This window comes from Equus quagga, chromosome 15 (genome assembly GCF_021613505.1).
Source record: "Equus quagga isolate Etosha38 chromosome 15, UCLA_HA_Equagga_1.0, whole genome shotgun sequence".
Classification (NCBI taxonomy): domain Eukaryota; kingdom Metazoa; phylum Chordata; class Mammalia; order Perissodactyla; family Equidae; genus Equus; species Equus quagga.
Genome location: NC_060281.1, coordinates 36571812 through 36643900, shown reverse-complemented (window position 1 = coordinate 36643900; position 72089 = coordinate 36571812). Strand labels below are relative to the sequence as shown.

Below are 72089 nucleotides of genomic sequence, written 5' to 3'. Positions count from 1 at the left end.
CCAGTAAAGGCTGACTTCTCATCAGAAACAGTGGAGGCCAGAAAGAAGTTGGATAATGAAACAAAATGCTCAAAGAAAAAAATCTGTCAACCAAGAATCCTATATCCAGCAAAACTAGTATTCTAAATCAAGGCAATATGAAGACAATCCCAGATAAACAAAAACTGAGATAATTTGCTGCTTGCAGAACCATCTTACAAGAAATTCTCAAGAAAATTCTTCAAGCTGAATGCAAGTGACCCCAGAGAGTAATTTGAATTCACACACACACAAAATGCATCAGTGAAGGAAATTATGTAATTATAAAAGACACTATAAATGCATATTTCTTCTCCTTGGTTCTCTTAACTTATTTAAAAAGCAATTGTATAAAACACTGGGGCCGGCCCTGTTGCCGAGTGTTTCAGTTGGTGCACCCCGCTTCAGCGGCCCAGGGTTCCTCCAGTTCAGATCCTGGGCATGGACCTAGCACAGCTCATCAAGCCATGCTGAGGTGGTGTCCCACATAGCAGAACTAGAAGGGCCTACAACTAGTATATATACTATGTACTCAGGGGCTTTGGGGAGAAGAAGGAGGAAAAAAACATGATTGACAACAGATATTAGCTCAGGGCCAATCTTTAAAAAAATTGTATAAAATGCTATGTGTTTAATGTATTGTTGGACCTAGAAAATATAAAAATGTAATATATTTGCCAATAACAGCACAAAGGAGGTAGTTGGAAGCAAAGCTATATTGGGCTAAAGAAATGACTCCAGATTGTAATTCAAATGCACAAAGACAAAATAAGAAAGCCAGAAATGAATTTTTTAAAAAAGGTTAATATTACAAAAGGTATAACTATTACTTGCTCTCCTTTATTCTCTCAGCTTCTTTAAAAGTCATAAAATTATGTAAAATAATAATTATAACAATGAATTGTGGGTTTGTAACCTATAGAGATGTAATATGTATAATAATAATACCACAGGAAGGGAGAAAGGAAATAGAGGTATATAGGAGTAATATTTTTATATCTCACTAGAATTAAGTTAGTATTAATCTGAAGCCCATTCTGATAAGTCAAGATGTATATGGAAAGCCCTAGGGCAAAAATATTTTTAAAAACACAGTGAAAAAGTCATTAAACAAATTAAAATCCTACTTTAGAAAATATTCATTAATGCAAACTAAATGAATAAAGGAAGACTAGGGGAACAAAAAATACGTAAGACATAGAAAATGAAAAGAAAATTGGCAGCTATAAATCCAACTATATCAATAATAACATTCATTGTGAATGGATTAAACAACCCAATCAAAAGGCAGCATTTAAAGAAGAATTAATATCAACTCTTCACAAACTCTTTTAAAAATAGAAGAAGGAGGGAATACTTCCTAAATGATTTTATGAAGCCATTATTACCCTGATGCCAAAACCAGACAAAGACATCCATCAAAAAAGAAGATTGTAGACCAATACCCTCTATGAACATGAATGCAAAAATCCTCAGTAAAATACTAACAAACAAAATTCAGCAACATATAAAAGGAATTATACACCATGACCAAGTGAGATTTATCTGTACTTACCAGGAATGCAAGGCTGTTTTAACATCGAAAAAAATCAGTTAATATAACATACCACATCAATAAAATAAAAAACAAAAACCACATGATCATCTCAATAGACACACACACACACAAAGTGTGTTATAAAATCTAACACCCTTTCATGATGAAAACTCTCAACAAAATAAGAATAGAAAGGAGAGGCCAGCCTGGTGGTGTAGTGGTTAAGTGCTCTGCTTTGCAGCCTGGGGCTCACTGGTTTGGGTCCTGGGTGTGGACCTACATACCGCTAATCAAGCCATTCTAAGGTGGTGTCCTAAATAGAAGAACTAGAAGGACATACAACTAAGGCTTTGGGGAGAAAAAAAAAAGAGGAAGATTGGCAACACCTGTTAGCTCAGGGCCAATCTTCCTCACCAAAAAAACAAAAAGCATACCTTTAAAAAAAAAAGAATAGTAAGGAATGTCCTCAACCTGACAAAGGACATCTGTGAAGAAACCTCACAGCCAACAGTATTCTTAATGCCATATTTCTCTTTATAGTGCCTGTTGATTAGCTAATTTAAATTTTTTTATGATGTCAAATTTGTCTATCTTTTCCTTTATTGTTGGCATGTTGTTTATTAAATTCTTCCCCACACTAAGTTTACAAGTATATTATTCTTTATAAGTCTGAGGGATCCAGCAGTGGCATGGGGTGGTGGGAGAGGGCAGTGAAGAGTGATTTGGGCACAATCATGTGGTAAATATCTTTATCCAAATGTGCTAGAGGAAGGGCAACCTTGGGGAGGGGTTAGGAAACAAGAAACTAGATCCTGCTCTTGAGGGGGAAGTTGGTCTCGAGAAGTACACCTGCAGAAAGAGAGAAAACTTATGGATAGGCAGGAAGGAAATAATTTAATCTATTTATAAGCCAATCTTTCTGTTCTTACATAAAAATGACCATATATCACCTTGGACCTTGCTTTTATCCTTTAAACATATATGAGGGGATTTCTCATTTTTAATAAATATATTTCTATACCATCATCAATCTTAATGACTAAATATTACCTCAATGTATATTTACTGACCATTTAGATATCATTCCTATGAAGTGCCTACTCAAGATTTTTCCCCATTTTTTTCCTTGGTTTGTTTGGTTTTTTATTTATTTGTGGGAGTTCTTTAAATATTCTGGATATGAATTGTCAAAGCTTCTTTTATTTTTGCATCACTTAAAAATAAGTGTAGCTTATGGTCAACTAAAACACAAGAACCTTGTTTTTCAAAGTTGCTGTCAATCTCCAATATTGATTTTTTTCCAAGTTTAATACATCCTCCCATCAATAGCAAATTTTGAGATCTCAAGTCTGTCATTGATCATAATGAGCTATAAGGCACAAACAAAGTTAATCAGCACGCATATTATATCTCCCACCAAACCAATTCAAAAGTAGCAAGACATGTCCGAACAGATCCTAGATCCCAGACCTAGAATTCTACTTTGGCTTGACCTCTGCATTTGTCTTATGACCTGTGCTTTGTAAATCTAAGCATTCACCTAGTGATCTCCATACTCCGCAGGCCTTCACAGTACATTTGACTAGAAAATAAGTGTACAAAATCACAGAATCTCTAAGTTTGCCTTCTAGCCTTTAAAATTTCACTTGGTCTCTTTATAAATTCAGAATACTTTTATATCTCTAGGACTTCTTGTAGATAGAATTGCAGAACTACGGCTGATTAATGATATTTTAAAAAATATCCTAAGATAGTATTTCTATAGGGTGTAGCCTTAAACGCTATAAGTAGGTAAAAGCTTTCCTATTATCCTCTCACAGTTTTAGCCTCATATTCCCCCTTAATCCTTTTCTTTTTCCATTTTACATATTATTATCCTTGATGGAAAAGACAGAAGCAAAATGGGTGTTAAATAATACTGCTTTCTTCTGTCAAAGGTAATATTACACCATTTTCCTGATACCATAGATTTATCTCCTCCTTGTTCCTTTCTGCTGTAAACTGATTTTACATGCACACACACAAACACCACAGTTGGTGGTATGGGACAGTCATAGGGAAATCATACCTGGTTATTGACATCACTGGAATTAAGCTTCTCAAGACAAAGACTATAGAAATTGTTATTGTTTATCCCAAATAATGAGAGGTATTCATAGAACTTAAAATACATCAATATTTGTTTAATTAATAAGTGATTGCCTCCTAGAAGAATCTGAGGTCTAAGTGAGATCAACTCCAGCTCAATCACCATTCCAGTGATGGATATTTGAATAGCTTATTGCAAACTGAGTCCCTGCTTCTGAATTCCCTCCATCTCCTTCCTTTTCTTCTTTCTTTCCCCTATATGTCACCTCTGCTCTCTCCCTTCACCCATTACTCCCTTCATTTCTTGCATAACATAAATTTTCATTATTGGATAGTGAAAATAAATTTGATTTTGGAAGTTTTGGGATTGAGTCCTAGCTTATCTTCTTTTTTTTTTTTTTGAGGAAGATCAGCCCTGAGCTAACATCTGCTGTCAATCCTCCTCTTTTTGCTGCGGAAGACTGGCCTGAGCTAACATCCGTGCCCATCTTCCTCTACTTTATATGTGGGACGCCTCCCACAGCATGGCTTGCCAAGCTGTGCCATGTCCGCACCTGGGATCCAAACTGGTGAATCCCTGGCCACCGAAGCAGAACGTGCGAACTTAACCACTGCGCCACGGGGCTGGCCCCTAGCTTATCTTCTTATTAGGTAAACACATTTAGGCATATCATTTATTTTATCCCTGTGTTGACTTTCTTATTTATATAATGGGGACAATAATAACTGCCTGATTATTGGTGAGGATTAAATGTGACGTATTTGAATATGCCTGGCACATAGTAGGCAGCTTGTGAATGTCAGTATTCTTTTTTTTACTTCTCTTCCTTCATTCTTATTTCTTATCCTTTCCTCCCTTTTTCCTTTTCCTTTCCTTATTTCTCCCTTCCTCTGCCTTCTCCCCTTTCTATTTTCCAGCTCTAAACTCTCACAACACCTGTCCCCATTGACACTGTCTTGACCAGGTTGTAGGCCAGAATGGAAGCCTTGGCTCTGAGATGGCTGAGAACGAAAGGATCTGATGTTTCACTATTGGCGTTGATATCTTTCAATGGTAGCCTACAGGCCCAAAGAAGGTAGAGATCCTGGGGGTAGGCAAAGCTCTTTCAGCCTTTACTTTTTGTTCTTAACTTGATTGCAATATGGATATGCAATCCTTTCAGATGAGAGTTTTGACATGATAAGCCAGCCATGTTGCCTTCTGAATCTAGACTATTTTCTCTTCTCTTGTTGGAGGCCTACTCTGGAGGTACTCAAAAGCTTATGAGAACTATTGAACCACAAGATCTGGGAAAGCAGAATCTTTAAGCTACATGATCTGAACCATGAGGTGAGGCCCATAAAGAAAGAATTTTCATGGGGCTGGCCCCGTGGCTGAGTGGTTAAGTTTGTGTGCTCTGCTTCCAGCCCAGAGTTTAGCCAGTTCCAATCCTGGGCGCAGACATGGCACCGCTCATCAAGCCATGATGAGACAGCATCCCACGTGCCACAAATAGAAGGACCTACAACTAAAAATACACAACTATGTACCATGGGGCTTTGGGGGGCAAAAAGGGGAAAAAATAGAATTTTATGACTACTTAAGAGTCAGTTATTATCAACTAAACAAAGGTTAATAGTCACAGATTGTAAGGAATTAGTTACAACATGTGAGGGGCAGGATGGAGCCCTAAGAGAGGATCATGGAAATTGGATTCCTTCCACTATTATTAACCACATGACCATGGTATATCACTTTACCCTCTCTGAGCTATAAATTTGTAATGCAAATAATAAATATCATTTATGTATGGCCAAATGTCATGCCTCATACTAACTGCTTGACATAGGTATATTAACCATATTTTTTATTTTCTGATACTTTGACATCTTGGGGCCTTGCTGACCCTGGAAAGACCGTCCCTCCCCCAACCAGGGCTAGCCAATTCCTAGAGATAATAAACAAATTCCCTGTGACTGTGCCTTTCCTATGCAAACCAACCAATTCAGAGTCCACGCCCCACCGCTTCCTCCATCAGGCTCTTATACTCTGGGCTGCTAGTCCCATGCCCTAATCATCCCAAGGCCAGGCAGCAGACAACTAAGGACAGCCCCTGTGCTCCAGAGCCCGGGGAAATTATTCAAACTGGCCAATCCTCAGCCTGCTTACCCTGCTTCACTCATTCCTTCCCACAAAAACCACAATAAAGTCTCTTGCCCACGTTTTCCCTTAACTCTCTCTGCCTCCGTACTGATCTTGGTGCTGCCCCATGTGGCCCTGCGTGGCATGCCATGCCTTCTGCTTCTAGGGATCTGTGGGTATAAAAACTTCTTCCTTTGTGACAATCATTTCCACGTCTATGTGTTTTACCATACCTGATTAAAACAAATCCAGGGTACATTTAAAAACAATATGTTAATTCATTTAATCTTATGAGGTAGGTATCATTATTACCAGGTGGTGTGGGATTGAATTCTCTGATCTCTATGGCTATAGTAGAGGAACCCTTTTGCATGGCTGCTCTAAAGGGCTTTGAGGGTTTTTGAGGCATGATTCGGTGTCCTTGGATTATTATGCACAGATTAGAAGCCCTGAGACAGAGCTCAGAACTCTAGAGAAACAAATGGGTTTCTATCTTCAGAAAAAGCTCTCAAAGCCTCATAATCCACAAGCCCCAGCTGGGCCAGAAATCAACTCTATCTGCTCAGCTTTAGGAAGGACCTAGAAGAGACAGGATGACTGGAGGGACTGGATCAGAAAGGCACTTAGAGCAGGAGCAGGAGAATTGCAGCTGCTTTTGGTTTTGGATTACATTACCTGCTCGTCAGCCTCCAGAATGAAGTTTGCCAGTGATTAATTAAAATAAAAAATGGAAATTGTTTAATAAATAAAGTTTTTGTCTCTCACATTCGAGGGCTTATGTGGAGTAAAAAATAAAAGGGTTCATTGTATATAAAAGTAGTTGGGAGTTTATTCTCTAATTCTCCCATTTTCTCATTGTAAGTAACATATGCTATATGGTTTCTCTCTTCACTTATTTAGGCTCAATATATTACAATCTATTAGATCTCATAATCTATTAAATTATAATAGATCTATATAATCTAATAACTTATCTTTGTATACAATCATGTCATCTGAGAAGAATGACAGTTTTCTTTCTTCCTTTCTAATCGTTTTGCCTTTTATTTCCTTTTTCAGCATGACTACACAAGGCAAGCACGGAGGCACACAGGAGTCTGTAATCTTTAATAGAAGTGATGAGAGCTGGCATCCTTGATTTGTTACCAATCTCAAACAAAATTTTTTCAATATTCTCCATATAAATATTAAATATTTCACATTTAAGATTGATGTTTACTTTAGTTTTTCAATGATGTAATTTGTGAGGTTGAAGAAATTATCTTCTATTGCTAAGCTGCTTAGAGTTTTAATCATGACTGAATGCTAAGTTTTATCAAATACTTTTTCTGTCTCTACTGAGATGATTACATGGTTTTTTTCATTCCTAATGTGAGAATTAGAATGATTTACTTTTTAATGATAAGCTAACCTTGCAATCTTGGTAAAAACTCAAGACCAAAATGACTTGTAATTCATTTGAAACATGACTGTGTCCAGTTCCTTAACTTTCAGGACAATTTGTGTCTATGTTCAAGAGAGAGATCGACCTATGATTTTCCTTTCTCATAATGTCCCTGTCAGGTTATGTATGAAGGTAATACTAGCCTCAGTTTGTCAGTTTCTTTTTTAAAAAATTAAATGTAGACCTACCAACTGACGCAGCCATTCCACTCCTAGGTACTTACCCAAGAGAAACGGAAGCATATATCCATGCAAAGACGCATACACAAACATTCATGGTAGCTTTATTTATACCTGGGAATAACCCTAATATTAATCAATAGGTGAATGGGTAAGCAAATTGTGGTATATCCATACAACATTATACAATTTAGCAATAAAAATAAATGAACTATTGATACAAGCAACATGGATGAATCTCAAAATAATAATGCTGAGTGAAAGAATAAAATATGCATTTATACTGTATGATCCCATTTACATAAAATTCTAAAATCTACAAGTATATAATGTTTCATAAAACTACAAACATATAATGACAGAAAGCAGTAGTTGAAGGGGGACGGAGATTACAAAAGGGCATGAGGAAACTTTGGGGATAATGTCTATGTTCATTATCTTTATGTGGTGATGGTTTCATGAATTATACATATGTCAGACATACATATGTTTAAATATACGCAGTTTATTTTAGGAAAATTATGCCTCAATAAAGCTCCTTAAAAGATACATTAAGTGGAAAAAATTCATTGTGGCATTCTGTAAGAGTTGTTGTGGGTCTTCTCTTTCTTTTTCTCTCCTTCTCTTTTTTTCCTATGCTGTGGAATAGTTGTGTCTGATTAGATTTATTTCTTCCTTGAATATTTTAAAGAAATTCCGGGTAAAAGACGGAACATAGGATTTTTTTTTTCAATAGGAAGACTTTTAACAACTAATTCAGATTATCTCATAGTTTAACTATTCATAATTGCCATTCCTTCTGAATTTAATTTGACATATTTTGTTCTAATAATTTGTCCATGTCATCTAAATATTCAAATATATTTGGCCAGACTCTTTTCACTTTTGCAGAATCCGCTCCCTCTTCATCTTAATTTGCCCGGTTGCCTCTTCTCATGGTTTCAAGTCTCTGTTTAAACCTTGGTTCCCCAGATATTGCTGAAAGTCCGGCTAATTCACCCGGCGACGTGCGGGAGAACTCGGAGCTGGTCTCAGCAGAGACCAGGAGAAAGACCGCGCGAATCAGCAGTGGGTTTTACTACGTTGTTTCTCTAGCTCCTTCAAAATGTGGGAAGTTTTCCTTTCAAAAGAGGGTGACATTTAAACTGACTTCAAAAAGACATCTGTCAATACACTTTTTTCACCGTCAAATTACTGAGAGCCAACTGTAAACCCACAGAAGAGGGAGGGTCCTCATAGGCTAAGATAACCGAGACCTCCTGGCACTGCCGGACCAGGCGAATGGATCTCCTTGACATTCGTGCCCTGCCGACCCCATCCCGCTCACCGGGTCCGCAAGACCAGGGCTTGCGCTCCTCCCAATCTCCACACACCAGTTGGCTTGCCTGGCCAGGAGCTTCTTTCAAAGTACCAGCGGCTGGAAAGTGGAGGCTCGCGCCAGCTCCATCTTCAGAATCAGTCAGGTCCTAGAGGACATCTACGGTGATGCGTCATCTCATTTATTACTGCAAACAGGGGCGGAGAATTTTAAGTTCTCTTTCCGAAAGTGCTCGGTTGCTGTAATCTGGGATCTGAGAGTTGGGACGGTGAAGTCTGGGTAAGGAGAGGTTAAAAAGTGAAGAACAACCACGAAGGGATTCGAACCCTCAATCTTCTGATCCGAAGTCAGACGCCTTATCCATTAGGCCACGTGGTCTTACACTTATAAAGTCTCAAAAAAATATAACAAGTGTTGAAAGTCTGGACTATTGCCTGAAGTGTTTATGTATCTCGTGTAATCCTAATAAAATGACATTATCTACACTATTAATCTCACTTCAAAGATAGTGTCACTGATACTCACCGAAACTAAGTAATTTCACACTGCAACAGCTAAGGCGAAATGAGAATTACGATTTTCTCCAAACTCCTGCCCTTAACTTGACGCCAAATTTCTTTTCTGAACAAGATTTTACACGTGTGCTGCGATACCTCTCTCAGCCGGTTGCATGAAACTATAAAGAAATGGGAGAAAAGGAATGAACGTCGTTCTGTAATCACGGCTACAAACTCTTAGTTTATCTTCAGCATGAAGACAAAGTCAGAACTGAGACCTTCTGGGAGTAAATGAAAATCACCACGAGGTGGATGAGAAAGACCCCTCCTGCGATCCTCTCAGCGACGGGCCCACTCCCGCCAGGGAGGCTTAATTAGGATTGAACCGAGGGCATCTTCCTAGGCCTGGCCCTGCCAGGAAACCATGAAGAATAGATCCCATTGAGTACCCTCCAGTGAGACCCCTGTAAAAAGCCCAGGAATGGACCAGGCACTTAGTGAGCAGTTAGAAAATGTCTATCCTCTTGTGCAGCCAACTTGGTCGTAGTGTTCTGTGGCTCAGAGGGAAGGAGCTGTACTTCCGCTTAGGAAAGTTGGGGCTTGAGTCGACTTGTGATGGTTGTGTATTTTCTTTCCAGCTCATCATTTTCCCCAGCCATCCGCAGCTCATCGGATCTCGGCCTCCCACTAGCAACGGTGCCCGAGGGGAAAGCACACAGATGACGGGAAGGCCGCGCGCGAGGCCTGATTCCCTTACGCACACTGCCTGCTGTGGACCCTCCTCCAGTGGGAGCGGTGGGCGTGGTGGTGGAAGCAACAGGGCTGGAATCCGAGGCATCTCGGGGGCGTCATTCTCCGTAATCGCGAACTCGGAGGGCCGAATTTTGGTCTTCATTGACCCTACCTTCTCAGCACATCCTATCTCCCACACCCCACCCTCCAATATCAGTTACATATATTTTTCACATTTTAGAGGTACTGGAAAAATGGTGTTTTCTCAAAAGCGCTTCTGATCACGACTACACCTGAGGAGGCTGCACTCTTTCTCTTGTCCTCCAGGAAAGCAGCGCCCTGGTACTCTAGGCTACACAGGATCTAAGTGTCTGACTGTCTGGGTCTGTCCTCAAGCCAGCCTTCAGTAAACATTCAGAGAACCAAATTTAAACTGATACTTAAAAGATGAGAAAGGGTTAGCCAAAAAAAAATAAATAAATAAGAGCAATATACAGAAGGTGGATCAGAATGTGCAATGGTGTAAAGAATTTCGTCCAATTAATCTGAAAATCGAAATGAAACAGCAAACTCTGCAAAAAAAATCAATTAATAAATTTGACTAAAGAAGAAATAGTAAATATGAATAGTCCTCAGCCAATAAATTGAATAAATAGTCAAAATTTTTCCAGCAGAGAAAAGTCCAAACTGAGACATTTTCTTCTAGAAGTTCTACAAAACATTCCAGGGAGAATAATTTCAATTGGGCACAAACACTTCCAAATACAGCAGCAAAGGGAAGCCTCTCCATCTGATTTTATAAACCTAACTTCATCCTAATATCAAAACTAGGCAAAGACAATGTGAGAAAGGAAAATAACTGACCAATCTCATTCATGTACATAAATGAAAATATCCTTTAAAAAAAAGCAAACTGGATGCAACAATGTTTAAAAATTGTGACAAACGGATTTTTACCAAAAATAGAATGTCAATTTAACACTAAAAAACAGTTGTTATCATTCAGAATAACAAGAAATTAAAGGAAAAAAGTTATGTTCACCTAAGTAAATGCAGGAAAAGCATTTAATAAATTTTAGTGTCCACTCATGATACAACAATCTGGAAATAGAAGGAAATTTCTTTAACCTGATTTTTAAAGTACCAAAATAATCTGTAGAAAACATAGTAGTTAAAGGTGAAAAATTCAAAACATTCTATTTGAAATTGGGAAAACATAGAGTATGCCAGGAATCATCATTTCTATTCCCTACCAGGCAAAAGGAAAGTAAAAAAGGTGTAATGACTAGAAAGGAAGAAACAAAACTGTCTTCTTCTTCTTTTTTTTAAACTGATTGTATGCTTGTGTACAAAAATCAACTAAACAAACAAAAATAAATTATAATTAGCAAAACAGCTTTAACACACTTTCCTGACAGCTATAAAAACTTAAAAAAGCAACTACATGCAATAAAGTCTAAAGATCACATAAAATGGGATATTAACATGATAATATTTCAATAACAAGAAAATATCCCGAAACAAATACATCACACTGTCATTTATAGAAACTACAAACTAAGCATACTAAATAATCTATTGTTTTATGGGTGCATATATAAGTAGGAAAGCTAATAAATAAAAGCAACAAAATGTTTATCACAAGCATTATATGGTGGTTATCTCAGAGTGAGAGAGAGATGTAAAATGGAGTGAGGCAAATGGAACTTCTAAAATAATGGCAAGGTTCTCTTGATTGGTGGATTGTTTTTCTTTTTAAAGTAAACTTTTTTAAATTGAAGTATAGCAAACATGCAGAAAAGTGCCCAAACATAAATATATAGAGATCACTGCATATTTATAAAGAGAACATACCTATGAAACCTCATCTAGATCCTTTGTTCCAATTTATTGCCACTGTTGCCATCGAATGAGGTCCAGAAGTAGGTTTTGTCACTTGGGCTATCTGTGTCAGGAAATACAATAGTACAGCATACCAGAAGCCCCCCTCATGTGCCTCCTAACCACTTTCTTCATAAGGTAACCACTCCTGACTTCTGGCATCATCTATTAGTTTGGCACATTTTAGTAACATATAAATAGAATTGAACAATATGTGCTATTTTATGCCTGGCTTATTTTGTACATTAATATCTGAGGTTCATCTATGTTGTTGCTTTTAACAATGTCATTTTTTGTTGCTGTATATATATATTCCATTGCATAAATATGCTATAATTCATTTATTTATTCTACTGGTGATGGACATTTGGGTTGTTTCCAGTTTGGGGGTATTATGAATACAGCTGTTAGCAACACTCCTGTACATGTTTCTTTATGGACCTGTGCACAAATTTCCATTGGATATTGTAATTAAGAGGTTGACTCCATCTTTGACGTTTGCTCACAGCTGTCAAGATCCATCACTCTCTCTTAGTCACATCTAAGGCAGCCCATAAGAAAGCGAACAAGCTCCCTCTCTTGGCACCGGGAGGCGGGGAGGTCAAACCACACTAGCCCTGGCTCTCACACAGGAACCTTCACCCCAGCCCCACCCTCTAATCAAATAAAAGCCAAAGCCAGTCACCCCTCCTTGCTCTCTCAAGCCATTTTTGGACTTGCTTAGGAGGCTTTTCTGCTCTCCCAAGAAAGCCTCATTATGTGAGTAAGAAAAATTTTCATATCTTCTTGTAGCATTTTCAGTCTTGCTATTTGAACCAAATTTGAGTAGGGGGACAATTTAATTTCAGCTGAATGATTAGAAGACAGATGTACACTTTGGAGTGGACTTACTGAGTCACAGCAAGAATATTTAACTCCACTGCAAACACTTTTGCAAGCAGCATATGTGATTTTCATATATCTGTAATTAAATATAAAAGAAATGGACAAACTAAAAATAGAAAAAAATGAAATATGACAAACTAGATTAAAAAATAGATTAAAAACAATTCTCCATAGCCCAACAAACTCAGCTGTTAAACACAAGATTCTATTTCAAGTGTAGAAATGCCAGTGCTACTTAGGCCAGTGGAATTTTTAATCGCTTGCTCCAGGATTGATTTTCTTACAATGGAACGACTTTTACTCTTTAAGTCCAATCGCTTCCTACTGTAGTATCTTAGCACAGACAGCATGGGTGACAAAATTCACAGCAACAATTTGAAACAGAAGCCTGGTCCATAATAAGAGTTGAGAAAATTCCTTATTCAGTGATTGATTTGGAAGGATGGAGATAGTTTCTTTCCATAGGTAGGAATTAGGTGAACAGTCTGAATGCATACTCCAATTAATTTTCCCAGTTTGAAAGAATTGAAACCCCTGACCAGCGTCTATAGAGAGGAGGCAAAAAAAAGTATTGAGTTGCCAACTCTGCATTCATGCAAAATACATTCATCATCTTCTAAAAAGTAAAACTCTTTACATATACTTCTTCAACGTGGTATTGTGCCCAAATGACCTAAAGCTCCAGTATGTTTGAGGATATTGGTTTGAATCCCACTGCTACCAATATTCTTGTACATTTTGTGTAATTAAGGCAATTACTTTCTCAGATAAAAATTGGTCTTTCAAATAGAGAGAGGGAATTCAATTTGAGGTAATTGGTTTAAGTGATACAGCATTCTTCACATAAGTAGCTAAGTAGATAAGCCTTTTAATGAAGTTCCTGAAAGTCTTTCTGAAAAAAGTTATATAATAATTTGATGGCAATTGTGGTCAAGTTTGAAGAGGAAAAAATTTAATTTCTTTCTCTCCTTCTTATCAAAAGACAGTTATGCCTGGTCCAAAGGGACAGAATTCTATTTTGCTTTGTTTTGTTCTTTATTCTAATATTTTGAATACATAATAGAGTCACACAGTTCAAAATTCAAAAGTACAAAAGGATATCCAGGGAAAAGTCTTCACCCAAGCCCTGCAAGTAACCACTGGCATTAATGTGTATACTACCAGGGCTATTTTATGCACAAACACGAAAGCGTTATATGTTATTTCTTCACTGTTTACTCTTCACAGCTTTGTATACTACTTTTATTTAGTTAATATATTAACTCACTCAGCAACAAATGTTAACTATGCACTGACTGTGTGCCAAGCATTGCTCTACGCCAGCAGTTCTCAAAGTATAGTCCTTGCACCAGCAGCATCAGCATCAGCTTCAATGGGAAATGCATTAAAAATGCAAAATATTGGGTCCAACCCTAGTCTGAGTAAATTAAATTCTGGGGGTGGGACCCAGAAATATGTGTTTTAATAAGCCCCCCAGGTGATTCTGATGCATGCTAGTTTCAGAGTCACTGCTCCACTCACTAAGGATAAAAAGCTAAAAAGAAGGACCAAAGAAAAAGAAATCTCTGCCCTCATGGGGATTCTAGTCAGGGAGACACAATAAATGAGACAAATAAGTAATTTTTTTATTTTTAAATAATGATAATTCCAAGGAAAAAATGTAGGAGAGGGGGTTTAACTATATTGAGATGGTTAAAATCTAGTTAGGGTGGATAGAGAAAGTGTCACTGGGAAGGTGGCTTCTTTCTTTTCTTGAAATATTTTATGATGAAAAATTTTAAACATAGAGAAAAGTTGAAGAAACTCTTTAAAGAACACCCATAAACTCACCACCTAGATTCTACAACTAACATTTTTCTATATGTGCTTTATCACGTATCTATCAATCTATTCATCCATCCATTAATCCATTTTATTTACTGGTACATTACAAAGTAAGTTGCAGATATCACATCATGTATTATTAACTAGAGTTGAATTTAGGTATTTTCAAATATCTGAAAGCAGGATACATGAAGAAGGATTGAGAATTTCCCGTGTGTATACAGAAAACATAATAAATACCATTGAACAGAAGTTACAGGGAGACAAACTAAAGAGATTCAAGCACCATATGGTAGAGTTTGATTAATTGGCCTTTCTTTAACATATGTTTTAGCCTGGGAATCCATGATAGAAATTTTTGAGCTCTATGTCATGTTCTAAACTAGATCTTCAGGAGGGTGTAAGATGAATAACACCAGAAGCTTAAAGTTATTTAAAAAGCTTAAATTAATATTAAATAAATAATTAGAAAACAAATCAAAAGGATAGCTCTTTCTATCCTTCTCCCCTTGCTCTGTCCCATGGAGGCTGAGCCTTAGGGCTGCATTCTTGCTCTCTGGTTTCCTGCTGGGCTATGCCAAAGAGAGGCATAAGCAAGTTGGATCATGATGATTAGCTGTGTTCCTCTATATAATGTTACACGTCTTGTCAAGTGGCCTCACCAGGCAGCACTCCCAGACAGTTCCCTGCTGTTACTAAACCTGAGCATGAGAACATTCTTTTTTTGTTTTCCCTCAACCCTGTATGAGGTTTCCGGTTCTGCATCCTGTCCATTGCTAGACATCCTGTCCCACAGAAGAGGGGAGAAAAAAACTGAGACACACTTGTGAAATTCACAGTCCAAAGGCATAGGCTCACGAAAAGACCAAGACCTAATCATAGGACTATAGAATGCTTCCCCTCCCCCATACCTTATCACCACATTACTAATGTTCTATTTACATCATTTCCTTTTACCTGGTACATCATGGCCAGCTATCAAGAAAAAAATTACAAGGCATACCAAATTCAGAAAACACAATTTGAAGAGACACAGAAGGCATCAAAACCAGACTAGCCAGTGTTGTTGAAATTATCACACTGGGAATTTAAAAAACTATGATTAATATACTAAGTGCTCAAATGGATAATGTAGACAGCATGCAAGAACAGATGGTCAGTGTTAGCAGAGAGATGTAAATCCTAAGAAAGAAACAAAAAGAAATGCTAGAGATCAAAAACACTGAAACAGAAAGGAAGAATGCCTTTCATGGGCTTATTAGTAGACTGGACATGGCTAAGGAAAGAATCTCTGAGCTGGAAGCTATATCAACAGATTCTCAAAAACCAAAAAACAAACAGAACAATGACTGAAAAAACAGACCATGAATATCCAAGCACTGAGGGACAACTACAAAAGGTGTAACTTACACAGAATGGGAATACAAGAAAGGAGAAGAAAGACGGAAAAGAATAGAAGAAATACTTGAAAGAATAATGACTGAGAATTTCCCCAAATTAACATCATTCACCAAACCACAGACCAAGGAAGCTTAGAGAACACCAACCAGGAAAAATGCCAAAAAACAAACAAACAACAACAACAAAAAAACTACACCTAGGCATATCTACTTAAAACTATGGAAAGAAAAAGAAAAAACATGATAAAGAAAAAATCCCGGAAGAAGCCACAGGAAAAGAACATCTTACCTATGAAGGAACAAAGATAAGAATTACATCCAATTTCTCCTCAGAAATGAAACAAATAAGGACAGAGTGGAGTCAAATACTCAAAGTGTTGAGAAAAAAACTCCACCAATCCAGAATTCCGTACCCTACAAAATTAACCTTCAAAAGTGAAAGAGAAATAAAGACTTTCTCAGACAAACAAAATTTAAGCTAATGTGTGGCAGGTAGCAAGAATGGTTAAAAGAAGTTTTTTAGAGGGAAGGAAAATAACATAGGTCAGAAACTTGGATCTACATTAAAAAAAAAAAAAAAAAAAGGAAGAGCATCCAGGAAGGAATAAGTGAAGGTGAAATAAAAACTTTTGCTTTTCTTATTCATAATTAATCTAACAGAAAATAGTTTGCTCAAAATAATAATAGCAACAGGGGCTGGCCCCGTGGCCGAGTGGTTAAGTTCACACGCTCCGCTGCAGGCGGCCGAGTGTTTCGTTGGTTCAAATCCTGGGTGCAGACATGGCACTGCTCATCAGACCACGCTGAGGCAGCGTCCCACATGCCACAACTAGAAGAACCCACAACGAAGAATACACAACTATGTACCGGGGGGCTTTGAGGAGAAAAAGGAAAAAATAAAATTAAAATAATAATAATAATAATAATAATAGCAACAATGTATTTGATCATGTATGCTTATTATATGTCTTATGTATATATATGCTCATGTATGTTTATTTATAAGTGAAATGAATGACAGCAATGATACAAGGGACATGAGGAAGAAATTAGGATTATTGTGTTATTATAAGGTACCCACATTACCCACACAGTAGTATTGTATTATTTGGAAATGGACTTGGATTAGCCGTAAACATATACTGCAAACTCTGAGGTAACCACTAAAAAAGGTTAAAAAAAAGTATAAGCAATATGCTCAGAAAGGAGAGAAAATGCAATCATATAAAATGCTCAAGGAAAACAACAAAAGGCAGGAAAAGAGTAGAAGACAAAACTAGGAACACAGAACAAGGACAACAAAAGAAAACAGTAATGAAATGGTAGACATTAATCCAACTATATCAGTAGTCAATTTGAATGTCAATGGGGTAAATGCATCAATTAAATGACAAAGATTGTCAGAGTGGATCAAAAAACAGGACTTAATTATATGTTGTCTACAAGAAATCCACTTTAAATTTGAGAAAAATATACCATGCTAACACTAATCAAAAGAAAGTTGGAGTGGCTGTATTAATTTTGGACAGGGAAGACTTGCTGTAGAGCAACAGGAACTCTCATACATGGCTGGTTAGAATACAAAGTGGTACAGTCACTTTAGAAGACAGTTTGTTAGTTTCTCATAAAACTAAACATACTCTTACCACACAAACCACAAAGAGTAATCACACTCTTTGGTATTTACCCAAAAGAGCTGAAAACTTATGTCCGCATAAAAAACTGCATGTGGATGTGGATAGCAGCTTTATTCAGAATAACTAAAACCTGGAAGCAACCAAGATGTCCTTCAGTAGGTGAATGGATAAATAAACTGTGGTACATCCAGACAATGGAATATTATTCAGTACTAAAAAGCCATGAAAAAACATTGAGGAAATTTAAGTGCATACTACTAAGTGAAAGCAGCCAACCTGAAAAGGCTACATACTGCATGATTCCAACTATATGATGTCCTGGAAAAGGCAAAACTATGGAGACAGTAAAGAGTCCAGTGATTGCCAGGCTTTCAGAGTAGAGTGGAGAGATGAATAGCTAAAGCACCAAGGATTTTTAGGGCAGTGAAAATACTCTGTATGATACATAACCATGGATAGATGTCATACATTTTGTCCAAACCTATAGAATGTACACCATCAGGAGTGAATTATAATATAAACTATTGACTTTGAGTAATAATGTGGCAATGTAGGTTCATCAATTGAAACAAATGTATCATTCTGGTGGGGGATATTGATAATTGGGGAGGCTATGCATAGGTGTAGGTAAGGGACATATGGGGAATCTGTGTACCTTCCCTTCAATTTTTCTGTGAACCTAAAACTGCTCTAAAAAATTCTTCTTGATAAGGAGAGTGACATCAGCATCATAGCAGAGTGAGCTCTCCTGGTGATCTCTCCCCTCCACAATACAATGAAAAAGACATTCATGCTCCAACAGAGGACATCCATGCAACACAAAAGAAGTCTGAGAGACCCACACAGCTATACATCAGAGGGTGGAGATGCTGGAGCCACACTTGGAGGAGGTAGAATGGGGTAAGAGAAAACTTCACTCCCTCCCTGAAAGACTGCGATCCTGGACTGTGTGTAGCCTCCAAGAGGGAAGGAATGGGGAAGGAAGCACCCATTTGTGGGAACATCAAAGATCCCTGAGGTCCCTCGCAGCCTAGGGGAAAGCCCTGTACTGAGGTGAAAGCTATCATGAGGGTTACTTCATCCAGCCAACACCTCAAAAGAGCAGATAGTGAAGGTAGTGTAAGGTCAACAGTGCATGCAGAAAAGAGCATCCCTCCCCTCCACACACCCAGTGCTAGCTCCAGTGCCTGGGATCCCAGCAGAACATAGAGGGCTCAGAATACACAGATCTTGACTCCCACCCATTGGCAATAGGTAGTAAGGGTGATCAATAATACCAGGATGCAGAAGAACAGAGCCACGCCCTCCAGCAGTATCAAAAATTATATTAAATCTCAAGACAAGAGAGAAAATGACAAGTACCCAGAAATCAGTCATGAAGACACAGAAATATGTAATCTAAATGACAGAGAATTCAAAATAGCTATCATCAAAAAACTCATTGAGTTAAAAGAGAATATAGAGTAACAATTCAACGAGTTTAGGAGATACTTCACAAAAGAGATTGAAACTGTAAAGAAGAACCAATCAGAAATATTGAAGATGAAAGACATAATGGATGAGATAAAACAAAATATGGATTCCTTGAATGCTTGAGTGGACATTATAGAGGAGCAAATCAGCATAATCGAGGATAGACATATTGAAGTGCTCCAGATAGAGGAGGAGAGAGAACTAAGACTAAAAAGGAATGAAGAAAGTCTCTGAGAAATATCCAACTCAATTAGGAAATGCAACATAAGAATTATAATTATTCAAGGAGAAGAGAAGGAGAATGGAGCAGAGAGCTTGTTCAAAGAAATAACAGCAGACAACTTCCCAAACCTGGGGAAGGAGATGGAAATTCATGTGAAATAAGCTATCAGATCTCCTAAATATCTCCATGTAAAAAGACCTACTGCAAGGCATGTAGTAGTGAAACTGGCAAAAGTGAATGACAAAGAAAAATACCAAAAGCAGCAGGAAAAAGAAAATAACCTACAAAGGAACCCCTATCAGGCTTTCAGTGGATTTCTCTGCAGAAACCTTACAGGCTAGGAGAGACTGGAATGACATATTCAAATCTTTGAAGGACAAAAACTTTCAGCCAAGAATACTCTATCCAGTGAAAATATCCTTCAGATATGATGGAGAAATAAAAACTTTCCCAGATAAACAAAAGCTAAGGGAGTTTGTAGCCACAAGACCCCCCCCCCCCAGAAATCCTCAAGAAGACTCTCATACTTGAAAAAAAAAGGGGGGGAGAAAGGGGTTACAAAGTATGGAGTAAGGAGATAAATAGGTAGACAAAATCAGAAAATTGTGGCTATACATCAGAACAGATTAGCAAATGCTCAAGTATAAAATTAAAGATAAAGGGAAGGAAAACATCAAAAACAAAGATAATCTTGTCATTTTAACCACAAACTCACAACACGAGATGGAATAAGATGTGACAAAAACAACATAGGAGGGGAAGAGGAAGGAGACCGAATTGGTTTAGTCTAAGGAAATAAGAGGCCGTCAGAAAATGGACTACATTATCTATGAGATTTTGCATACAAACCTCATGGTAACGACTAAACAAAACAGCAGAACAAAGACACAAATAATAAATAAGGAGAAAACAAAGAAATCCAACATAAAAAACTACATAACTCAATTGGTAGACTGAAACACATGGGAGGAGAAATAAAGGAAATGCAGGAGAAGCAAAAGATGACTGATAAAATGGCAGTATTAAGCCCTCATATGTTGATAATCACCCTAAACGTTAAATGGATTGAATTCTCCAATAAAAAGACACAGAATGATGAGATGGATTAAAGAACAAGACCCAACAATATTCTGCCTCCAGGAAACACATCTTACCTCCAATGACAAACACAGGCTCAGAGTGAAGGGAGGGAAGATGACACTCCAAGCTAATGACAAACAAAAGAAAGCAGGTGTCGCAATACTTATATCAGACGATGTAGACTTCAAGATAAGACAAGTAAAGATAGACAAAGAGGGGCAGTATATAATGATCAAAAGGACACTCCACCAAGAAGACATAACACTTATAAATATCTACGCACCCAACACAGGAGCACCAAAGTACATAAAGTAACTATTAACAAACCTAAAAGGAGATATTAATGATAACATAATAATAGTAGGGGACCTCAACATTCTACTCACATTATTTGATAGATCATCCAGACAGGAAATCAACAAGAAAACAGTGGAATTAAATGAAAAGCTAGACCAGTTGGACTTAATAGACATATATAGAACATGCCACCCAAAAACAGCAGAATACACATTCTTCTCAAGTGCACATGGAACATTCTCAAGGATAGACCATATGTTGGGAAACAAGGCAAGCCTCAACAAATTTAAGAAGATTGAAATAATAACAAGCATCATTTCCTATCACAATGCTAGGAAGCTAGAAATTAATTACAAGAAAAAAGCTGAGAAAGGGACAAAGATGTGGAGACCAAACAACATGCTATTGAACAACCAATGGATCATTGAAGAAATTGAAGGAGTAGTCAAAAAATATCTGGAAACAGGGGCTGGCCCCGTGGCCAAGTGGTTAAGTTCGTGCGCTCCGCTGCAGGCGGCCCAGTGTTTTGTTGGTTCGAATCCTGGGCGCGGACATGGCACTGCTCATCAAACCATGCTGAGGCAGCGTCCCACATGCCACAACTAGAAGGACCCACAACGAAGAAGATACAACTATGCACCTGGGGGCTTTGGGGAGAAAAAGGAAAAAATAAAATCTTTTAAAAAAAATATATATCTGGAAACAAATGAAAATGAAAATGTACCATACCAACTCATATGGGATGCAGTAAAAGCAGTACTAAGAGGGAAATTCATTGCAATAAAGGCTCACCTTAACAAAAAAGAAAAATCCCAAATAGTGATCTCAAACTACACCTAACTGAATTAGAAAAAGAAGAACAAACAAAGCCCAAAGTCAGCAGAAGGATAGAAATAATAAAAATCAGAACAGAAATAAATGCAATTGAAATTAAAAAGGCAGTAGAAAGGATCAATGAAACAAAGAGCTGGTTCTTTGAGAAGATAAACAAAATTGACAATCCCCTAGCCAGACTTACAATGAAAAGAAGAGAGACAGCTCATATAAATAAAATTAGAAATGAAAGAGGAGAAATAACAATGGATACCACAGAAATACAAAAGATTATAAGAAAATACTACAAAAAGCTGTATGCCAACAACATGGACAATCTAGAGGAAATGGATAAATTCTTAGATGCTTGCAACCTCCCAAAGCTGAATCAAGAAGAAATATATAATCTTAATAGACTAATCACACAAGTAAAGAGATTAAAAGAGTAATCTAAAGCACCCCAAAAAATAAAAGCCCAGGACCAGACTGCTTCCCTGGAGAATTCTACCAAACTTTTCAGGGAGGATTTAATACCTATCCTTCTCAAGCTATTCCAAAAAATTAGGGAAGATGGAATGCTTCCTAACACATTCTACAAGGCCAACATCACTCTGATACCAAAGCCAGACAAGGACAACACAAAAAAGGAAAACTACAGGCCAATATTGCTGATGAACATAGATGCAAAAATCCTCAACAAAACATTGGCAACCCAAATCCAGCAATACATCAAAAAGATCATACATCATGATCAAGCAGGATTTATACCAGGGACACAGGGATGGTTCACCATCCACAAATCAATCAATGCGATACGCCACATTAACAAAATGAGGAATAAAAACCACATGATCGTCTCAACAGACACAGAGAACGCATTTGACAAGATCCAACAGCCATTTATGATAAGAATTCTTGGAGCTGGCCCCATGGCAGAGTGGTTAAGTTCATGTGCTCTGCTTTGGCGGCCCAGGGTTTCACTGGCTCGAATCCTGGGTGTGGACACGGTACTGCTCATCAGGCCATGCTCCCACATAGCACAACCAGAAGGACCTATAACTAGAATATACAACTATGTACTGGGGGACTTTGGGGAGAAGAAGAAGAAGAAAAATCTTCTTTTTAGAACATTGGCAACAGATGTGAGCTCAGGTGCCAATCTTAAAAAAAAAAAAGAACTCTTAAGAAATTGAGGATAGAAAGAACATAATAAAGGCCATATATGACAAACCCACAGCCAACAAGAACAAGAAAAGGATGCCCACTATCACCACTCATATTCAATATAATATTGGAGGTTTTGGCCAGAGCAGTTAGGCAAGAGAAAGGAATAAAAGGTATCCAAGTAGGGAGTGAAGAAGTGAAACTCCTGCTGTTTGCAGACGACATGATCTTATATATAGAAAATCCTAAAGAATCCATTGGAAAACCATTAGAAATAATTAAAAAATACATTAAAGTTGCAGGCTACAAAATCAGCTTAAAAGATCAGTTGCATTTCTATACTCTAATAATGAACTTACAGAAAGAGAACTCAAGAATACAATTCCATTTACAATTGCAATAAAAAGAATAAAATACCTAGGTTTAAAGTTAACCAAGGAGTGAAAGACTTATACAATGAAAACTATAAGACATTATTGAAAGTAATAGATGATGACATAGAGAGATGGAAAGAGATTCCATGTACATGGATTGGAAGAATAAACATAGTTAAAATGTCCATACTACCCAAAGCAATCTACAGATTCAATACAATCCCAATCAGAATCCCAATGACATTCTTCACAGAAATAGCACAAAGAATCCTAAAATTCATATGGGGCAAACAAAGACCCTGAATTGCTAAAGCAATCCTGAGAAAAAAGAACAAAGATGAAGGCATCACAATCCCTGACTTCAAAATGTACTACAAAGCCATAGTAATCAAAACAGCATGGTACTGGTACAAAAACAGGCATACAGATCACTGGAACAGAACTGAAAGCCCAGAAATCAAACTACACATCTACGGACAGCTAATCTTCGACAATGGCATCAAGGACATACAATGGAGAAAACATAGTCCCTTCAATAAATGGTGTTGGAAAATCTGGACAACCACTTGCAAAAGAATGGAAGTAGAGCATTATCTCACGCCATATACAAAAATAAACTCAAAGTGGATCGAAGACTTGAGGATAAGTCCTGAAAGCATAAAACTCCTGGAAGATAATACAGGTAGTACACTCTTTGACATCCAACTTAAAAGGCTCTTTTAGAATACTATGTCTTCTCAGACGAGGGAAACAAAAGAAAAAATAAACAAGTAGGACTTCATCAGACTAAAGAGATTCTGCAAGGCAAAAGAAACTAGGATCAAAACCCAAAGACAACCCAGCAATTGGGAGAAAATATTTGCAAATCATATATCCAACAAGGGGTTAATCTCCATAACACACAAGGAACTCACACAACTGAACAACAAAAAAGAACAAACAGCCTGATCAAAAAAATGGGCAGAGAACATGAACAGATATTTTTCCAAAGAAGATATGCAGATGGCCAATAAGCACATAAAAAGATGTTCAACATCGCTAATCATCAGGGAAATGCAAATCAAAACTACACCTTACATCTGTTAAAATGGCTATAATCACTAAGACTAAAAATAACAAATGTTGGATAGGGTGTGGAGAAAATGGAACCCTCACACACTGCTAGTGGGAATGCAAACTGGTGCAGCCACTATGGAAAACAGTATGGAGATTCCTCAAAAAAGAAAAATAGAAATACCATATAACCCAGCTATCCCACTACTGGGTATCTACCAAAACAACTTGAAATCAACAATCCAAAGTGACATATGTACCCCTATGTTCATTGCAGCACTGTTCACAATAGCCAAAACATGGAAGCAATCCAAACGCCCATCGACCAATGATTGGATAAAGAAGATGCGGTATATATATATACACAATGGAATACTACTCAGCCATAAAAAAGATAAAATCACCCCATTTGCAACAACATGGATGGACCTGGAGGATATTATGCTAAGCAAAACAAGCCAGACTGAGAAAGACAAACACCATACGATTTCACTCATGTGGAATATAAACAAACACACGGACAGAGAAAACAGTTCAGTGGTTACCAGGGGAAGGGGGGTGAGGGGTGGGCAGAGGAGGTGAAGGGGGGCACTTATATGGTGACAGACAAGAAATAATGTATAAATGAAATTTCACAATGATGTAAACTATTAGGAACTCAAGAAAAATAAAAGTCTAGTTTACAGGGTATGTGGATGTTCGGCTTTAGCAGATATTGCCAAATGGTTTTCTCAGTAACGTTTTGGAGTTTTCTGTGGAGAGGTTTTGTACATTTTTTCTTAGATTTATCCCTAGTTTTTAAAAAATACTACTGAAAATAATGTGTTTTTAAAATTTCATTTTCTAATTGTTTATTGCCTTCTGAGGAAATATGATTCATTTTTGTATAATGGCTGTAAATCCAGCAGCTGTTCTCAATTCATTTAGTAATTCTACTTTATCTGTAGATTATTTTGGATTTTCTGTAAATAACCATGTCATCTATGAATAAGGATCTTTTTCTCCTTTTTCCAAAAAAAAACCCTGTCAATTTAAAAAGAGTACTTCTCCACCACATTTTTTTCTGATGTATTTGTGTCTATATGTAAATCATTTGTTCTTCATATCATTCAAATTGATGGTAAAATCAAGGTATGTAGTAAAAAAGTCTTATAATATGCTTGACAAGATTAATTATATTTTAAATGTAAAGTTTAAAGCTTATATAATGTTATTATCTATTATTTAATATTATTTCATATGTATATATAATAAAATCCATACAAATCAAGGTATATCACCAACATTTTATAAAAGAAACTTGTGTATAAGAAAGAGAGAGGGTTGGTGACTCAAAGTGGCAGTTGAGTATTGCTTTCTGCTCTTCTACAAGGCAAGATTTTGGTCTCATCTGATCTGACTGTGGACTCTTAAAGGGACAGTCACCTCCACGTTTTTGTGCTGCTTTGTGCATTTTATAACCATAGATGTTGTAAACAAATAGAATAATACGGGGTTCCTCATATTCAGAGAAGCTAAAAATCCTGAGATTTGTTGTGTTATTTTCTGTTATTTTTTAACATAACAGTATGGATACTCTCATTAATGACACAGATAAGGCTAACATAATTTTTGTTCTTAGGCACTTGTGCTCTTATCTGACATCTTTTTCTCAGGCTGCTTTTTCCAAGATCAGACCAAAACTTCAGTGACCAGTGGGAGGACTTTTACAGCATACCACCTTGGATGCTACCTAGACAGCCAGTGGGTAACACCAAATTATGGCTCTCTTTTCTTCTAATCCACAACATGGCGTTCAAAAACAATGGGTGATGCTAGAAAAATTGGAATGCTCCATATTCTCTTAAGTCAACTATATTATATTGGCTGTTGTTTATTGCGCTCAGAGCATACAGAATATTATCAACTTACAAAGAAGAGGGAAAGTACCATTAATAATTTTTAATATATTAATATATTTTTAATAATTAATAATTTTTTTCAGTGATCATATCCAATTTGAGGTTCAGTAGGAGTATATTTTATTCATGTACATCCCATTTTCAGATCAGCTGAAGTTATACATGTACATGGGCTCACACAGCAACTGCCAACAAATTGATTTCTAATAAGATTTTATCTTTAGGTTTAAAATACTTTTGTCAGTTGACATCAGTACGGTAGGTGCCTGAGGATGGATTGCAATACATTGGAAATTCATATTGTCCATAATACGTCCTTCCTTTCAAATGGATCAATTGAGACCTTGTGGACTGGTTATGGATAATCCCATTTGTTTATGTTTCCCACTAGAGGGTTCTATTTTCCTCCATTTGAATATTGTTATCTGCGAAAATAAATTAACGACACTCACTGAGTCTATCATCAACTGGTTTCTGATTTTCTCATACTTGACTATAGTTGCCTGGTTACAGGCCAGAAACTGAGTCTTCTGGTAGAATAATCAAAGGAAAAAAAGCCTTGGAGTTTCCATGGGAAAAGTTATGTTAGGAATTCTTAACTGTTTATATTGCAGTGGAAAAGACTCACAGTACTATATTTTATTTAAATGTTCTTTACGAAATGGGACATTAAGACATAGCCCCTATCTCATTCTGCAGAAGTAGCCAGTACCCCGTAATTGTTTGTATGCTTTTTGTTCATATTTTCCGCTTTACTAAATATATGCAAATCCACAAATAATAGATAGTTTGGTGTTTCTAAATATACAGAAATGAAATTATACTGTAGTAATTATTCTGAATTGCTGTTTTTCATTGAGTTATATTGAGAAATAAAGAAATATACTTTGTTGTTACTATATTGTTTTTACTATTTTAAAATAAATTATTATTATTTAAAGGGAAACTCCCATTATCTAAAGGAGGAGCAACTCTGCTGACAACCGTGCACTTTCTCCCCCTCTGGGTAGCGGGGTAACCAGCGGAAGGCGGAGAGGATGGCGGCAGGAGTTAGCTCGCCGTCGCGGAGGAAGTGTGGACCTCAGCTTTCCGAGTCTCAGCCAGTTTCTGAGGGTGGAGTTTTCGACAGCTTGTTGAATTTCGTATACTTTTCACTTTACCTTCACTCTGCGCCCCTGGACTCGGCGCCGTTCTCTCCCAGGAGTCTCCAACTTGTCAGTCAATAATTAAGTATGATCGAAGCAGAGACTAAACCCCCGGGTCGGGGTGGGGGGGTGGCGGTTGTGAAGGAGGAAGAAAAGGGAAGGTGGAGGGGGAGAGATGGGGGAGGGCTAGGGGGAAGGAGACGGAGAGAGACTTCCTTCGGATCCTACAGGAAACGTGGAGATACGACCCTAATCTGAATCATTCGTTCATTCATTCAAGCATCCATTTATTCATTCAATAAACACGGCGGAGAACTGCGCTTGTGCCAGACAACCAAACCACAACATCGCGTGTATGGACGTCTTCGAGGACCCGGATGGGAGAGGAAGAGCGTCAGTACGCCCTAGGCAGGATGTAGACTGCACTCTCTCATCGACGCAGACGTGCTAGGATTCTCTCCAAAACAGTGTGCTTGTAATAATCAACCATTGGCTCATGAGTTTATTGAATCTCTACTTGTCATAAATTTTAGTTCCAGAAAAACCTCAAAAATAGTAATAGTCCTTACTTGTTCTTAAGTATGGGCCGCAGTTCGAAGCAACGATTCCATCCCTGGCTGCAGCAGCAACCACAGGTTTATAATTTGGCAAAGTTCTGCCAAGCTCCATTCCCCCGCCCTGGGCAGGGGAACTCGCAGAGGAGCGCCGCAGGGCCAGGTGCTCGATACCTGCCTGACCTCCTCCCCGCCCAACCTTGCCACAAAGGAGATCGAGGCAGGTTAATCTTCCCAGAAGATGACCCTCGAGAGAGTTGCAGAGGTTTAAGCTTATTTCTTAGAATTCTGCCTTTTCTAGGGGAGGGAAGGAGGTAGAGGATGCTGTGGTACTGTAGTCGGGACAATTTCTTCATCACTTCTCAGGGCTAAAGGAACGCTCGGTAAAACTGAGCGCATGGAAAGAGGCCCCACTGGGATTCGAACCCAGGATCTCCTGTTTACAAGACAGGCGCTTTAACCAACTAAGCCATGGAGCCAAACAATGTGGCCGCTTCAAAAGGTAACTTTTACTTAATTTGTCATTTTTCTTTTTATTTTGAGAAACGCTAATAAGATCTTTTCTTGATCTTTTGTTTGATCTTTTTGATTCGAATACAGGCAGTTTGAATGTGTGCAGTTCAGTGGCTGACAGACGGCTTAACAGTGTGGTACTCACTATCCTCAAAGCAACACAGGAGCTAAGGTTCAAGTTTGCTCCAAGTTCTGGACAGCAGTCCCCTGTGCGCCCAGATACACCCTCATCTGAGACCTTGACAACTTGGCATATGGCCGATAGTTGCCTCAGCTCCTGAGCAAGAAGTCTTCATCACTGGTTCTGTCCATCCATCACTGCCCTCCCCACCTCTAGATTCCAGAGTCTTGCTACTCAAAGCATGGTTTGTGGGGAAGGAATCATTTAGGAGCTTGTTAGAATGAAAAATCTCGAACCTCATTCAGATCAACTGAATCAGAATCTGCATTTTAACAATTTCCTGGTGATTCATATGCACATCATAGTTAAGAAGCGTGGCCCTAGAACAGTGGTTCTCAAACTTCAGTGTGCATCGGAATTACCTGGAGGGCTTATTAAAACACATGTCGCAGTTTCTGATTCAGTAGGTCCTGGTGTGCAGCTCAAGAATTTACATTTCTAATGAATTTCCAAGTGATGCTGATGCCGTTGGGACCCCACTTTCAGAAGCATTGTACTAGAGCATATAGCGCGCTCACGATCCTTTCCAATCCAGTCCCTGGTCTCAACCTCATCTCCACACAGATGTTTGAGCTCTAATATCTGGATAGGAAGTTGGCGGGAAAGACAAGGATTTCTGGAAAGGGACACTCGTTTAACATATTTACATTTTTGTTGAGTTCTAACAGAATGGTGTTGCAACAAAAATGACAGAGTAGAGGGAAGTATGAGAGAAACTGCTCTTACTGAGAAAGTACCTTCATATGAATAAGAAGTTATATTCCTCACTTTCAGTAATAGTATATTAGGAAATATTTGTTTCCTGCTCTGTCCTCCCCTTTGCTTATAAGGAGGCAAGCTACACAGGTAGACGTGCTCACAGGAACCAGGATGGTCTATTTTGGAAGAGGAACAGCCGTTTTATAAGACATAAAAGTAGGATTAATTCTCCCAGCAACTTCATGCAAATAACTCAATCTCTAGAGCGATCCCCAGTGGATTCCAAGTATCCCTCCTTTTTCAAAGGAACGTCCTTCTTCTTCTGGGTAGATCCTTCCACTTGTGACTTTGTATTCCGACTTGGCTTCTTGAAGTCTAGCTCCATCAGTGATCCCCATCCTCTGTTTGAAACCTCTTCCCCTGTCATTCTCTCTCCTTTCTGAGCCATACTCTTGTATGTATCACTATAAATAGTTTCTTGTCAGCTTCCTTGTCTTAAGGAATCAACTCACTGTAATTTGTTCCCATTTCTACTGTTCCACTGAAACCACTATAAAGAAAGTAATCAACGACCTGTTTTTACAAAATTAAAGAATTGGATTAATTTTTTTGGTGGCAAGTGTCAGAAATAGTACTTAAACTAGCTTAAGCAAAGAGGAGAATTTATTAGCTTCTTTTAATCAAATCCAAGGAAAAGTCAAGCAATTGAGTTTTGGAAAGGACAAGAATACCGTTGGTTCTTGGCAACAGCTGAAACCTGTGACTCTAATGCTGTCTCAAGGACCCTCTATCATTTCTGCTTCCTTCTGCAAATAAGCTTTATTCTCTCTTGTTGTAGAATAGCTATCTTTACATGAAAGGGAAACTTTCAAGTTTTATGTCTGGGCTTGAACCGACAGAGAGGATGTGTCCTGATCCTTTTATTTCCTCTCATGTCCAAAAATCCTTGAAAAGCCAGTCAGCAGCCTGGTTATAGCAGGTGTGCAACATGGATCAATCAACTCTGGTCAGGTCAGTGGATTTATGAGATCACTTTATCTTGTAACATAAAAAAAAAAGGTGTTTATGGTTTAAACAACTTTTAGTTGAGTAGTGCTTTTTGTTGCCAGATACATTGTAATCAACTTATATATTTTTCAATCTTTGCTAATCTGACTAGCAAAATCTATCATTTAATCGTTGTTTCTGGTGGCATTTCCTTATTGAAATTTTTTCCGTATGTTTCTTGGCTCTTCGTACTTATTTGCCAGAAGAGTATATCTGTCCTTATCTGTGTTAGATATTATTATTTTGCACAATTTGTCCTTTGCTCGCTTCCCTTGCTGTATATTCCATTTGGGTGAAGTATACTTCCTCAATCCACGGACATTGGGTTTAGCAATATGACTTGATTTCACCAATGGAATGCAGGTGGAAGGAGAGTGTGTGGTTCTGAGCTGAGGCTTTAAAAGTCATGGCAAAGTTTTCTAGCCTACTTGCCTCCTGTGTTACACCACGAGAAGAGCATACCTGGTAGCTGCTGGCCTGGAGTGGGGAGACATATAGATAACACAACAAAAGCCCAGCCAATTCCAGCAGAGCCTAGCCACACAGGGACCTCTAAGTGAGAAGTAAATATCTGTTACTTTAAGGCACTGGAATCCTTGATTCATTATTCTTCTTTTAGGCTGTTCAACACTTTCCTTATTTATTTGGAAGATCACTGTCAAATTTATGTTATATAAATATAATAGACCAAATGTATTTATGTATTATGTATTCAAAATGTTTTCCAAGTTACTAATTTTATTTTTATATTTATTAATAGCTTTTTTCAATATAGAATTATAAATTTTCATTGGAGTTAAATCCAGCAATTTGCTTCTTTATGGTAATTTTCCTGGAAGTCAACTTTTGATGTCTTATCCCTCCCACTATTTATATAACTATGCATCCAAATTTATCCTCATATTTTAAAAGTACATTTAAACAATAATATATCCAGGATTTATTTTGATGAAAGCAGTGAAATAAAGACCTTAACTTGTTCCAAAGAGTTAGCCTCTTGTCCCACTGAAAATTTTTACTTATTCTTTTGAAATACTATTTTTATAATACAATCTTACCTTGACTTATGAAGGCAGTTTGCACATGAAAAATATAAGGCAAATTATCATAAGTGGAATTAACATTACCATGTGCTACAATGGAAAAATATTAATACATTCCTGAGTCCCCAAATTGACACCTGTTTATCCATTTATTCACCAAATATTTATTGAGCGTTACCATGTTCTAGGTATTTTTCTAGGACACGGGGATACAGCAATAAACAAAATAGATTAAAAATCCATCCTCTCATGGATACTGTATTCTAGTAGGAAAGCAGAAAAATTTACAAAATGGATTCATGGAGAAAAATAGAGCAGGGAAGGCGAATAGGAAATTGGAGCAGGAGGGATAGTTAGTATATGGTCTTCCAAGCTATGGTAATGTCTTTGGTTTTTCCTTGGAATGACATGGGAAGCCACTGGAGGGTTTTGAGCAGAGGAGTGACATAATTTAATTTATATTTTAAAAGGATCTGTCTGGCTGCCGAGTTGAGAATAGGCTGAAGGGGAGCAAGGGCAAATTCAGTGAGGTCAGTAGGAGTTATTGTAATGATAAAGTAATCTTGGAAAGAAGAGACGAGGATTGACTCAGTACTTTTGATAACATAAAGTCATTATTCTTTGTTGTGAAGAAAGATTGGAATATATTAATATGCCAAATACTACATAGGTACAAAAGCATTTACCAGATAGGGTTAAAGTCATATTAGGTTAAAATCTGTATAATCTGCACCTTGTCATCATGAATTTGAATTTTTGGCTAGTTTATTTGCTAAGATAAGCAAGAAGCTCTCCTATCAAATTCAAAGATTTTTATAGTACTTGCCATTAGGACTTTCAATGAAATATCTTGTCATTAGGAAGCTGCATTTATTGGATATAAGTTAAAGAAAATTTGGTTTGTTCCTTATAGTTTAAATTATGTTTTTAGAAAATTTCTTATCACCCTGCTCTGCCCAGCTCACTTATTGTTGTCCAGTATTTTAAGTTCTCGGTGTTTTACCCCCAATAATTATACATTATTACCAATATTATTTTAGAGTAAATGTTTATTTAGACTTCCTAGATGTTTATTACTTTCTTTGCTTATCATTCCTTGTTGAGCTCAGTTTTTCATTCATGGTTTAATTTGCTTCTTTCTTAATTATGTCCTTAATAGTTCTTTCGGTGGAAGTTTGTAGGTAATCAAGTCTCTCATGAGATTTCTGAAAATATTTTTGTTCCTCTACCATTCTTGTATACCACAGTGATCAGTGGGTCGATCTATATTAGGTTGATAGTTATTTTCTCTCAGATCTTTGAAAACATTTTTTAACATCCGTCTTCTTTTGTGGCTGTTGAAAAACCTGCCATAAGTCAATTTTATTTATTTGTTGTTTCTTTTATCCCCAGTTGCTTTTGATATCTTTTTTCTCACTATGATGGATCTATGTATAAATCTAGTTTTATTTATCTTGCTTTGGGCTGGTTTTGTTGGTTGAATTTGAGGGTTCAGGCCTTTTATCAATTCTAGAATATTCTTATGCTTTTTCTCTTCAAAGATTACTTCTAGCCCATTCTCTCTATTCTCTTCATATAAACAGATGTTGGAACTTCTCAGTCTCTCCTTCATAATGTCAGTTCTTTCATAATTTTCTTTTTTTAAATCTTTTTATTCTGTCTTCAGCATCGTATTTGTCAGATTTATATTCAACTAATTACATTTTAAACTTTGAAAAGATATCAAAGAATATTTGTAACATATGTACAAGGCATTCAAAAATAACCCAATAAGTTGAACACCCTTGTATCCACCACCCATATTAAGAAACAGAATATATATAAACCGATGTTATCCCAAAACAGAATATGCCCTGAGCGGCTCTACCAAATTTACAACTGCCTCCTTCCTTTTCTCACCCAACACAAGTAACCCCTGTCCAAAATTCTGTGTTCATAGTTTGTGGGCTTTCTCTTTCTTTATGTTTTTACCACACAGTATCTCTAATTTATGCTGTTTAGGTTTTCACACTTTCAAAACTTTTTATAAAGTTTTTTATATAAGTGGAATAATACTTGAGTATTCTGCAACTTGGCTTTTTCTTTCAATATTATATTCTTAAATTTAACCCACTTTGATGTGTGTAACTGTAGGTCACTCATTTTTAAAGTCAACTTTATTAAGGTATAATTTACATACAATAAATGCACCTATTTTAATTATATAAATTGATGTTTTGAAAAATATATATATAGACATATACATATATATGTAAACACCAGCACAATCAAGATATAGAACATTTTATTAACCTCCAAAAATCAGTGATGACTCATTTTTACTGCTGTATTCTATTTGTTGAATAAACATATTACATTTTATTCTATGAATGGACATTTGGGTCATTTCCCATTTGGACCTTTATAAGTATTAATGTTATAAACATTCAAATATATGGCTCCTCCAGATGCTTGACATATAACTAAGAGTGGATTTGTAAGATTGTAGGGCATGTACATCTTCAGCTTTACTAGATAATGTCAAATTGTTTTCCAAAGTAATTGTACCAAAATGTAAATACAATCCACAGTGTAGAAGCCTTAGTTGATTCACTTTCTTTCCAACACTTGATACTTTAATTTGGGCCAATCTGGTGAGTATAAAATGTAATTTATGCATTTCCATGATTACAAATGATTTTGAGTGTCTTTATGTCTGTTGGCCATTCAGGTTCTCTCCTTTGAAGTGCTTATTTTGCTAATTTTTCTATTTGGTTACTTGCCTTTTTCTCTTTGATTTGTAGTAATTATTTATATTTTGGACAATAATCCTTTGTTTTGATAATAATCTTTCATCAAGTATATGTGTTGCAGATATACACTCCCAGTTTTGTTTAATAATTTCACATTTTATTGTGTCTTAAGATAAACAGAACTAATAATTTTAATATTGCCAGCTTTTTTGTGGTTTGTATTTTTACACCTTAAGAAATTATTTCCTTTTTCAAGTTCAAAAGCAGATTCCCCCATATTTTCTTCTGTGAATGGACATTTGGGTTGTTTTCCATTTGGGCTTTTATTAGCATTGATGTTATAAACATTCAAATACATGACTCCTTCAGACGCTTGACATATAACTAAGAGTGGATTTGAAGACTGTAGGGCATGCACATCTTCAACTTTACTAGATAATAACTTACAAAAGGTTTTATAGCTTTGCCTTTCACATTGTAAGTTTTTAATATATTTAAAATGCACGGATCCAATTTCATTTTCTTCAAATGAATAAACAAGTTTTTCTTTTCTCTACTGAGCAAGAAAGAATATTTCTGTCATATCAAGTTTCCACATATTCATGGGATTGTTTCTGGGATCCCTATTCTACTCCAATGGTTTATTTGTCTATGACTATCTTAATACCACCCTGTTTTAAATACAATTGCTTTATAATAAGTTCTGATGTTTAAGGTGAGAATAAGCAAGTTTTCTCAACCATTTTTTTTTAATCCTTAGCAAGTCTGACCCTTTGCTCTTATATACAAATTTTAGATAGTTGTTAGACTGCATGAAACCTCTATTGTTATATTCAATAGAATTGTAAACTGGCACCTTTAGAATATTGAACCTTTCAAATATATCCATTTTCCTTCATCCCTACTACCATTTCCCCAATTCACGCCATTATCATCCATCTATTTCATTATAAAATTCTTCTTGGTCTCCTTGCCTCTAAGACTCCAACTTATTTTCCACGTTGTAGCCAGAAAAATCTTCCTAAAAATGTAATTCAAGTAACTTTCTTTTTATCCTCCCATTAATGACTTCCCAATGCCTCCAGGATCAAGGCTAAACTCAACGTGGTTCATGTTTAAAAATCGGCTTCTGTTCACCTGCGCCTCCTCACCCCCAGCCACCTTTTTCCACACTGTTGCACCCTGCATTTCTTTGTGCTCCTCTCGCTCTGAGTTCACTTTTGGTTCCTCAAGTTAACTAAGCGAGATTTTTCAGATAGGAAAACAGTAATTTGGAAAATTTGCCCTCCTAAAGATGCAAAAGAGATTTCAGTCAGAAATCAGTTTGCATTTAAATAGTAAGATCAAGCACATCATAATCACACTCTTAAAAGTCATACAGTCCATAACAGCCTCATGCTCTTTTCCTTTTTTACATTTTTTAATGAGTCCAAGGTTTAATTAACTAAAACCATAATTGTATCAATCATAATAACAAATTTTAAATTCAATTTAACACAAATATATCAGAATACAAAGCACATAGTATGTTCTTTGAACCAGTAAATAAATGTTTTCTTTCCTAATCATAATTTCTAATTGTACAGTGTTTAGAACTTTCACAGTATTCTTGCTATCTTGGTGAATACCAGAAAAGATATTCTGCAAGTTATTATTTAGGTGAGCCCAGGAAGGGTACAGACTGGGCTAGTTTCCCCATCCAATCCTCCAAGTTCCCAACAGACTCACTGCAGAACGTGCACAGACACATCAAGGAAGGGGGATTCCTAACAGCAATACCTTTAGCATCTGACAGAAGATCCTTTTCTCTGAAATATCCCAAAGAGTCAGTCAACCCAGAATGGAGGTCTCCAAATGCCCAGGATTTGATTGCCCCACTAACACCACTCAAGTACCCCCTTTCAACTCTCCTCTCGCTGCTACAAAATCCCACCCTGCTTTTTCCCCTCACTCTCTTCTTTCCCAAGCTTCTCACCACCAGAGCTGAGGAGGAAGAGATTCTATGATCCAGGTAAGTCTGGGCTGGGGCCCTATGGAGGACCTGTGGGTATAAAGTTGAGCAGGCCACCTGGCCCTTAACTGCAACTCCCTCTTCTATCCTGCTGCTCCCAAACTCAGACCTATTCATGACAATAAATCTTGCTGGGAGGCCAGGGTTCATCCAAAGACTCCAACACCACACACACACACGCACACACACACACACACACACACACTGGAAGTGGAAGTGTAAACTGGGAACTTGCCTCTGACTAAGCCCTAAAATTCTGGCTTTCTCAGGAGGAACACGTGAGAATTTTTCAGGACATTTGTGGGGGGCTTGCCCCAAATATATGTATAGAAAAATAGCTAGCTAGCTTAACTTTCATCTTAACCTATTTCACCTCCTTCAGCACCTAATAGCTACAAATGTCAACAGCCTTTGTTGGAGAGTTCTCTTGGCTAGGGGACAGTTTTTCTGAGTGGGACACTAGCTGAGGGCTCAAATTTACATTCCTTGGTGTCACCTGACCTACAGGAAACTTGCATATCTTCGCCACCCCAAATTGTGGGAAGGCAGGCTGATCTACTGCAGGTCTAACCTCTCCAACTTTTTTTTCCTGCTCAAGTAATCAGAGAGCAGAAGAGGAAGTCTGCTCTCTAAACTAACACCCAATCTGGAAATTAATGCAAGTCTCCTCTTCCTGAAGGCGTCACAGCAAATGATTTCTTGATAGAAATCACAACATTGGAAGCCAGTTCTATCACTTAGTCATCCTTCAAGGTATGTCTGTGTGCTGTGCGTGTCTGTGTGTGTGTGCGTGAAGGAGGAGGTTCTGGTTCTAGTCATTGTCATATTTCTTTAGAATATGAGGTACTTATCTCCTTGACCCATCTTTGGCCCCTCCATAGTTACCATTCCTTAGGCAGTAGGAAAAGTTCAATACAACATCCTATTATACATAATAACTATAAATGCAATTAAAATACAGCACATAAATAAATGATAAATAGAAACACACACATAGTAGTCATATCTGCACACAAGGAAATATGCAATTACCATTGCAGTGTATGCAAAACCACATGTCTACAGACATGTGAAGTCACTGCACAAAAAAAAGAGAAAATAGAAAGAAAAAGATCAGGTGATCTACAGAATCACTAGTCATCAAGTTCATGTTAAGATTTCATGGTATATAAACTATGTCTCAATAAAGCTGTTGAAGGAAAAAAATTTCACAATAAGACAATAAAACAAACAGGGAAGAGGAAAGGGAAGGAAGACAAATATTCCTAAGTCTTAAAAAGGTGAAGGTAAAGCAATTCAGCCTCCTGGTACCAAGTCATTTGCAGGAAAAATACACGAGCGTCTAATTCAAATATCTGAGAGGGCTTCACACCAAAAATCTTGTCCAGGTGATTCTAATTCTGTTCTCAGATATCCAATGCTTTATATTTCTTAGAGAGAAAATAAGGAAATTTAGTTCCCTTTTAAAATATACTTTTTATGTCCCTCTCAGTTTATTTTCCCCCAGACCACTTTAGGTATTTATAGAAAGAAGTATGAAATCACCACATATATTGCTCTATAAAATTAAAAATTGGAAGCACAATACTTTATTCAATTAATAAAGCAAATGGTAAAACTTTAAAAATGTACATCCCTTAGTTCCAAAATAGACTCAGATAGGAGAGAAGACACATAAGATGTAGGTGGGTGGAATTACACTGCTGTCTTCTAAATCTATCCAACACTATTAGCTTTTTTTTGAAAAGCTGTAAGATTTTATTAAAACAAACACACAATAAAACATAATCCTTCTAAGGTTTCAGAACCGAATGTGAAAAACATTTCTTCCACTTTCTAAGGTTTTTGGGATCCAGTCCCTTGACTCTTTTTACTCAAAAGGCTAGATTATTATAACTAAAAAACTTTTTCTTCTTCAACTTTCAATGTTACATTTCTTTGAAAAGAAGCAGTTACTGTAAGTAGCTTTCTTGTCTAGGAAAAGACATTTTCTTCAAAGATCCTGGCATGTTTTGCCATGAAGATCTTACCTTGTGCTAATAGTCTGTTTTCAGTAATTCAGAGTGAGTACACAGACAGGAGAGCAAATGTGTGGCATTTTTCTGAATCATCTCCAAAGAATAAAAGAGGTTATTGAATCTACTTGAGGTGCCAATAATACCTGACTTTGTCTCAGAGAACCTTAAAAGGCAATCAGCTCAAGCAAAGTCTAAAAACCTTTACCTGACATAATCTTGTCACTATGGCCCAATCCCCCACCATTATGAAATCAGAATTAATCAATATGCATCCAAAGCCATAACACCATTAGAAGATAAGTGTTTCCCTCCCCCTCACCCACTTAAAACACTGTGTCTAAACATACACCTACAAAAGGAACTTAACATCAACTTCCAACATAACCAGGATCAGCTTAACAAGCTTAACAACGTACTGACCCCCTCCCATGCATTCAAATTCTAACTCCACCCCTTGAATTCACTTCTCTTCACTGATTTAATCTGCCATCTCAAAGAAATCATTCCCCATCCTGAAGTCATCCTACAATCGTAATATCCTCATGAAATACAATAATAAAAAGACATACAAAATACCAAGACCAAATTTTTTAATATTAGTACCAACAGATTTAAAATTACATTTTAATAAATATAACAAATATAACGGAAAAATAAAAGAATTATAAGAACTGTACAGTTTCTTAACTGAAAGTTTACATATAGGCAGTTTATATAGAAAATTGCTATTTTAATCATAATTTTTCATACTTCCATAATGCCTATATGCATCAATCAACTTCCATAATGCCGTATGCATATATATTGATATATATATCAATATTTAAAGTTTTTAATGTGATAAATGAGCTTGCTTCTTGCTTGTTAATTTGTCTAATCTAGGTTGGATTGATGACAATGCTACTCTCAGTGGATAATGTATATTTAAACTGTTTCTGTGTTTTGTTTTAATAACACTCAGAGTAGAGAACCCAGTCTCACAGAGGTACGTTGAGGGGAATAGAAGAAGAGTCTTCAAAGCAATCTCAGCAAGCTCAGGATATTCATTTTTAACTTTTATCCAAAATGAAGCAAGTGATGCAGTATTTTCAAAATTCATTTTCAATCCTTCATCAGTAGCCAGCTTCAATAACTTATCCTGTAAAGTTATAGTTAAATTTAAATTATCTTTTGATGAAAGAAATGGATTTTGGATCCATGAATTTCCTATGCGTGGATCTTCTTTTGATGGAAAATACAATTCAAAACAATCTAACAAATTTGTAAGATGTTCCCTGATAACCTTTCGCAGATGTGCAATATCAAGGTCATGACCCACCTCGTTGATAACTGTTGTTAAATTATGGAACATGTCATAACAGTCTGTAGAAACTCGGTTTTTCCAAGCTCCTAACTTTTGTTTTTGTCCTTCGATCTTATCTGCCATTGAAAAACATGTTGCATTCTTTCCTTGCATGGAAACATTAAGATCATTAAAAATACTGAAGATATCAGATAAATAAGCAAGTCTGGCTGTCCAATTCACATCTTTGAAAAGTTGGGACCAAACTGGTTTCTTGCTTTGCAGAAATACTAAAAGTTCATTTCTTATTTCAAACATTCTTGATAGAACTTTTCCCCGGGATAACCACCGTATCTCAGCATGCAATAACAGTTGCTTATGATCAGTTTCCATATTATCACATAATAAAGAGAATAATCTTGAATTTAATGCATTAGATTTTACATAATTCACAATTTTTACTATGTCTGTAAGCACACTATTTAGTTCAGCTGATATTTTTTTCATAGCAAGACTTTCTCGATGAATGAAGCAATGTGTTATTCGACATTCTGGCGCAAGTGCCTTAATCTGGGTAACCACTTCAGAATGTTTTCCTGTCATTGAAGCTGCACCATCGGAACACACTCCTACACACCACTTAAATTCCAAACCGCATTTGTTGACAATGTAATTCTTTATAGCTTCATACAGTTCTGAGCTAGTTATATTTGTTGGTAAAGAGGCTGAAAAAAAGAATTCTTCCTTTATATCATCATCATGTTCAAACCTTACATATACTAAAAGAATTATCATGTTAGCAATATCTCTGCATTCGTCAAGTTGCAACGAAAAATACTTTGCTAATTTTATTTGTTCTATGAGTTGGTCTTCCATATCATTAGCCAGTTCCTGAATACGTCGAGCTATGGTGTCATTGGAAAGTGGTACTTGAGCTACCTTCTTAGCTGCAGATTCACCCAACATTTCCAAGCAAACTTCTTTGATGCAGTCTTTCACTAGTGTCTCGGCAATTGTGTATGGTGTTTTAGACTTAGCAACCGGAAGTGCTACTTTATAAGAAGCCCGCAAAGCACTAATGTTTATATGAGAAACATTGAACACCTGCTTTGGTTGGCTTTTTAATTCACTACTCTTTCTTTCAAAGAATTCTTTTGGTTGTGAACTTATTTCTTTATGTTTTGAATATAAATGCCGCTTAAGTTTTGAAGGCTTCATTGCTTCATTAGCTAGCACATCTCCACAAATGATACACTGTGGTTTTAGCACTTCGCCGTCAATCACAGCTACAAAGCCAAACTCAATATATGAGGGATCATACTTTCGAGTAAAACTAGTATGAACTCTTTTGGTTTTCACTTCTTCGGGATGATTTCCATTGTTACCATTTCTTTTACCACTACTGCCGTATTCAGAACAGGTGTGTCTTTTCTTCACAAAAAAATCCAGTGAAGCTTGTTTTGCCATCTGCAAATTAGGATTAAAAATAATAAGAATTTTACTTTCCTCCTTTATCTAATAATGTTAAACTATAAGTTAAAAACCAGGCTTGACTAAAAATAAAAAATGATGTTAAAATCAAGCTACAAAGATAAATAAATGCTTACATTTTCTCAGAGTGTTATACACTTTTGAGTCACAGCTGACAAACTAACCATAAAATATCACACATTGTAATGTGAACCTATTGTGCTTGACTAGTGTGCAACTCCTACCATGTGACTCACCTTGAGAATTTAAAAACACCCAAACTGGTCTATATTCTATTTAAAAAGATGAGTTCATTAATCATGTGCTTGGGTATTGCAGCTATGTCAAATTGTTATAAGTTTATAAATACTCTCAACTGATAGACTTACCTCATTATGGACTGGTATAAATAGTTTGCAGGCCAGCACTGGTCTGAAGATCATACTCTGAGTACTACTGGCCCAAATCATGTGTAACCTCTATATTTCAAAACTCTAACCTGAATACACATTAACTCTATAAAACCTACTGTTTTAAAATCTCTTTGGCCTTATCTCACGCTCTCTATTTGAATCTGAAAACTGCTTTCCAAAAACAAATCCATATCCCCCAACCAAATTTACCATCTCCTGCCCTTCCTAAACATTTCTTCACTTGACCTGAAGTCAATGCCCTTTCTTAGCTTACCTCCCGACCCAAACTCACAGACAATTAAAACAAAGTAACATTCAATTCATCTCCTCTCAAATTCATCCTTCTAGAAACATATATCTTGATATACAACATACACATCATACACCATGGATTATAGCTTTCTCATTCCCTCAGGAAATGCCTGACATCAGAAAGCAATAAAAGAGATACTATTCATCTCCCCAGAACAACAAGTAACACAGCATTCAAGGTTATAACTTCCAACTTGAAAAAAGGAGTGCAGGGAGGCATTAAAAATAATGGGCCTTTCTTTAGAGAAAATATATCTGAGATAGCTGTAATTGTGCTTAAGTATACTGCATCCAAAATTCTCTTTCATTACCATCACAGGAAAGTGTAATGAAGTTCTTCTCTTTTGTTCTATAGCAGATACTCAAAATCTTACCCAATCTCCTACTTTCTCTGATGAAAATGGTGTCTCTGATGGCTTTAGCATTTTGGAAGGTTGAACAGTCAAACTTCTTTGAATCCCATCATGTTTCCTTTTCATTGTAGTGGTCTCATAGCAAAGACTGCACGTTATTCTGGGATGATAGCCCTCAGTCTCATGCTGAGAGGGCACTCCGCAGAAGGCATGAACATTTCTATCACATGATATACAACTATGAGCCCCTGTGCATTCTTTTTCACAAACTACACAGGATGAAAAGTTTAGTCTGCTTTCAGGAGGGGTTTTTTTGACTACCTTAGGAGTGACAGAAAGATTCTCATCAGTATCACTACTGTCTGTTCCGGTCTCAATGTTTTCTTCATACTGGGCTCTTAGAGTATTTTCTAATTCTTTGTTGGCCTGTTCTAATTCATTTTCTGTGTTCAGGCTGGTGACAAGTTCTTCAGTTAACTGAGAATGAGACAGGCCCAGCTTAGCTTCAGAGTTAAAAGTACCTTCATATGGAGTCTGTTGCATGCCTCTGTGATAGGGTTGATTTTGGATCATCTGAATGAACCACAAAAATTCAGCCCAGTGTGATGAATTGTTAGTTTGCATCCAGGAGACAATCCTGTTTTGGATATCCTCGTTAATTTGATTCATAGAACTTTGGCTTTGGCAGGGCTGAGGTTTCCCATGGACAATTTTCAATTCTGGCCAAATATTACTGAGTTCACTGACAATTTGGCTTGAAAATTCCCTTCCATTATCAGATTGTAGGACACTTGGTGCTCCAATAATTGTAAAAATATCTAAAAGAGCATGTGCAACTTCCTTAGGCCTTTTAGATTTTAATGACCGCAAAAAACTCAACTTTGTACGAAGGTCTTGATAATGCATAATAAATTTATATTCCCCATCAGGATTCAACTGCATGTCTATAAGATCCACTTGGCATCTTGAGTGAACTTCCTTAATTGGCTTTGATGCTAGAACTTTCTTGAGTTTTGAATTTTTCTGCTGGCACAGTTTGCAGAGTGTCAAGTATAGCATTATAACTTCTTTCGTGATGTTCTTGTATTTTGCTTGTAACTCTTTTTCCATGCGGGTACGTCCACCATGTCCAATGCTGAGATGTGTATCATGCAGAATGTCAAATAAGTCCTCACTGTGTAAATAATACCGTATTTTATCTGTTTCCCCATTTATAGCTTCAATCAGCTTCTCATTTCCTTGTACAAGGATCACATCAAATCTAGCTAAGCGACGGTAGTCAACTGATTCCTTTTTTGCCTTTGCTTTAGCCTCTTTCACTTCCCTTATTAATTGACAGTACTTTGCTTTAGAAAATATCTTGGTGTTATTACTTTTGTTTTCCAATAACAATGCTAAGCTTCTGAAGAACTTTTCTCTCATGTTTTCTGGTTCAATTTCTGCTTCATTAGTATCTAAGCTACTGAGATTATCATCACCCATGCTTTGAGACATCATGGAAAGCCACAAAAATGACCCTAAAATATAAAGAAAAAAAGTCAATTAGAATATTTGGGAATATAACTTAAACTACATATATTGCCCAAGTAGCCACTAGAGCTTGGGTAGAAGTAGAGACTATGGACACACAAGAGGGGGGATACAATTTTGGGTAGGAGCCCCACCTCGAGGAATAAAGAGAGGTAAATGAAGAACTCTAGCAAGGAACGAAAAGTTCTGATATAGGAAAGAGTGGAAAGTCAGGATGTAACTTTCCAAAGCAGCATCTGGGGTTAGCCTTGAAGTAAACCACTGTTTTATATAAAACAGGAAGTAGGTCGATGTTATTATTTTTTATTTATTAACTACACAGGAAATTTTTTTTGGCTAGAGATCACTCAGCAATGTAGTAATCGATTTTTTTAAAAGCCTCAGATTATACTGCATTTTGTTTTATTCAGTCAGGTTACCTGTTATAGCAACATTTGGGGCTTAAGCTTCAATATCATACATTTATATCAGCTCCCTTTCAGGGCTTGTGAAACTATAAGCCCAGAACAAATATCTTTATTACTAATTTTAATAAAGAAAGAGTAGCAGGGGCCGGCTCCGTGGCCAAGTGGTTAAGTTCGCAGGCTCCGCTGTGGTGGCCCAGGGTTCGGATCCTGGGCGCGGACATGGCACCGCTAGTTAGGCCACGTTGAGGCGGCGTCCCACATCCCACAACTAGAAGGACCTGCAACTAGGATATGCAACTGTGTAGGGGGGGAGGGGGGGGGGGGGTGGGGGAGAAAAAACAAAAAAAAAAAAAAAAAAAAAGATTGGCAACAGTTGTTAGCCCAGGTGCCAATCCTTAAAAAAAAAAAAAAGAAAGAGTAGCAGATGAGCTTGAGTGAAAAATCTCTGAATTAATACAGCATATTAAAATAAATGTTTAGAATATTCATAATAACAGGAACATTTAGAATAATTCAAACTTGGCTAGTCTTAAGGAAACTATTTTGAAAAAATCAAAAAGAATAATTTGGAATTACCATATCACCTCTAGATAGTTTTATAGCTGCTTGGAAAAAACAGTTTCGCTCAAGTCAACATTGTTTATACTGCCAATTTGCATATTAAATATTGAACTGGTAAATTTAAATCATTCTCAAATGTTCATATTTCCAAAATTAGGTTCAAATTAATGGTATGTTACTGTGTGTTTTGGTCTTACTTAATTCTCAATTGTTCCATGAGACTTCTTTGATCATTTAATTTAAGCTCACAGTGAGTTCTCCTTTCTTGAAAAATATAATTTATTCATAACACAAACTAGAACTGTAGCACTTTCTTCTTTAACTGTTTCATATGTAGATTAACAAGATTTTAAGTTTCTAAAGAAGCAGTGATCACTTATTTCTCTAGTATTTTTTCCATTATCTAACACATTACTACACAGGAAAATGCTGGATAAAAATTTGGGGACTTTCTAATGAAGATGACAACACTCATGGTAAGTGGTATCTCAAAATGTGACTGAAAAGACCATTACATGGTTATTATTTCTTTCCATGCTGATGTATTTTGTGCCATGTTATGAGCAGAAAAGGAAGGTAAACAAGGATGAATTTGGGGGAGGGAAGGAATATAGGGCAATGTAAATGAGAACCAGGAGAATATGAGCTCCAGAAGTTAGTAGAATAAATATTAATAGGTCTAGAATAAGCAGGGAATAGGGAGTTGCCAGGGCTATATGAGAAAAAATAAAAATTCTATCAATTATACTTAAGCCTTTTGGAAAAGATAACTGCTCCAGAACTAGGTGAGCATGCACTCCTGTCTCCACAACACATTATACTACTAACAGTCCTTAGAACTCTAATGGACATAGACTTCAGAAATTCCAATTTCTTGAGTAAAATTTCTAAACAGTATTTCCAAGTCTTAAATGGTCACATGTGACAAAAATTGGGGGCAGAGGCTCTAGAAATGGGACCTATGCTTACACTGACAAGTGCTCCAGATTTATATACAGAGGCATCTCTAGTTTATCCACAGGTACTTAAGTCCATTGCAAAAAATCTGTGTTCAACTATTGTTTATGTTATTATCTGACAGCTTAATTCAACTCCTTTAATAACATTATACTACACTGGGTGACTTTTCCTTCAGCTATATTCAGTAGGGTCTGCAACAGAATGAGGTTTGATAACTTTTCAGTGACTAGACCTTTCCCTCTCCCAAATCTTATCCTCTTTCCAGAGACTAAATTATCCTCACCATTATCTTGAAGTGAGCGTGGCTCTGGAGATTCACATTCCATTCTGTCTTCCATAGACTGGAGCTGGGTACCTAAGGACTCCCTTGCAGTATCCAGAGGAGTCATTTCTTCCATAGGAACTTCCTGCCCATATGTCCCCTGTGGAACCTGGGGACAAATATGTACATTTGGAAATTAATATGAGTGATCACTGTCTGTACAAACCATAGCTAAACCTCAAAACAGTCTTCTAGTGAAATAGAATGTAAGAAGAAAAAGTGTCTTCACTGATTTTTTAAGAGGAGTGCAACACAGAATAAGAGAAATAAAAAATGTTGGGACTAATACAGCCAGAGTCATACAACAGAAACTGCCTGACTCCATTGGACAAGAGTTGATATGCATCCCTGTGGTTTCTGTTGTGAGGAATAATAATGGAAACACATTAAAGGACTCTTTCCTAAATTGTGATAATTGAAAGAAAATTGTAAATGCATTTCAGTATGAGCAATTAAAAGTAAATATTTGGGGTGGGGGCTATGCAAATTATCTAACAGGGACAATGAGTTGTTTAACTCAGGAAGGAATCTGACAGTTGTTTTAGACCCAATGTCTAAAACATTAGCCCAGTGTGTTATGGATGAAAAAAAAAAAAGCCAATGAAGTTGGATAACTGTGTTGAGTGAAAAAGAAAACACTATCCTCTCTTTACACTAATCATCTAGTATATGGTTTATAATTAAATTTCCCCAATTGTCCCCAAAATACATTTCATGGGTTTTTTTAAGTCCATGATCCAATCAATATTTATACATTATTTTTGGTCATTATACCTTATTTGCTTCTTTTAATCAAAAATAGTTTCTTGCATTTTTTATGACATTAAATTTTGAAAAGTCAGAGCCAGTTGTCTTATAGAATATCCCACATCAGGAATTTGTCTGGTTGTTTCTTCACAGATAGATTCCAGTTAAACATTTCTGGAAGAAGACTATATAAGTGATACGTACTTACTGTGTCACACCACAGGGTACATGCTATCAAGTTATTTCGTTGTTGATAATGCCAAATTTGATCACTTAGTTAAGGTAGTGACCACCAGATCTATCCATTTTAAAAATACTTTTTTCCCACTGTAATTAATGTCAGCTTTGGGATAATAATTTAAACTATGTAAATATCCTATTCCCCAATGGTTTTAGCATTCATTGATGATTTTTGCTTGAATCAGTTTTCATACTGGGGGTTGCAAAATGGTGACTTCCTACTTTTATAATTTCTTCTACATTTACTAGCTAGCAATTTTCTGTCAAAAGCTTTATGTTCCTCTTCCTTTATCTGTCTGTCCATCTCTGTTTTTGAGTATCACTATAGACTTACTTTTTAATCCATTCCATCATTATTCACTTTGATACACCAAATGTCTCAGATTTGGCCAGTGGAGCTCCTTTGATCTGGTTCCTTCATCCTTTTGACATGACCCCAGTAGGTTATTTTTTAGCACAGCCATGCTTTCCGGAACAATAAACAATACAAGGACCACATTGTATTTTCCCTGTCCCAGATCTAGTTTCAACTGTTTTTCCAAGAAGTCGATTCATTTTAGAGGGCAACAGTGTTTATTTAGTAACAAAGATTGAGTAGTAGGTAGGCTCATTGTTAATGAGGCATCCTCGCCTCTAGGCCCTTTCATGGATAGAGCTGGTAAATACATTTTAGAAAACAGCATGAATTCAATTCAACACCATAGGATTTTCCTTATCTTTCCATATTCCATATAAATATTTACCTTATTCCACAGTGAAAAAAAAAGTTCAAAACAATGTATATATATTTACTCATTTGCGCTAACCTACAGTAAACACAAAATAGTTTCAGAATTACAACACTTTGTGTTGTAGAACACTTCCAACAAGATACCTTCTAAGTAAAATTCAATATAAGTTTGCAGCTTTATATGTCCACAGACAGTATCGCACTAAGAGTGTAGTTAGAATACTATGTTCAAGTTACCTGAATTATTTTCTTCTGTTATTACCCTTTTAATTTGATATACAGTTGAGTTCATCTGTTTCTGTTTGTTTCATCATTTTGAATTTAATGTTGTTCTTTAAATACTTAAAACATTTACATGATATAAAAAAATCAAAATATATATTCAGAGAAGTCTTGCTCAAATTCATATAGCCTGCATTCTATTCTCACCCACTCTTATAAGAAACCATTTTTTTGTTGATACTTTACTATTATTTTTGCATAAATAAGTAAAAACATTATATATATACACACATATGTATGTCTATGTGTGTATATACTTATATATGTGTAAATATATAATATATATACAATGGAATGCAGATGTGTATATTTTCATACTATATATAGTAGTTTACACTTCCTTTTTTCCACTTAATACAAAAATATTATCTAGAAATCATTTCATACCAGCTCATAGATATCTTCCTCATTCTTTTTTATGTGTACATAGTATTACATTATATTGATGCACCATAGTTTATTCAATCACTCTTATATGGATGGGCATTTAGATTGTTTACAATAATTTGCTTTTACAAATAATGCCACAATGAAAAATTATGTCTATGTTTTTCTAATTTGTAGACATATATTTTCAAAGTCAGTTCCCAGAAGCAGTATTGCTGGGTCAAAGGGTAAATGCGTAAATTGGTGTTATATGGTGCCCAAATCCCTTCTGTAGGGATGGTAGCATTTTGTACTTCTACCAGCAATGTATGAGAGGATCTGTTCAGATCAGACTGTGTTGCCTAGCTTTTGAATTTTTGCCAATCTGATAGGTGACAAATGGTACCTCAGTGTAGTTTTGACTTGCTCTTATTATGACTGAAGTTGAGCATCTTTTCATATAATTAAAAGCCATCTGTTTACCTGTTTGTGAAAAACTGCTCACGTCTCTTGATCATTTTTATTGCACTTCTGTTAAGGAGATTAGCTGTTATTCATTAAATATTTTGCAAATATTTTCACTAATTTATTATTTTGATTTGCTTCTGGGTTTTTGTCCTGCATTTTAAAAGTGTTTCATGTGGAAAAATTTCTTTATGTTACTTCCGGATTTTGAGTAATTCTGTACACTCAAATTATAAAAGAAGTCATTCATGTTTTCTCCTAGTTCCTGAATGTTTAAAATTTTATATATTGATCTATGATTCATTTAAAGTTTATTCTGGTACTCATATATGATGTGAGGTAAGAATTTAATGTGTTTCTTTTCAAAATGGTTATCCCTGTGTCCCAACACCATTTATTTAAAAGTTCTTTTTCCCCACAGTGATTTGAGATGGCACATGGATTGTATACACAATTTTCATATTTATTCAAGTCTACTTTGGTACTTTCTATTGTTTCATTGATCCATCTATTCATATACCAGTACCACAATTTTACCTAAAGAGGCTTTATGGTATGTTAGTATCTGCTAAGACTATTTCACTCTTCTTTACTCGAGTTTTCCCTAGAGATGCTTTCATGCTTATTTATGCATATGAATGAAGTCCATGTCTTTCAACCCTTTTTTTCCATAACTAAGCAATTAGTTTTGTTTTTCCTAAGACAGTGGGTAGAAATTCATTTTCTATTCTCTTTTTCTTCCTGCTTTATCTCCCCAAATCCCGCCCCCACCCCCTGCCCCCCACCGTACATAGTTGTATATCCTAGTTGCAGGTCCTTCTAGTTGTGGCGTGTGGGACGCCGCCTCATCGTGGCCTGATGAGTGGCGCCATGTCCGCACCCAGGATATGAACTGGGGAAACCCTGGGCCACCGCAGGGGAGCGCGCGAACTTAACCACTCAGCCATGGGGCGGCCCCTCTATTGTCTTTAAGTTTGGGGCAGCACAGATATCTCCACTGACTACAGATGAAACTATAATATAGTAATATCTCATTAAGTTATTATCTAATATGGTAATTCCCATAGAATTCACTTCAATGGAAATTAGCTGGTTGGCTGTGTTCCTTAGCTTCCCTGGGTTTTGTCTGCTTACTTTTATTTTTTTTGAGATTGGCCCTGAGCTAACATCTGTTGCCAACGGGTGCTAGGTCTGTACCCAGGATCCTAACAGGTGAAACCCTGGGCCGCTGAAGGGGAGTGCACAACCTTAACTACTCGGCCATTGGCCACTCCTGCTTAGGTCTTTATGTTACTTATCATTGGCAGGTGATATCTCTTGGATTCGGCTGTGGTCTGAAAGTCTGTGTCCCCCTAAAATTCACATGTTGAAATTGTAACACACAATGTGATGGTTTTAGGAGGTAGGGCATTTGGGAGGTGATTAGGTCATGAAGGTGGAGCCCTCATGAATGGGATTAGTCCTCTTATAAAAGAGATTGCACAGAGCTACCTAGCCCCCTTCCACCATGTGAGGATACAGTGAGAAATCTGCAACCTGAAAGAGGGCCCTCCCCCAATCATGGCACCCTGATCTTGGACTTCCAGCCTCCAGAACCATTGCTTCTGCTTGTTTATAAGCCACCCAGTTTGTAGTATTTTGTTATAGCAACCTGAACAGACGAAGACAACTTGTATTTTACTCATGATATGGTTAAATAAGGAAGCAGTTGAATAGGAAGGAACATTAATGCTCACAAATAGGTTTATCTGGTGAGAATATTCAGAAGAAAAGTTATTATCACTGAGTTTGAATAAACATTGCTTTTAACATAAAAGCATGTTTACCTCTAAATTATCCACATGATGCTGTTCATTACACTGGTGTTTGATTAGGTTTCACTTTCTTGGGAAACCAGAAGTAAGAACCTATTTAAAGCTCTATTGCATTCCTTCTTTCAGCATTTTTGTAAATTAACTTACTAAATCTTTGTAAAATATGAATCTGAAAATTCAGTTATCACACCATCCACTATGTATGTTTTTCTGGACTGTGTTACAATCTAACAGCTGATTGTCCCAAACCTAAAAATGATAGTCGGTGGACAATAGAGAAATGCTGTAATAATCCAGGAAGTTGGTGAACAGCTCACTGTTTGGCACAGTTTGTTAGCATTAACCCTGAATGTTCCTGTCTGGCATTTCATTCAGTGTATTTGTGTTATCAACATACTATATAACTTTTTCTACTGAAACAGTGTGTCTGCCTACTCATTCCTACATATGGATCTTTGTTAGTCATTTAAGCAACAGGTAGACTGGGAGTAAGCACGTGTTAGGCAGATTCTATTCTGAATCTCCACCATAGTGAAATCTAATGAAAATAGATTCATTAATGAAAATAAGTGTTCAATAACCAATAACCTCCTAAAGTTATCTTAAGAGAATATCAGCCTCTGGGATTAATCACATCCCCACGGTTAATTCTAAAATGAGCAAGAATAAGTTACTTAAAAAAATTAAAAGTGTTAGCTCCCTAAGAACAGAAATTCTGATTTATATTTATTTAGTATACCTTACAGTGAAAAGAGCACAAATAATAGGCTTGGACTCTTCAATTGGAGGCTTTGACTATGGCACCCAATTTCTCCTCTGAGTGTGTCACTTACAGTGGACGTAGTCTGGCCAATTCACAGTTCTGCCAAGTGTGTTCTCTTGTAAATAGCCTTGTGGAAGCCACATTGCACTGAAACCAAACATTTCAATAGTCTGCTTTGCCAAATATTCTTGAGGACAAAGAAAACAACCTGGTCTATCAATATATAAGACCCTAGCATGGAAACCCAATCAAACCATGCTCTGCCATATATGTTCTTAGCATGAATTACCCATGCTTTGCATCTAACTTGCAAAAACTTAGCTCATCTTCTGGTGGGCATTTATACACTTGGTTAATTCTGAAAATTTCCCTCACTAGCCCTTGGCTTTACAAAAGTAATTTCTCATTCACATCATATACGAATCTAAGAATGTGCATATAGTCAAGTATCCTAGCCTATCATGTGAGAGACATCATGAGATATAAATCTTTTTATTAATACAATATTTTTGTTGAAGTATTATAAACTTAGAATAAAGAACACAGCTCATAAGTTTAAAGCAGAATGACTTATCACAAAGTGAAACACCCAGGTAAAAAAAATAGTACATTATCAGCATCTTAGAAGGTTACTTGTGCCCTCCTCTCCCCCCAAAGTAACTACTACTCTGATATCACCAGCTTCATTTTGCTTTTTTGTTTTTTTGCTGAAGATTCACCCTGAGCTAACATCTGTGCCAATCTTCCTCTCTTTTTCGGTATGTGGGCTGCCAGCACAGCATGGCTGCTAACAGAGTGCTGTATGTCTGTGCCTGCGAACCAAACCTGGGCCGCCGCAGTGGAGCGCACCAAACTTAACCACTAGGCCACGGGGGCTGACTCTCATTTTGCTTTTGGAACTTTAGTAAACAGAATCATACAATATGTATTTATTTTGTCTGGCTTCTTTTGCTCAACATTATGTTTGTGAAATTCATCCACATTGTTGAATGTAGCAGTTGTTCATTCATTTTCATTGTTGTATAGTCCTCAACTGTACAAATATACCATAATATATTCATCCACTCCTCTTTTAAAGGGCAGTTGAGTTGTTTACAGTTTTTGGCAATTATAATAATGCTGCTATTAATATTAATTTACATGTCTTTGAATGTGTTTCTGTTAGATATATACCTTGTAGCGGGTTTGCTGGATCATAGAATATGCTTATACATGGTAGATATTTACAAAGGTGTCTTAACTTATTACTACCAGTAGTACATAAGCATTCCAGTAGCTCAGCATCCTTACCAAAATTTGGTCATGTCAGCAATTTTAATTTAATCCACAATGGTTACAATAAAGTGGTTCCACATGTTTTAATTTGCATTTTTCTGATTACTAAGATTAATTGTTTTACAATTTTATTGGCTAACTGATTATCCTTTTTTTTTGTAAAGTGCATGTTCAAGTCTTTTGTTAATTTTTCTATAGAGGTATCTGTCTTTTTTAAAATTGATTTGTAGTACTTTATACATTCAGATATGAGCTTTTTGTATGTAGATTATCTGGACCTGGCACAGGGAAAATAAAATAAATCTGGAATATTTTATGGTTTGGAAGTGATGCCTTCATGGATATCTGAGCTCGTGTTGAGATTTTCACTACCAAGCAAGGACAAGCCAAGCAATGGAAAACAAAACCAAAACAAAGCAAATTAAAACAAATCAAACATGTTAAGGAAAAGAAAGGCTTTTTATCCATGATACTATAAAAGGAGAAGTTGCCATGAAATGAGTAAAAAAAGTCAATTATAATACACAGGGATGTTCATAATACTGCCTTAAAAATGTTATTCATTGATCAATCTCAATTACAAAAGTACTGAATGAATTTGTGAACACAACTCAAATTACCATAAATACTGACCTTCATGTCCTGATTTATTTAAGCTGGCTGGCCAATTCCCCTTTTGTGTACATTGAAAAAAAATGCTAGGTTAAATAATCAAGGGTTATCCTATAATTGGCAATAGAACTGCCTAATTTTTGCTGGATTAGGAAAGTTAATGAAGGTAATAACGTGTATTAGTGCCATCCCATCATTTCCTATGCTAAATGCTGTTGTGATTCTTTTCTCTTTAAAAATTAAAAAGAAGGGCTGGCCAAATGGTGCAGCAGTTAAGTTCACACGTTCTGCTTTGGCAGCCCGGGGTTTGCTGGTTTGAATCCCAGGTGTGGACCTATACACTGCTTGGCAAGCCATGCTGTGGCAGGGATCCCACATATAAAGTAGAGGAAGATGGGCATGGATGTTAGCTCAGGACCAGTCTTCCTCAGCAAAAAGAGGAGGATTGGCAGCAGACGTTAGCTCAGGGCTAATCTTCCTCAAATAAATAAATAAATAAATAAATAAATAAAAAGAAAAGAAAAAGAGAGGCCATGCCAATATTCAGGTGTCAGCTAGTGAAAATGTTATATTTTAAAATGTCCAGTAGATTACAGATGACTTTATATTCATCAGCAATATCCATAGAAATTAAAACATAAGGCATTGTGGAGACAACTTTTCTGACCCACCTAACATTAAACCGTAACTATTTTTGATTGTATGGCAACAACAGTGTCGATCTTTTTCTTTTTTCCCCAATTCTACAGACCATTGGTCGGTGGAGAACAAATACTGTCAGAACTATGAACTCTAATAATTGAGATTCACTGGGCAGAACAAGATGCTGAAATAAAGTTAACAGTAAAAGGTGTGAGTGGTAGAACTTACTCTGCTGCATTGCTGGAAAATGTCCACAGATATTGAACTCAAGTTGAACATAAACCAGAATATTCCAAAAGGAAATATTCAATGGTATATGAGGACATGAAAGCAATGGTGTATTATAACGTCATGGTGGGATTTAAGGAATTTATGTGTCACGCTCCTTTCTCCCAAGGTGAACACTGTGTTATAGACTTACTCTCTCTTCTTAGACTGTACAAAGTATACAAGAAACCAAATTAATTTTCTTTTAAAACAAAATTCATGAAATGGTTGAGCCAGTTACTTTTGGTTAAGATTTTCCCTTCTCTGATCTTAAGAATAAGATATCTTACGTAGATTTCTTTGTATAATATAACGGCATGCATTTCAGTTGGCTCAAATCTTTCCATAATTGGAGGAAACAGGATCCTGGAGTGAGAGATATAAGTCATCTGGGAGACAGGGTAACCTGCTGCTTATAACTAAACAATCATATCAATTCTGTAAAGTTAGTACAAGCACAATCAGCCCTTAGAGCAACTAAGATATGAAACAAAATATAGATATGGCTCATTGTGATGGATTTCCCACTGACTCCTCCTCCCCAACTGGGCAAGCAGGTGCTCATGCGCACACGCACACACAGGCACACAAACACATATCTAGCCTCTTGATTCCTCTACTTTTCCAACAGAGGGACTAGTTCAAGGTAGGTCAGCCTGGTCTTAGAAGGAATAAGAGGAATTCCACTTGGCCTCTACCACAGAAGTTTAAAGGGTGCCTTGGGGAGGGCAGTAACAAGTTACAAAACTGAAATTACTTCCAACTGGTTATGACAGTCATTTGCCTTTCACTATATGAGTTCTACATTTGATTTAAAAAAAAAAAAATTCTAGTAGGAAACATTTGGTTGTAAAATGGTGGAGTAAACTTGGTTGTATTCATTAGAAATGCATATATTTCCCAATTAGGACACCCAACTTAGGCTTAAACCAATAGGGGTTTATTTTTGTCAAGTGACAAGAAGTCCAGAGGAGGGTTGTTGGCACTGACTCACTTATCTAACAGTTTTGTCAGGGACTCTAGCTGTCTTTATAATTCTGCTCTGCCATTCTTAACATATTGGTATTTGTCCTCATGCTTATCATCACTTCATGGTCACAAGATGGCTACCACAGCTCCAGATATCACATTCATGTTCAAGACAGGAAGTGGGAAAAGGCAGAACTAAACACATCTGTCTCATTTTATAAGGAAAGTAAAAACTTCCCCAGAAACCCCCCAAAATATGCTTATTTCTTCCTGGCCAGAACTACGTTGCACGGTCAACTCTAGTATAAAAAAAGCTGCAAAAGTATTTAGTTAGGTACATTGCCAAGATGAAACAAAGCATTCTTTAAGGAAGAAAGAAGGGGAGAATAGATATTGGGTTGGCAGCTAAAAGTGTCTGCAACAATGGCATTTTCTCCTTTCAGAAATCACACAGGAACAAGAAAAAAGGAGAAACATTTATGCATATTTGATATTCAGAAAGACTAGGAAATGTCTATAACACTGAGTCATGAAAAACTATCAAACAGGATCAGGAGTAACCCTGAACATCACTCAGGACTGACCAAACGCCAAGTCCTACCAAGTGCTGCATTTTCCAACAAAGCTAGAAGAGAGAAATTCTAAAGTTACAGGCACATCTTAAGGGAAAAACCTCAATACTGTTTATCTCAAACAAAAGGAAAAGGTGTGCTGCCTAGAGGTAAGAGGCCACCTGGACAGGCATCTATGCTATAACATAATAGACGAACCATGAAAAAACATGCTTTCTGCAAAAGAGCACAAAAACAGGATTTATGGAGAAAATAAAGTTACAGAGTAGACTATTTAAAATCTACACAACTTTGTCACCAGAGCACTAGTAAAACTATAGCAAGTCCAGCAAAAATACAAGTATAGTCAAAAAAGACGTATTAACGAAAGAAATATTACATTAAGTATAGGATTTTACCTTAGAAAGGTGATGGTATCTTGTTAGAAAGGGGTGAAAGGAAAGGGTAAGGCAAGGGGAGAGGGACAGCATCATCATTTCAGGTGGAGAAGCACTGCACACTTTCCAAGAAATGGAGTGATAGTACAAGAAATGTAATGATGGTTCTGGCTCATCGTCTTGTTTTCTTTCTTTGACCTTGGCTTATAAAAAGATAGCCAATTGTTGCTGCTTAAACATTTTACTTCCTTCATAAAGAAGCTGCTTATATGGCTCCAAATAGGACCTAATACCATGAAGTGCAATCCTGCTGTGTCCTGCATTGTAGTCATTATCTTCTATCCACTGCAACTGCTTCTCTGTCATACTTAAAACAGAAGATAACTGAGGAGTGAAAAGCTCTTGTGGGGCAGCTTGCTGAACTGCCTCATCGTCTTGCACACCTTCCATTTGTGCCTCAGCAACTAACTGTTGTAGCTCTTGTGTAGACAGAACTTCTGCATGAGATTGCAGCAGCTCCTCAATATCTTCCCTCTCAACTTCTTCAAATCCAACCTCCTCTGCAAGAGCATCACAGCTTGCTTTGATTTGGGGCAGTTCTTCTTAAGGTTCAAAGCCTTTAGAATCATGAATTAAATAAGGGAGAATTTTATGCCATATCCCATGCAAGCAGGCTTTTGTGACATCATTTCGGGCTTCTGCAATATATCAGTTGCAAGTTTAATGTTGAATTGATTCCAGAATTCAAAAACCGTGTGTGCATTGTCACCCCCTGTTGATGCAATAAACATCTTGAATGTTTTCCTTAAATGATAAGCTTTGAAGGCTGCAATCACACCCTGATCAAGGGGCTGGAGTAAAGAAGTTGTATTAGGAGGTAAAAAGAGACCTTTAATATTGGAAGAAAGCTCAGCAGCTGTTAGAGGATGGCTTGGTGTATTACTGAGAATTAAAAGAATTTTGAGAGACAAATTTTTCCTCTTGCAATGTTTTTTTTAACTCATCTACAAAAAAAAGATCAGTAAATATCTGCCCTGTCACCCAGCCTCTCTTGCTAGACCTATAGTAGACACCAAGGCTAGTCTTTACAATTCGTTCCAAAGCTTGTGGGTTGGCAGTGATAAATCACAGCAGGTTTTAAGTCTCCACTGGCATTTGCACCCAGCATCACAGTCAGTTGATCTTTTGTAGCCTTAAACCCTGGAGCTTATATTTCTTCCTTTGAGATATAGGCCTTTGAGGGTATTTACTTCCAACTGATACTCATTTCATCAATATTAAAAATCTGATCCAGGGTATAGCCTTCTTCACCAATCAAATTTCTTAACACTAGGGGGAATGTCTGCAGCTTCTTCATCTGCACTCACAGCTTCATCAGAGAGCTTAACAATGTGGAAAGCACAGTGGTTCTTGAAGCCACTAACCCAGCCACTACTTGCACTAAATGAAGGCACTTCTGCAGGACTTTCAGCTTTTTTCTCAAAGTCTTCATGTAATGCCAAGGCTTTCTCTTTAATTTTGAGAAGGGTTGCCCCTGATTGCGTCTTTGTTTGGTATTCAATCCACACACTTAACAAATATTCCATTTCCTTATGCCTTGTTCTAACAGATTTTGTAGCACTGGCAGTTCTTCCAGCTAGATAACTTTCTCTTATTTTCCCAGCAGCATCTGTAATTGTATGCAAAGTTGATTCCTTTATGCTGTTTGCACAACCAATGTCACAGGTTCTTTCTTTCAAAACATTTTATAACTTTGAGCTTTTCTTCAATTGTTAAAGCTTTTCTTCTTTTACACTCACAAGCAGAAATTTTATCACCAGTATGCTTCTGTGGCACCCGCAAACCCCTTTGCTTGTTCATTTTCTGGAATACAAAAAAGTTTAGCAAAAAATGCACAAAGATGGGGGGGGGGGCGGGTAGCAGCATGCAAATAAGCACTTCCAAAACAGAGATTGTGTCCAAGAGAGCCAAGAGAAAGGATGTGGAAGTGAATGGGCATTATATACAGTACCATATGTCTTCACAACTTGCTGCATTCAGCTATCATCGGATACCTTGTGGCCCAAAATATCACCTTGCTAGGAAAACTCATGTATGAGCCAGTATAATTTCAGCATTATACTGACTCACTTCCCTATTCACCAATCTCATATGAAAGATTTTGCATTCCAGAAAAACGTGTTTTAACAGATCAGACTGTATACATGAAATGTTCATATTCAAAAAGAGTTCAGATAAATGTATGCATAGTATCAGTATAGAAATGTAAGAAAGTTTAGCAATATTCATAATGTTCTACAATTACTGTCACAGAAGGCAAGTATACTCTTTTAAAAATAACCTCTAGCATAATTGTAAAAGACAGAATACTGGGCTCAATACACCTCACATACCAATAACTCCAAGTACTGAAAAGCATCTAGACAATGATGCAATTAATCTCTTCATTATACAGATGAAGACATTAAAGCTCAGAGAAGATGTGATATGTCCAAGGTACACAGTTAATTAGTGACAGAACCTATCACAGAACCCAGATCTTATGATTCACCATTTCCATTAAATTGGCTACTTCTTTATTTATCTCTCCCAGAAGGTGTTCCTTATATTCTTATACTGATTTATTTTCATATATGGTAAAAGTAGTGGGCATCATAAGAAGAGAGCACTACTTTAATCTCACAGTGACTAAATAAAATATATTTTATACGGGTAAGCAATAGATCAAGGTTTCCCATTTGGTTAAATCATCTACTTATTTGGATCAGCTATCACTTACATGAAAGTTGTTATCCCAAAAGCATGAATCTATTCATCTACACCGATGATCAAATACTAATACCCCAAACCAGAATTTGCAGCCACCAGTATGAAGTTAATCCCACTTACTCTGTTTTGGACCCATGCACTCAAAATTCTCCAAAGAAGATGGCCCCTCCGATTTCTCACCTGCTGTCTAGGTTCATCAAGCTCCCTCTCCAAATCTTCCAGCACAGTCACCACCTCCTCTCCACTCTTAGGATTATGCTCCCGCACCCAAGCCTGGAGCTCCTCAGGCAGGATGGTCAGGAACTGCTCCAGCACCAACAATTCCAGGATCTGCTCCTTGGTATGTATCTCTGGGCTCAGCCACTGACTGCAAAGTTCCCGCAGTTGGCTCAGAGCCTCCCTGGGTCCAGGTGTCTCGTGATAGCAGAACTGCCTGAAGCGCTGACGAGAGAGTTCCCTGTTATCAGACAAATTCTTCTGTAGGTAGGATTCCTGATCCCAAACATGATCTTCTTCTTTAACTTTTACTTTGATAATCTCCCCTTGTTCCTCTGAAGCCTGGCCAGCCAAGGCTGGAAGGGCCCTGGAGGCCACCGCCATCCTAAGCTTAGACAGCTCAGAGGAATGCTCTCTCCAATTGGGGTCTAGGCAGATGGGTGATTTTACTTGAAGTCCCCACTTAATCTTTGATCAGGAAAGTTTTCGATATAAGAAGACTGTTACCAGAGAAAAATTACAGATGCAGTGAAAAAGGATTTGTTTGCGTGACAACACAGGGCTGTTACTCGAACAATTCCTTTGAAAGTGAAGCCATCCTCTGACAAGACCGGAAATAGTGAGCACAGAAATACTCACTAAAGCTGCAGGGTCACAAATTGAGTGGCAGGTTACTTGCGAGACAGTAAAGTCAGGTTATCAAGGACACTTTGGCCCTAAATAAAGCCTGGGTATACGAGGTGGGGCAAGGAAACTAGAGAGAAGGTCGCTCTGAAACCGGAGCTCCTGGTAGCCCAGGCCAGGGCGGGGATGGAGAGGGGCTCCTCCCCCACAACGAGCCGTGTGGAGGAAGCCCGATTGTCGCCGCACAGACGCAGCCTTCCCTCAGCCGCAGCTTCCACCTATGAGGAGCTCAAACCCTCTCGCGCAAAGCCGGACAAGCGGGCCGAGGGTACCGCTCACTTGACACACCCGCCGCAGGCCCCAGCACGTTCCCTCCAGGCCCGGGAAGCTGCCCTCACTTCCGGTCCGCTCTAGGATTCCAGGCGGTGCAATCATCTCTGTGGTTGTGGTAACGCGGACTGGTCAACGTGCGGCAAGTACTCTGTAAACTGTACAGAAACTTAACTCTCGAGTTACCCAGTTATCTGTCATCCGGTGAAAAGAGTTTCTCAGTGTGAGTAGCACTAGTGTTGAGGCTGCTCTGGGTTTTCTTGTCACGGTGCTAGACCTTCGCTGGCGCTCAGACTGCGGTACTCACCTTGTGTCCTAAAACAAACGTAGAAGAGCATCCCTGCTGCGAAAGCCAAGTCAGCGAGTTTGTAGGCTCCACCCGGCCTTTTCTAGATAGTTCTGGGCCACTGTCTCCTTTCCCGGTCACCGCAAGTCAGGCTTAAAAAGAACTGTAAGATCTAGTCCCATCTTTCCCTTTTATGGATGGGAAAACCCGTGAAGAGCGAGCTTCGCCCTAATGACAGCAGTGGCTATTTCTGCCTGTTCTGGCTCTGTGAGCGGTGCTGTATACAATTGTGGGAAACTAGCCCCAGAAAACCAGCAAGGAAAATATAGACGTGTTTTCAGAGCCTAGCGAGTCACTAGCGAGGAGCAACCAGAAAATTCCCTCCTGGCTCATGCTCCTTCACCACGTGCTCTGCCAGGCAAGGTATTTGAAAGTGCAGGGAGCTGGCAGTGCTAGAATGGATGCAGTTAACCAAAGAGAAAACGCTATTGCAAGAGGAAAAGCCTGCGGCCACCAGATTCTGCCAGAGATCTAGAAGCATAGGAATCATCGCAAGTGCCAGACGATTCCTCGTCCTCCTCCCTACCCAGCCTGCCCCAACGGCCTTGTTAAGAGCGCTCAATAAATAACAGATGCCCGAGGAATATTTGTTGAATTACTGAATGGCTCTCTTTCCCCACTCTCTCTTTCCTTCTTCTTTGGTCCTTATTGATTACTCACATTTTGGCATTTCTGATTCAAGAGGCTTTGAAGAATCAGAACATGTTTTTTGGAAATCTCCAAATCAAAAATTCTTATCCTTGGGTTCTGTAAGCGGTCTTGAGTGAGTCGCTAAACTCAATGAAATTGTATATAAAAGTTTTGTCTATGTGCCGGAGCCATCAGATCCTCAAAGGACACGGATGGAGCTTCCTCATTCATTTTCCCAGCCACTATTAACATTTTGCAATTATCTTTTATGGTTTTCCCCTAACCATCTGTTAATCCTTTGCAGTCGGGTCTTCTATCTTCTACCTCTTTCGTTTTCTGCATGCCATCATCACCACCGTGCTGAGCACAGTAGGCAGTCAAACATGGAGTAAACATGACTTCTAAGTCCTCAACTGAAGGACGTTAATTTTTTTGTAGATTTTTCCTTTTAACTACTAAAGTGATATACACCTGTAAATAAAAAATATATATATCACAAAAGTGAACACAGCGTAAGTGAAAAACTCCTTCATCCCCAATTCCATTTCTCAGAAAAGTTCATGCCAAGAGTTTGGTATATATTCCTTAAACCTATTTAAAAATTAATATAGAAACAGAAATTATGACATAAAAAATAGGTCATGCTGCGTATTACAATTCAGCAAATTGCTGGATTTTGTTTGTTTGTTTTAAACTTAGACTAAATCCTCTCCAGAAACTGCCAAGCCAACATGTGGGTACCTACCTCTATCCCATTCTTTTTAGTAGCTGTATATTATTTCAATTAAGTGGGCAGGCACATTTTCAAGTTTCTGATATCGCAAAATGTTACAATAAGCATCCTTAGGTGTTTGCATTTCTGAAGAATGGCTTTTTAAAGAACAATTGCTGAGATAGAGATTATTTTGATAGATGTTGCCAAACTGCTCTTCAGAGGGGTATTTATCGTAAGCCTCATGAAGTGCGTCAAGACCTCTCACTTGCATGAACCCTTTCTAAGGACCTGGAAGGGGTCGCCCTGTATGAAACATATGTTTTTGTAAAACTTGCAAAAGTATATTATAACGGAGATCAGTTAAGACTGCTGCCTCTTTCTACTCCAACTTATCATCAAATACATCATATACTCCTTGGAGTGTCTATATCTAATTTTGTGTTGATAATATCTATTCTTTTTCTTAAAGAGGACTCCCTAAATTGTGTAAACTTTAGACCTCACAAAATGTGGATCCACCCCTGCTATCTTCTGAAAGCTAACTTACGCTCCCTGCAGGAGCTCAGGGGAGAGCGCCCCAATTGCCCTGAATTGTGTTTTGCCCATCGCCTCTTCTCCAGCAAGAACAAAGCATCAGATTTCATTATCGGTGTGGTTTCTCTGAAGCCTGACCTAACGCTTCTGGGTTGAAGCCACTGCGAAGTTATTATCGAGAAGATATTTTAAGATATTTTAATCACGGCTAGGGAGGGTCGCTAACCTTTTCGGTTGGTCCCATGGTGTAATGGTTAGCACTCTGGACTTTGAATCCAGCAATCCGAGTTCGAATCTCGGTGGGGCCTCTCAGAAGAACCTTTTATAGTTCCTGGAATGACATTCGAACGTGAAATAACGCTTCCTCTGTTTACACATCTGTGGGCGTATGCAGCAGTATTCGGTTCTCCTACTCTATTCAAACATAAGAACCCAATACTTTCATCTGGGAAGTATCGGATTCTTTTAAATTCAGCTTTCAAAGCGCACAAACTTTGCCAGCAAGGAACTGACTAGAAACGATCGCCGCTCCCAGAGAAATCAAGAACTTCTCAGGGGCCCCGGCGGAAAAGCTCCAGCAGCGCCCAATTCCTGTGATGGAGACACCACCTCCCCCAGATCTGCAGGTACAAAGGCTTCCTCGCCGCTCCTGAGCCGAAACCCCCGCGCGGCGTTCCCGAGCCTCGGGCCCCGGGCGCACGGTCTTCGCTGTGAACCTCACGTCCCGGGCTCACTTGTCACCCCCTCTCGCCATCCCCATTTCTCCGAGACATTTCACTCTCTTCTGCTTTCTCTCGTTCCTTCTCGTCCTCACCATCCACCCCAAACTGCAAAGCCGGCCTGGAAACTCGTCAAAAGCCGGCAACAGCGGAGCGCGAGGTTCCTGCAGTCCAAGCGGCTCGGCCCCCCTGGCCGGCGGGAAAGTCACTGCCCCACGGGTCGTGGGCCCCCCGCGCCGGGAGCTGGCACTCCCAGTTCATCACCAATCGCCCGCATGTGTTGTGAGTAAAGCGCGCAGAAAGGGCTACACGCAGTGGAGGGGCCCAGAGAGGAATCCAAGCGTGTGTGGGAGAGGAAGGCAGTGGCGGTGGAAGGTCTTCTGCCTTCACCCTTCCGCCGGCCTCTGGTCTCTCCCGCCCCTGCGGTCTGGGGGAAGTGGAGCGAACCTCTGACCGCATCCTTCCCTGAAACTGCCGAACACTCGCACCCGGGAAACTGTTTCGCGGAGCTGAGGCTCAGGGACAAGAAATGTCCCCGCGAAAAATTACTCTCAGTGTGTAGACAGGGGAAGAGTTGGAGATGAAGCTGACCAAACCTGGAATGTCAGGAAAGTTCCAGACAGACACTCGCTTTGCCCTTAGAATGGAGTGAGAAACGTGAGCTGGAGGGAGGAACGATTTCCTTCAGCAGGCCAGGAACTAAATTAGGAAGAGACAGGCATCTGTGTTCTGTACAAATTAATCTCTTCTACGTCATAAGAGACAACCTTTAAATTCAGTGATCCATAATATTTTCAGGGTCCTTATTATGTCGGTATTATAGTATTCTCATATGCAACACAAAAGCAAATCAAGTTCTACTCTCACCAGTTCCAATAATGCATTAAAATGTAAATATTTCACTAGCTTGCGTTATGAATTACTATTGGTTACACAGAGAATCTGTAACAAATGAAGGTTACTATGCTTATGAAAACAGGTTCTTTCGGTTCCCACTATGGGTGATTGATCGTACCTCCTCTTATATGGAATGTAAGGATGCTGATTGCAGAGGGAAACAACAATTTCTACTTGGGGTGTTGCTTTAGCAGATGTGGTCCTGCCTTCTTTCCACTTTGTTGATGCTAATGTTATGAGGTCTCCCCCAAATTATCCTCTCATTTCTGCGATAGCCTAATAAGCCTTCTGTGTGTGGGAAATTTATAACTGCAGTTCTTCTTCCAAACATCACCACCTCCAGCCTCTAGCTCTCTCAGCCATCCACAGCACTGACATCCTAACCCAAAGTCAACTCGTCAAATAGATCCCAGATTTCCAACCACACTCCTGGGAATTTATAATATAACTGTAACATAAGGGAGGACCACTTCTTCCCAAATCTTGAAAAAGAATTTAATGATGTAATCACTGTGATCATATCCCGCATCAAAGACCCACTTATCCTAGCTCAAATCCAGTTACTAGAATTTATTCCAAGGTTCTAAATTAAGGTGGTGAAAAAGACCTGACTGGAGAGGTGCCTGCACCCAAGTCACCCAGGACTGAAGGGAAGGGCAAGAGCAGCTGCTACAGGAGGTGGAACGAGCCGCAAACACGTGAAGAGGCTTGGAGAGCATGTGGGCACCTCTACTAGTACCTTACATCCTCTGTGGGTCTCCTATACCTTCAGGAAGCTGAAGGGATCCTCAGGTTGACAAGGACCCCCTCCTTGACCCAAATTTAGGCTCCTCTGAGCCGTCTTCTAAACTATGCCCCATCTTGGCCTGCCAAACCCAATTTTAGTAAAGAATACTAATAAGTCCAATTTGGGCAAGAATCCTAATAGCTACTTTATTGAGAACTCTTAGCCCCCTTGACATCCAATACCTCCACTCCTGATATTTGATCAAGTTCCTTTTAGTAATTTCCCATCCAATGATTCCCATATGTTGCGCACTGGCTGTAAATCCCCAGATGCCTCTGCTGTACTAAGTTGAGTTCAGCCTCTCTCCTCTATTGTAATAGTCTTAAGTAAAGTCTTCCTGGCCTGTTTAACTCCATCTGATGCAATTTTTCTTCAACGGTTCCCTCAAAGATTTACAGATACATCCCAGGAAAATTTCTTTGTCTGAGAAGATTTAACTCAGGACTTGAGGATGCAATACACCGTGTAGAGAAGGTGTGTCCAGAGTAGAGGACTGGAAGAATTAATGGCAGACAATTTCCTGAGGACATGAAAACAGATTTTCGAGTCTGTCCAAGATACGAAATATGTGACTAGGAAGATTGAAGGCAGGAGTAGCTTTCCTGGGTTGGACATTTACGGAAATAAAGAGAATTCTGGGTGATTGGATGTAACATGTAGATACCTCAGCCATATACAATGCTTTAAAGTTAACATAATAAATATTTGGATGATTTATTAAATCACAGATTCTAGGTCACACTCCCTGAGATCATAATTTAACAGGTCAAGAATGAGGTCCAGAATTCTTTATTCACAGCAAGCACATGAAGCAGCCTGAAGACCGCACCTCAAATATTGCTTTCAGCTTCCAAAAAAAAAAAAAAAAAAGAGAGAGAAAGAAAGAAAGAAAAGAAAAAAAAATGAAAAATCAAATGAATAAAAGCAAAAGTGATTCTATTTTTATAAATGTAACAAATATTTTGTTGTAATAAGAGAAATGAAAATTAAATTGCACGGCAATGTCACTTTCACCTACTAAATTAACAGAGACCCCAAGGTTGACAACACATTATGTTGAGGAAGGTGAGGGGAGCAAGGACTTCCATCATTACTGACTGGGAGTGTAGATTAACAAAATTCCTTTGGAGGGCAATTTGGCAATATTTCAAATGTCTATATCCTAGGACATGGCAAACTCATTCCTAAAAATTTACATTACAGTATTACAGACGCATACATTCAAAATTATATATAAAGTTATTCATTGCAGCATAGTTTGTAATAGCAAAAGATGTGAAAAACCTAAATGTCCAATAGAGGGCTACTTAAATAATATACAGTAATCCATACGTTGGAATACCATGCATCCTTGGAAAAGAATAAGGTATCACTTTTTGTTATGATGTGGAAAGCTTTCCAAGATATATTGGTTAGGGGAAAAGGCAAAGTACAGACCAATGTGCATAGTATGTTATCATTTGTGTCATCTCTTTTTGAGATAAAAACATTATTATTTTATGTAATATAAAAATTCATATATGCTTAATATGATTCTGGAAGGAATTACTAACATAATTATCTGTGGGGAATGTAATTAGATGGTTGTGGAATAACGATGAGTGCAAGATTTTGTTGTATAGCTTTTTGTACCTTTGGAACCATGTAAATGTAATGCCTATTCAAAAAGTTAAACAAAAGAAAGAAATACAAGGAAGAGTTTTTCCCCAAAACCCACACAAGATGGAAATGACAAGCAGAAACTACAGAATATTGGCATTCTTTTCTGTCTTGCTAAAGAGGGAATCTGTGGATCTAACTGGGAATGTGGTGTGAGGTGTATTTTCGGTCTTGTGTCTTTAAGCAGAGACATACCCTCTTCCTCAAAGTCAGAGATCTTTAGCAGTAATGGTTAAGTATTTTATTGGGAGGAGGACACTTTAAATTAGCAAACGTGAAAATTGCAGTACAGTTAAAACTAGGCTGAAAATGTCCTGCAAAATACAATATAAATAATTCGTTGCCTACCTCTCTCTGGACGATTTTATCATTTTAAGTTCGTTAGGCAATGTTTTTCTATATCTCTCAAGTAATTATTCAGTTGCTTCCTCAAAAGACCTGGAGACTGCGTGGTGAGTATGAATATGTTTCCTGCCCTCAAGGAGATTACCACTTTAGATGGTGAAAGTAAACACTTTTCAAATGATTCAGCTGGTAACTTAAAACTGCAAGTGCTACTGAAGAGGAACAGTCCCTGGGACTCCAGAAAGTATTCATACTGAGAAACTAATTACCGCAGAAGTCAAACAATTTACTAAATTTACAGCCAATGAACAATTAACCCACCAAAGGTAAACGCTGAGTAGTCAGTTTTTACAAAGCTACGGTTTTCCTTAAAGGTTTGGGAAGCCTCACGACGAGGGTGGGATTCGAACCCACGCGTGCAGAGCACAATGGATTAGCAGTCCATCGCCTTAACCACTCGGCCACCTCGTCATGTGCAACTATGCAGAATCAAGTTCTTCATCCCCACATTTCCTTCTTTAGTAGTACTGTATCTAATTGCCTTTTCTCTGGTTTAATCGTGATACAATCTTCACAATCATACCCACAATCAGATATTTTTAGGTACATTTCACAGCAACCACAAAACTAATAGATGACGCTTCCAGTGGTTCGGTTACTTGGCACACGTGAAATGAACAGGTAAAACCAGTGTGCTTATGTATTAAATAGGTAGATCCTTGTTGAACACACGAATGGATGAATGAACAGAGCCAGGATTTCAACCCTGATTTGCTGAATTCGCTCCAGCCAACCGCTTTCTGTTCTCCCAGAAACTAGGGTCTCTCTGCCGTTGCATTCTGCATTCGATGGGCCCAATTCCCTACCTCCTAAATAGAACATCCCGGGATTCCTGTTTCCTGGGAAGGAGCAGGAAACAAGGAAACTTAGCTCTGTGATTCTCTTATGTTTGTTTCTGAAATATGCTGGACTCCTAGGAGACGCCTTCATTTCTCTCTTGGGCTTCTCTGGGGCTTGGCATTGACCAGTCTGCGACATACAGCAATGGGAGAAAACGATTTGGAAAAAGGTAAAAAGAAAAAAATACAAGCACCCTGACGGGGCCGTTTTCATTCTAGATTAGATTGAGTGTAAGGTCGATTTAGCGTGGCTACCACCAACAGTGAGAAGGGCTGGATGGGGAAATCTCCACTAGTGCAGGACCCAGGATGCCTGGGTCCTGGTTGTGGCTCTGTCCCATTCACCGTGTGACTTTGGGCAGGCCAGTTCAGCAACTCCATCTCCACTCCCTCCCTCCGGCCTCCACTATTTTTCTTCCCAGGGGGAAGCTGAATTTAACAAGTTCAAATAAACCCAGCATCTAGAAACCACTTTCACTCACTAGGGTTCATCTGCTTTTCTATATTTAGTGTAGAATTTTGGAGAGAAATTTGAAGAGAAAAAATTCATAACTTGCTAAAATATTGTTGCTTTTTCCTTCCTATGAAATTTCTCCTTCTGTTCTTGGGTTTGGCAAGAGTGACTCTCTTCTCTCCCTTTCCTGTTCCTTTATGGAATTTCATAAACTCACTTTCAGCATAAAACTACCCACCATGTGAAACTCACCTGCAACCGATAGGTTATAAGATTAAGAATTTATTTATTTAGTGAGTCAAAGAATCACGTTTATATTTTTGAATGAGGTCAGTTGTTATGACTTTCCTTAAGCCTTGAGTTAGGACTGACATTCTGCTGTTCAAATCATTTATGGTTCACTTCTTTTGTGTCTCTCTTTCACAGTTCCAAGGAAAACTAATTTTGTGCCATTGACCTCAAAACTATCTCTCAATACAGACTTCGAAGGGGAAATTTTCCCCGTTAGGTTAAGAAAGATTTTATTTAGACAATTTTCCCTCCAATTCCCCCCAGAGGACAGGGATCCTATTTCTTCATTAATTGTATTACACCCAGTGCATTAGCGTGTAGTAAGCACACAATAACTATTCTTGAGTGAATGAATGAGTGAAAAAAATCTAGATTTTTAATAAAAGAACCAACAAAAACCAAGGTATACAGAAAGACTATTTTCAATTATTTAAGTTTTCTTGGGCTAATAAGTAACATTATAGCGTTGCTGTGAGGATTGAATTACTATGTAAAGTGCTTTAAAATGCCTAGCACTTAGAATTACCATGTAAGTGCTTTACATTATCATTAGTCATCTGTAAGAAAAGACAACCAGCAAGGAAAAACAAAATTGAACCAATACCTGTACAGGCAGTCCACAAAGGTAGAAAATCAAATGGCTAAAAACATACTAAAAGAAGCTCCACTTGATGTATATTTAAAGATATGCTAATTGAAATAGTTATACACAATATTCTCCCCTCCACTAGATTGACAAATATTTCTAAAATTAACAATAACAAGTCTGGGCAACTGTGTTAGAAAACGTGTTTTGAAATAATGCTATGGGAATGTGAATTTGCACAAACACATTAGAGGATAATTTTAATTTTACAAGTTCTGTAAAAATTTAACAGTTTACGTCCTTATTCTCTTCCTAAAACCCAACTATTAAGAGGGAGAGAAAAGCAAGTTCAAATATAGTACATATAATTTTGTTGTTATTATTATTATTTTAAATACATTTGTATGTAGGTAGATTGATAAAGAGTTTTAGACGGTATTAATGAGGGCCATTTAGCCTCAACCTCAATTTTATGAAGGCTTAAAATTACTCTTTTCTTGATACCCACAAAATACATTATACATACAACTATTGTATATTTATTTGGTGTTAAAAGAGCTCACCTTTAAATATAATTATTTCAAATATATCCCAATTTTTAGAATCTTTCTTTTGTCTTTCTTTATTTTTGATTTTCTGGGAGACTCAAAAAAAGGAAAAGCAAACTAAATCCAAAGTAAGCAAAATAAAAGAAATAATAAAAATCAGAACAGAAATCAATGAAACTGAAAACAGGAAAACAACAGAGAAAAATAATAAAGTCAAAACCTGGTTCTTTGAACAAAATCAGTGAAATTGATAAACCCCTTGGTTCTCTAAGCTAACCAAGAACAAAAGGGAGAAGACACAAATCACTAAAATCAGGAATGAAAGGGGGAGCCATCACTACTGATCCCATATATGTTAAAAGAATAATAGGGGCCAGCTCCATGGCCGAGTGGTTAAGTTCGTATGCTCCGCTGCGGCAGCCCAGGGTTTGGATCCTGGGCGCAGACATGGCACCACTCATCAGGCCACGTTGAGGTGGCATCCCACATCCCACAACTAGAAGGACCTGCAACTAAGATTTACAACTGTGTACAGTGGGGATTCGGGGAGATAAAGCAGAAAAAAAAAAAAAAAAAGATTGGCAACAGTTGTTAGCCCAGATGCCAATCTTTAAAAAAAAAAAAAAGAATAATAAAGTTTTATTATGAACAACTCTCTGCCCACAAACTTGATAACTGATAAAATAGGCCAATTTCTTGAAAGACACAGTCTGCCAAAATTCACAGAAAGAGATAAATATCTGAATTGGCTTATATCTATTAAATAAATTGGATCAATAATTAATAATCTTCTGAAACAAAAAGCACCAGGCCCAAATGGTCTCACTAGTGAATTCTTCCAAATATTTAAGGAGGAAATTATTCCAATTCTCTACAGTCTGTTCCAGTAAATAGAAGAAGGAACACTTCTTAACTCATTCTATGTGGTCAACATTACTGTAATAATAAAACCAGTTGAAGACATTCCAAGAAAAGAAAGCAGGCCAATATCTTTCATAAACACAGATGTGAAAATGCTCAACAAACTATTAGCAAATTATCTAACAATGTGTAAAGAGAGTTATACAACATGGCCAAGTGGGATTTATTCCAGTTATGCAAGGCTGGTTCAATATTCAAAAAGCAATTAATGTAATCCATCACATCTACTAACTAAAGAAGAAAAATCATCTAACCATATCAATAAATACAGAAAAAGTATTTAATAAAATCCAACACCCCTTCATAACAAAACCTCTCAGAAAACTAGGAATAGAGGGAAACTTCCTCAATTTTATTTTAAAAAACTACAAGAAAACCTACAACTAACATCATACTTAATGATGAACCATCATGTTTAATGGTGATAGGCTTTCCTCCTAAGATCAGGAACAAGGCAAGGATGTCCTCTCTCACTACTCCTATTCAACATCATACTGGAAATCATAACTAATGCAATAAGACAAGAAAGGAAAATAAAAGGTAAACAAATTGGGAAGGAAGAAGTAAAACTGTCTTTGTTCATAGATGACATGATTGTCTCTGTAGAAAATCTGAAAAAATTGATAAACAGAGCAAAAACAAATGCTAGAAATAGTAGGTCATTATAGCAAGGTTTCAGGATACAAGGTTAATATGCAAAAGTCAATTGCTTTCCCATATACCAGCAAGGAGCATTTGAAACTTGAAATTAGGAGCACAGCATTTACATTTGCACAAAAAAAAAGAAAGAGAAAGAAACATGTAGATATAAGTCTAACAAGATATGTACAAGATTTTTGTGAGAAAAACTATGAAACTCTGATGAAATAAATCAAAGAAGATTTAAATAAATGGAGGGGTATTCCATATTCATGGATAGGAAGATTCAATATTGTCAAGACATCAGTTCTTCCCATTTGATCTATAGATTCAACATAATCCCAATCAAAACCCCAGCAAGCTACTTTGTGGATATCAACAAACTGATTCTAAAGTTTATATGGAAAGACAAAAGACCCAGAATAGCCAAAACAATGCAAAAGAACAAAGCCAAAAGACTGCATTATCCAACTTCAAAGCTACAGTAATCAATGCAGTGTGATATTAGCAAAAGAATAGAAAAATAGATCAATGGAAAGAATAGAGAACCCAGAAACAGACCCACACAAATATAGTCACCTTATCTTTGACAAAGAAGCAAAGGCAGTTCAAAGGAGAAAGGATATTATTTTCACCAAATTGTACTGAAACAATTGGACATAAATATGCAAAAAACACTTTTAAAAAAGATTTTAGATACTGATCTTCTCTTTTTCACAAAAATTAACTCAAAATGAATAATAAACCTAAATGTAAAGTGCAAAACTATAAAATTTCTAGCAGATAACATAAGAGAGAATCTAGGTGATGTTGTAAGCAGTGAGTTTTTAGATATGACACCAAAAGCACAATCCTCAGAAGAAATAATTGATAAGTGGTACATCATTAAAATTGAAAACTTCTACTCTGCAAAACTCAATTTCAAGAGAATGAGAAGACAGACCACAGACTGGGAGAAAATATTTTCAAAACACATATCTGACAAAGAACTGGTAGCCAAAATATACAAAGAACACTTAAAACTCAACAGTAAGAAAACAACAAATAACCCAATTAAAAATAAGCTAAAGATATGGACACCACACCAAAGATATACAGATAGCAAATCAAGCATATGAAAAGATGCTCAACATTATATGTAATTAGAGAATTGCAAATTAAAACAACAATGAGATACCACTACACACTTATTAGCATGGCCAAACCCAAAACATGGACAACACCAAATGTTGATCAGGATATGGAGCTACAGGAACTCTCATTCATTGCTAAGAGAAATGCAAAATATTACAGCCACTTTGAGAGACAGTTTGGCAGTTTCTTACAAAACTAAAGATACTCTTACCACACAATCTAGCAATTGCACTCCTCGGTTTTACCCATATGAGTTGAAAACTTGAGCCCATAGAGAAGCTTGCACACAGATGTTTATAGCAGGTTTATTCATAATTGCCAAAACTTAGAAGCAATCATCCTCCAGTAGGTGAATAGATAAATAAACTGGTACATCCAGACAATGGAATATTATTCAGTACTAAAAAGAAATGTACTATTAATCCATGAAAA

General features: G+C 37.4%; 1 protein-coding gene and 4 non-coding genes across 5 annotated transcripts; 1 reads left to right on the top strand and 4 right to left on the bottom strand.

The window, feature by feature from the left end:
* Nucleotides 1–9011: 9011 nt before the first annotated feature.
* Nucleotides 9012–9084, bottom strand: TRNAR-UCG (transfer RNA arginine (anticodon UCG)). The gene has a single exon. It is a non-coding gene; the product is annotated as a tRNA-Arg (tRNA).
* Nucleotides 9085–28044: 18960 nt separating this feature from the next.
* On the bottom strand, nt 28045–28118 carry TRNAT-UGU (transfer RNA threonine (anticodon UGU)). The gene has a single exon. It is a non-coding gene; the product is annotated as a tRNA-Thr (tRNA).
* A 10449-nt stretch (nt 28119–38567) lies between these two features.
* SCAND3 (SCAN domain containing 3) lies at nt 38568–59549 on the bottom strand. Its single transcript, XM_046640434.1, has 4 exons — nt 58564–59549; nt 45455–45602; nt 41735–43230; nt 38568–40632 (listed from the first exon to the last, which is right to left on the bottom strand). The coding sequence occupies exons 1-4, from the start codon at nt 58981–58983 to the stop codon at nt 38716–38718; spliced, it is 3981 nt and encodes a 1326-aa protein (XP_046496390.1). The 5' UTR covers nt 58984–59549; the 3' UTR covers nt 38568–38715.
* Nucleotides 59550–62014: 2465 nt separating this feature from the next.
* Nucleotides 62015–62086, top strand: TRNAQ-UUG (transfer RNA glutamine (anticodon UUG)). Its single transcript has one exon. It is a non-coding gene; the product is annotated as a tRNA-Gln (tRNA).
* Nucleotides 62087–66574: 4488 nt separating this feature from the next.
* On the bottom strand, nt 66575–66656 carry TRNAS-GCU (transfer RNA serine (anticodon GCU)). Its single transcript has one exon. It is a non-coding gene; the product is annotated as a tRNA-Ser (tRNA).
* Between the last annotated feature and the right edge of the window lie 5433 nt (nt 66657–72089).

Bases quoted from the DNA above. Each gene is read 5' to 3' on its own strand.
- SCAND3 (XM_046640434.1), bottom strand. From the start codon at position 58,983: ATGGCGGTGGCCTCCAGGGCCCTTCCAGCCTTGGCTGGCCAGGCTTCA. The intron at 43,231-45,454 runs GTGAGGATAATT...TTTATATTTTAG, and splicing joins ACGCTCACTTCAAGATAATG to GGTCATTTTTGTGGCTTTCC. The intron at 40,633-41,734 runs GTAAGATTTTGA...CCTAATTTGCAG, and splicing joins CAGAGAAAGTAGGAGATTGG to ATGGCAAAACAAGCTTCACT.